The 72089-nt window shown below is 35.5% G+C and overlaps 1 protein-coding gene and 1 long non-coding RNA gene across 2 annotated transcripts in view; one reads left to right on the forward strand and one right to left on the reverse strand.

Moving 5' to 3' along the window:
• The first annotated feature begins 4805 nt into the window (after positions 1 to 4805).
• On the forward strand, positions 4806 to 50993 carry LOC149788794 (uncharacterized). The gene is made up of 6 exons (XR_016424430.1): positions 4806 to 4874; positions 17143 to 17169; positions 25100 to 25123; positions 25979 to 26011; positions 26662 to 26704; positions 50329 to 50993. It is a non-coding gene; the product is annotated as an uncharacterized LOC149788794 (long non-coding RNA).
• A 9457-nt stretch (positions 50994 to 60450) lies between these two features.
• The window catches only part of LOC149788795 (snaclec CHH-B subunit beta-like), a 17861-nt gene continuing 6222 nt past the window's right edge, over positions 60451 to 72089 (reverse strand). Inside the window, exons 2-3 of the mRNA XM_089974914.1 lie at positions 62747 to 62932; positions 60451 to 61192 (exon numbers count right to left, since the gene is read on the reverse strand). Of these exons, the coding sequence (XP_089831040.1) occupies positions 60969 to 61192; positions 62747 to 62932 (410 nt within the window). The 3' untranslated portion in view covers positions 60451 to 60968. The remainder of the gene's footprint in view (positions 61193 to 62746; positions 62933 to 72089) is intronic.

The following is a 72089-nucleotide window of genomic DNA, read 5'->3' on the forward strand; positions in this document are numbered from 1 at the left end:
TGTGTATTCTGGAAGTTTCCTACCTTAAAGCATGTCGTAATCGTGGTTCCCTGGAGAAAAAAATTCACTCCATCTCTCCATTTCCAACAGTTCTTTCTTTCGTCAAAAGAAGGATTTTAGCATGGTTTTGCCATTCTTGTACAAGGCGCCATTGTTTAGTACCTGCATGGGTCGCTAGTGTACCTCTCACATTGATATAGATATATTAAATTATGTCTCGTGTGCGATATAGTAAAAATGTATCATAATGATGCATACTTTCTGCTACGATCATGTATATAAGTTTAAGTTATGCACGTTCTTGTCTTAGAGTCAACATTGGAATAATATACGTAATTCTCTAATGCTTTTACATATATATACCGTCAATTGGCTTTTCTTGCAAATAGCGGGGTCTTACCTGTACGGACAGTCAATTTATATTTTATACAGATAATATTTATTAGAATTAAGACTTAATCATCCGCTTCATATAGATAGACGCCCAAATACCTTACCTGCACTAGATACAGGTATGGCTCTATGAGTACATTATTTCAAATTATAAAGTAGGAAGAGTACCGGATTAACATTGCATATGTTGTCATCTCTATTTTGTATTAGTGACTTACAACATGGACACGAAGCTTAGTAAACGTTTCAAACGCGGGCAGAGCAACCATTTTACATGCGTAGCTTGCACTTATTACCTGTTTAACCCGCAAACGTCAAACTTAGACACCGTGGTGTGAATGTCAGTTGGCAGAAGTATTTGGGTAATGTAGGGAAATGCGCTGAAGCGCGCCTTATCGAATAAAGAAAGTCATCCTGTCACGATTCTTAGTCCTAAATTATATAAAAGAAGGAACATGAAACCCAAAATGTATGTGAAAGTAATTAAGTAAGTTAAGTCATTAGACGACATATCGAAATATCGAAGAAAACGTACAGTATCATTATTTAAATTCCAAATAATCATGTTATACAGCAAATTATTAAATATGGAATGTTATATCTGACTTCAAATAGTGGTTAATGTTCTGAAACACAATGATGATATGGGCACATTTAACTATACATGAACAACTGAATGTATCACTCTATGCGCCAACTCCATTTTATCCCTCATGATAAAATATTCTTACCAGAAGCTGAAAGATATTTAACGAATGTGATACTAGCCCAAAATACTATATTGCCAGTCACTGAGTGTCAATTCGATCAAGATAAACTATTCATCTACTGTTTTACGCTTCAAATGTACAGAAACGATATATGTATCAAACATCCACGGTTCCTAGTTATTCCAAAAATATGAAAGTCGTGTTCAAACACATAGGGGATTACATTATGTCACCAAGTAAGTCAGTCAGAGTTTAAGCTCAATGACCGAAATTGTTAACTAACTGCATTGCGAGATTGATATAAAATATGACTTCTTATAAGTTATCAATGGAATGTCATATACACACCAGTATTTGGAGAACATATAAACCAAACCCGTAACAAAACAGAACGGGACTAAGGCATGCAAGATAAAATGACAATCACCAGACAAATTTGCTGCACGTTTTTCGATTGCAACAGGTTACCATGTCCATGTTACTTTTAAGCAAAAGACGCAATGTATTTTTCACTTCACTACTCGGCAACGTAAGGCTTTCTCATATATCGGTTTAGTGCCCATGTGCACATAATATGTGGGCTCCTTACATTTGTTTTTATAAGGGGGCACTCACTCACGTGTCGTTTGAAAGAAACAATGTCCCATAAAGGACTTTCTTTGAGGAAAGTCGACCATTTCCTTTCTACAATATATTCCAGTTTCAGTTACATTGCGCATTAGAGATCAACCTTGCTCCGTTGACCCAGAGAAAAATATACGTTGACCAGATTTTTCGTCGTTGCTAGATCTCACTATGCTAAGAGAAGGCACTCTCGTGTTCTCCAGGCTCTTCGTCCTTAATAGCTTGGTCTAGTGTTAATCAACAAATACTAATTGGAGTCCTACAGTTGTCGAAGTCATTTTGGGTGAACGACCTGGACAGTATCACGTTGACCAAGAGCCATAGGAATGTTGAAGGCCTCTTCTTGCAAAGTGCAAGCAAGGACCAATTTTGTTCATTATAGGTCCCATATAACATATATACATCGATAATGTTTATTTTCAATGTTTATATATATATATGTGTGTGTGTGTGTGTGTGTGTGTGTGTGTGTGTGTGTGTTCCCATTTGACAATGATTTAAATTTGAACGCCAGCTAGTATATTATACATGTAAATTAAACCTGTTCGAGTAGGTGAAACGTGTCCACATATCTGGCCTTTAAGAGTTGCAGTCTGATTAGTTATATATTATTATCAGTCTGGCTTTTTAATCATCTCAGTTAGATTCTGCCTATATTCCAGTTTACCACCATTCGTTCATCAAGTACGGGAACGAGTTTTATAAATATAGCTGTGTGGAACTTTACACATTGAGATAGCGACATAAGACATTAGCCCATTGTTTACAGATATATTACAACTCAACTTCTTGAATAAAATGAAAAGTTAAGTGTACGATATATATATATATATATATATATATATATATATATATATATATATATATATATATATATATATATAACTCGTTTGCATTCAATCTCTCGGACAGCTAAAGGAAACTCTTTGTCACAAAATAAATTAGTAAATCTTATCATGTCGTACGTTACCGATTGTGAACTGAAATTGAAGTAAGATTTAAGCCTATTCAAGGTAAATACAGACTATCAATAGCACGTCTGCCATAAAATATACCATTCGTGTTAGGGTGTTCGGGGCATTTGCGTATTAACAATCTATTGAAGATAGGATCGATTTGATATCACACAATTATATTTGCACTTCCATAGTATAATCTTTGGTACAGCTATAAGAAGAGAGAGCAATACAATTTCTTTTTTTTCGGCTTATTAATGTCTTACAAGTCATGAGGTTTTATCTGCATATCCGTTTTTGTGCCTTCACTGTAATTTATAGCAGAGCAAATAACTGAACACGTTTACAGACATTACATAATGCTATATGGATGTTACCTCCTTAAGAATGCAAGAGAGAGCAGTAGGGTTGCTTCATTTCGAAATATTAATCAATCCACACATATGTCTCTTTATCTCAGTTGATATTTCTATATCCAGTCAGGATTGTAATTGGTATATTAAAAAATATTCCAGCACTTTTAACTTCCTAATTTACTGAGTAAATTGTGCCATAGGTCCAATCAGAATAGAACTATTTCTAATGAACAACTTTGTGAGAATTCGGATTAACATCAGAATTCGCGTGAATGCCTTTTTCATAATAATATACGAGTATTGATTTCGATACAGTACAATAGATACTAACAAATTATTTGGGCATATTTCTTCCATCCTTGAAAATGCCCAGAGCCCATATCATAAACACTTTCACCATTGCTAAAGCAAGTGTACACTGTCCTCGGGAATATATCTTAACAGAATCTGCTAAACTGAACATTTCATATATGCAACAGTTCTGGTAGCTGAACTTTAGTTGGAATTTTAAAACTTGTATAAGTGCAAGGTCAAGGACGTAAAGAGCTTTTTGACTAATGTTTATTATGTGACTATGGATGCAGCTTGCCTTCTTCATTTGATTTATGGTAGAAGTAGGGGCAGTATATAGTTGTAATTTGAGAAGAGTTGTACTATAATGTCATAAAAATGGTATATTGACCATCGCCTAAATATAGAAATAACTTTTGTCAATAAATTTAACATTCTTTGCATCTTCATGATCTTGATGTTGTGGTGCTCATCATTTATACATTGCTACAGTTAACTGACCTAACCTAAGGGTCCGTTGACTACTGGCGTTACAAAGACAATTCGTCCATTGATTAAAACATATGTGCAGGTATCGTTAGGAACAGATATTAGGTGCAGACATATAGGTCCCGAGGCATGAGATTAAATTAACACGACGGGAATTTCTGGTTCTTAAAGGATCTATAAATTGATGACAATAATCTGACCTGAATGGTTTATCAGTTAGCTAGGAATCTGACTTGTGTATAACACTTTGGCCTCATTAGTGTCCCTTTCCTATAGTGACAAATGAAATGTTTAAATACTATATATAAATCATTTCCTCATTTGAATTATCTAACATAATTTAGGTGTTTGACTAACGATTTCGTTTCACGTTGCCTCATTTTTGTTATGCAAATTATACAACGGCAGCTCCACTAGCAGCTAATTGTATGACACAGTGTGTACAATATTACGATTGTATGTTATTACATTAAGCAAAACAAAAATCAAAACCAATACGTTTGATCGATTCAACACCTAACGTTGTTCTTTCTCTCAGTTACAAGGTGAAATTATAATAACTTACAATTTTGTGGAGTACATTGTAAACAGTACTAACTCTAAATCTAGAAGGCCAAACGTATTAAATATTTCGAATTTATTGCGATAAACTTGAATGTCATGATGTACCAGTAGTGTAACCATATCCGATATCTGATGCACCTTTTTGGTATGGTTAATGATTGAGTGTTTATATAGGGTATGTAATAGAGGCAAATTACTTCAAGAATTATCTTAAGAAATCATTTTTTGTCTCCGTTTCCAAGTTTTCACATCCAATACCTTAAGGGAACTTGTACCTAGCAGAACCTGTTATGCCAGTCTTTTTCCAAATAAAGGTATTTACCAGCTTAGATGTATGTTATTTAGAGCGATGTCATATTGGCTGGGAGATTTGCTTCAAATCACGTGAATACTTCCTTTAATAACGGTTGTCGTGTATCGGCGCACGCTACTAGTAAACATAGACGACTTGCAATCCACATATAGGAATTCTGGGAGTTGATTACCTTAAAGTAAGTTGTAGTCATTTTCTCGTAGAGAATAATTACTTTGCATCTATCACTTTCCTACGATTCTTTCTTTCTTCGAAGAAAAGAGTTTCGCATGGTTTTGCCATTCTCAGACAAGGCGCTATTGTTGTGTACCTGCATGGGTCGCTAGCGTCCCTTTCTCACTGATATAGTTGTATTAAATTATATTCAGGTCTCGTATGCGATATACAAAACATTTATCTTAATGGTGTATAATTTCCATTACAATCATTCATATAAGTTTAAGTTTTCTCTACTTATCACGTCTTCCATGTAGGAGTAATATACGCGACGTTCTACTAAATTTGCATGTATAGACCGAGACGTGGATTTTCTTGTAAGTAACATGGCATTGACATTTCATACAGGGAACATTTATTATTATTAAGGCTTACGCATTTACTTCTTAAGTATTACTGTGGACGCCAAATACCTTACCTGCACTGACTAAGCCCTTTTGGGGTAAATTAATATAGTGTGACACTCAGAGGACATTCTTTCAGATCATGAAGCGGGGAACGGAACGGGTTAAAACTGCATGTGTTTTCATCTTACTTTTGTATCGAAGAGCACTCAATCTGTTCGAGTAACTTGCTCCGAATACTGTTGAAATCATAAATGACAGACGTACACAACGTGGATTAAATTTCAATTTGCTGAATCATTGGAGTACTATAAGGGGTCTGCAATGAAGTGCGCCTTATCGAATAAATAAATCATGTCACTAGTATTAGCTTTAAAATTTGTAAAAGAAAAAACGCGAAACCAAACATGTATGTATATGTAAAGAAGCCTTTTAACTCATTAAAATTCATAGTGAAAATTCAAGAACACTTGCAGTATCATAATTTAAGTTCCAAATAATACTAACTGTGCTACAAGTTCTTAAATAAAGAATTTTAATAGTGAATGTCCATATACACATTGCTGATATCCACACAGCTTCTTAAAACAAGAAGCGATCGAACATCACTTTTCAAACTAGAACCAGAAGGCTGTTTAACGAATGAGGCTTTACACCCGAAAGCCTATATCGCCTGACACTGTAAGTGAGACAAGGATAAACACCTCAACTAATATATCGCACTTTTTATGTACGAAACAGATGGGTGGAGCAAATAGCTTATTTTCTGCCCCAAAAATATGAAGTTCACAACATCATGACAAATACGATAAGTTTCACCAAGACCATATTCTGCAATATAACTAGCAATATATTGACATCATTTTAAGTTCAATAACGGAAGTTGTTCTTTTGCCAGCTTGCGACATAGATATCAAGCAGGCCCTCTTATCTGTTGTTAAGCACATATCACGTACACAACCGAGTTTGGGCAAAAATACCTAAATCTGAAACAGCATAACAACAACCAAAAAATCAATCAAAACATAAACAATGTCATGCAAGATAAAAGTATAATCGTCGGTCAAAACTGGACTATGTTATACTGGCTGTCCATTACAATTATTAATGCACAAATATGTGGTCTAAATTATATCGATATTACAAAAGAAATGTGATTACCAATGTCAGATCTCTATTGAAAAACAGAGAGAAAACACTTGAGTCCGTTCCTTTTTGAATAGCTTCAGCTTGTACACTTGGACGATTGATCTTCTTAAATAAATGTATTTAACATGTATTTCAAGTCTCCAGATTACTTCTAGATCAAAAGAATCTCAGAAGAAATTTGATCACATTTGTATACCCGTGTTTGACAGGATGATTAGATCTTAATTTAGTATTTAAACAAACCTTTTTCCTATATAAACTAAAATGGAATTTATTTAGTTAGACCGTCTAGAAATAAAATGATGTTTTATCATCTAACGACAGTATATTTTCTCTATCGATGTAGTCAGAAATAAACTGAAACTACCCTTTTTGAGTCGGCATGACGTCACATAAGTATACCTGTATACTAAAGTGGTGACTTGATGTGTTATGTAAGACTGAAACTTTCAGATTGTCATGAAGTTTTATAGCGTCTGAATTATGTTGCTATTAATAAGGGAACATATATATTGTAAATACCGGCTTTCACATATTTTAATATGCACATGATCTGTGCAGCTTAGAACACTGATGCAATCAAACTCTTTAATTACTTGACCGATGCATTATACATAGTACCTCTTTCTAATGCTGACATGGATAACACAATGTGATATGATTACCCTATTCACACTATTACTTGTGCATTCTTTTTAACAATCAAGGTAAATATTAACTGCAGCACATTTAGGTACTATTAGGAGTAAACGATGCAGATATTGTCCCGCCGAAGGTATGTACCAATCATGTGATCTGACTGGTTAGAGCGTCAGCTTTGAATGCGGGATGTCGCTGGTTCGAAACCAGGATGAATCATACCGAAGACGTATTCAATGGTACTGGCAGCTGCTCCGCTTTGCGCTCAGCATTAGGAGTTTATAATTAGAACATTTCTGCATAATGATTTTCATATGTTTCATATGCTAGACATCACTATAAAATGCCGCACTGCAGATAACGTAGCAATATGATTGAAACTGCTAAAATTATTTAAAAATACAAATCCTACAGACACGAACACAACGAAAATATGTTTCGTACTGCTATACCATTTTACATGTGCGGCTTCTGTTGTCCGACTTCGCATGAAACAAACGGTTGGTGCAATGTGACTTTTAAATTCATATTCACTGAAGTAACGAAATTCTCGTTATTATGTATGCAGTATAAATAAATTAGAGATCAAAGCTGACCAGAGACCTATATAATTACGTTTCTTGCTTGCCATTTTCATCTGGAGTAACAGCGTATTGTATGCTTGAAACTGCTTGCAATTGTTTCATTATGCAATTGATATACATTTCGTAACTCTGATGGCATGTATTAGCATATCAATAGTGTGCTCGGAAAATCACAATGCATTTACACATCATTTAAAATAAGTTAAAACTAACTTTGTACACTTTGTCATAGAGACATGACAATTTTAATATGTATTATTCTGCTAGCGCGTTAAAGCAGTGCCCACAATTATGCATGATGGCATTGGCCTGCCTCATTCGACCGGATAATTCAAAACAACGGTATCGCGATTTTGTAAAAGACACTCCTTAAAACTTCGTGTTTAATGCCAAGTGTTGATTATCGTTCAGATTTTCGTATCCAGAATGAATGAATTAATTATTTGTTATATAATTTATGTAGCAACTGTGAGAGAACAGTTTAACCTTTATATAATGACTGGCAGAGGGATCTCGACAAGTTAGATGAAAATACTCGGTAGGACTCGGGTGGTGCACAATTAGCAGCCTACCTATATGAGAGAATACAAGCACATTGACAACTATTTTAATATTTACTGATGTATTTACACAAACTCTTGCAAACATATTTTGAGTTAAAACATTAACTCATAAAAGGTGCTGCGTTATGCGGTTAACTCAACAAGGGCGTGCACGACATATTTTGTAACGACAATCCAGATAGTCACAGCCATAACCCAAACTTGTTATGGCTACAGTGGTGACAGCTGATTCATAATACATATAGACGACATAAATGGACTATTATCCTGCTTAGACAATGTGATAAGGCTTGGCGAATTTGTAAGTGTAGACTGCACTAACATATCATAATGTATACAAACCTGAACACCCTATACCTTTACAGGTAGCTTATACAAATTATGTCTGCTGAAATTATCAACAAATCAAACATCCTGAGCTATCATTTCGTATGAGTTAATTTATATTTGAAGGTAAATATGCATTAAATGTGGGAAGTATACTTCGCTATAACACATTGATAGGTGTGTGATAATAAACACATTTAATTGGTCACTTTTTCATTAAGCAAGATCACAACGTAATTTTTTTAAAGTAGAGAAACAATACCCAATGATGTCAACGAAAATGACATATTGTACGATTAATGTAGTGAATTATAGAAATGAAGTCTTGGAATGTCGGTGGAGACTGGCATGTTAAGCTTTATTAGCGTGATTTAATTGTAGCTACAATCTTTATTTTAGACAACAGTTAATAGAATTAATGTGAAGCAATCATTTGACTACAATTCTACATACTTTCAGATCTAAGGATAAACTGCGCTCACGTCTGTGATAATCCTGTTTTATTTTAGGAAATGCGAAAATGAAGATATATTCATTGTAACATTTTCGGACCTCAAAGTTTATTATAAGCAGTGATATGGCCAGCTTCCTAGATGATTTTTATATTTGCTTATTCATTTATTTATTTTACTACGATCGCACACTAGACTACCGATACATACATTTCGTCTCTCTATGACAATTGTATACTAAATTGATAGTGCGTAGGTTTACCAATACCCGGGTAATCGAAGCATACATTTTATCAAACCACAGATAATCGTTGCTAATGGATATATTCATGACTACCACATTCGATATATTCACATGACTTGCTCATTGCTGATTTAGTGCTGCCGTAACCTGATTCCCCACCATATATGTACACGTTCCATTTCACATATGTATGCTATTTTCATACTAACATTTAGGCAATATAATTAATAACCATCGAAATGCAAGTATATACAGTATGAATTTCTCTATCGTTCGATCAGTCCATCCGATTAATGAATCACACACGCCTAACACATTTATCAACAGTGTTGAACGATAAGATACAGCATTGTTGTTTCTGCATATTATTAAGTAGAGTAAATTATTAGGTCCTCTCCCTCCCCTTGTTTCCAAACATAATTAACTGTTTAACCTAATGAATACATTCAAATTTACTTCATCCTAACTCAGATTCAATATAAAAACATACATGATTAGAAAATACTAAAGTGATCATATTCAGCCTATTAAACTACTTTAAATTGACAAAACCCGAAACGTCTAAAACAAAGTCATGCCTACAAATTAACAGCTTAAGCATATTATTTCGATATTTACGTCTCACACACGATCAAAGCATTTTAACCCTGTCCCATGTATATAGTCTTACCCTCCAACACCACACACGTACTCTACTTAATACACATCACATTGAAATGTAGACAATGCACCAATAGTAACCAAGGAAGAGGATAAAACGAAGCAAACACGATTTATTTTCTTACAGCAAATTAAATTTTCTCTATCTTTTTATATTTTCAGATGATGAGAACGACATACATCGTAAGTCCATTTCGTACCAGAATAGTATGAGTCAATAATGCAAAGTCATTCTTTGCTGTTGTAAGACTTGAAATGTAAAGCTAGACGTAAATGTATACGTGCTGATTTTGAAACAGTATTCAATACTATCTTTGATTTATATAGACAAATTATGCAAACAAGAATGCACACACACACATACATATATATATATATATATATATATATATATATATATATATATATATATATATATATATATATATATATATATATATATATATATATATATATATGTGTGTGTGTGTGTGTGTGTGTGTGTGTGTGTTTATTATTCCATACTAATATCCTGGACGGATTTGTACAACTCTATGGCATTATTTCCACCGCTAACTAGCCCGGCTAAGCAATCAAAATGCAATATAGTCAAGGCTTGATTACGGATCCCATTATTAAAGCATTAAGATGGGATTCTGGCAGGCTATTTCATATCAATGATTCATTACTTGTGACGAAATCAGATATTATAATACCAAGGAGGCAACATCCACATTTATTGCTACCGGGATGCTTTTGCTCCACTAATTAGCACATTTATCAATGTCTCTTCATGTTCTTTAAAAGGGAATGCTTTATTCAAATCCATATTCCAGCGCTTTCAATATATCATTTTACATTCTTAGATCATCATCAGCATGGTAAGTCCACGTTTATCCTTATTATATAGAACTGAATCATGTTTAGTGAGGGTATTTTGTTGCTTGGTCAATCAAATATTCAATCCGATACCTCAAGCTAAATGAAGTGGGGTATCATACTTTTGCAATCTATCGATATGGAATTTAAACCATTTTTCGCATAAATAGCGTAATAGATTCAAGGTAGGAGTAATTCGTTTTTCTTTGCAATTGACGCAACTAATAAGTATATGGGGTACCTCGTTGGTTGCGTCAGGTTCCCATGTACAAAATAAGACACCAGTGTGATATTTTAGTGCAATGCCTGTTTGCATTGATTGTTGAAATCAAAAGTTTGCAATTGCAAATTATAATTGATAAGTAATATCATACATAAATTAATTTATTTAAATGTGCAGCTACATACACACATATATATTTATATAGATAGATAGATAGATAGATTTATGGATGTTCGGTAAATAACATCATTTTATTAAATTAAGAGAATTAGGTAAAAACACAGTTCACGGTTTAAAAGCCATTGTTTCATCGCTGGCTGAACAATACACGGTCGTATGTCCTGAATTGAGGATGTAATGAATATTTTCATTGCTACACATTTTTGTGATGATGACTTTAGTCGCAACAAATACTATAAATACAAAAGAATGATCCTACATAATTTATCGTGCACATCTAAAGCATTAAAAATGTTCATCTGAAGGAACATGAGCAGCAACAAGAACAAACTTAACAAATGTAATAAGAACAATAACTAAAATATAATTAAACACGGTTATGACAAAGATAATGAAGTTCAATTCTCTTTTACGTAATGCATATGATCTTCTAGTTGTATCCCTTTTCCACATAACATTTTAGAACAAAAGCATTTTCCATTAAGTTACAGGAAAATTATATAAAATGAATATCTCAGAAGTTTTGAAAGACACAGTTTTCCCGTTCATATTTTTCAGGTCGTCCTCTTGGTAAGTTGTGGATCGTGTTTTGTTTCATATAATATGTCTAGAATGAAGCCTGGACTGACGAGTCAAAGAAGGAATCTTTAATGAAATGGTTGAAGAATAAGACAATTAATTATAGGAACAATGGTACCATGATGGTTCAGGAAGGTAGTGAAATTCAAAAACACTATGCAAACGTATGTACCTGGTTACAAGTAATATATGCCAATGTCTCAAAAAACGAAATGTAATATATATATATATATATATATATATATATATATATATATATATATATATATATATATATATATATATATATATATATATAGATATATATATATATATATATATATATATATATATATATATATATATATATATATATATATATATATATATATATATACATGCAGTGAAACATCATGCATACGTTGTCTCTCAGTTCACATGGCATTTCTTCTCATTATTGCTGAGGTAAATATATAGTAAAGCTATTATTACTTTTGCTAATAATACTAGTAACACTAATACTACTACTACAATTAATAATAATACTAATTCTAATAATTACTGTAATAATCATAAGAATGCGTGTACATGAAATGCCAACTTAAATATTGATAAATATATGTTATATCTTCAAACTTTGATTAAGATATATTTTATAACAACGGTGATGTTATTTCAACATTCAAGGTGTGGTCTTTTATTAGTCTGACAATGCTTATTTAGCTGTTCCGGTGGCCTGGTGGTTAGAGCGTTGGAGGTCGCTGGTTCAAAACCCGGTCACGACGTACCAAAATCTCATACAGATTAAACAGCTGCCTCGCTAGGCGTTCAGCATTTAGATTCTAGTGTGTTAGGACGGCTCAGCATTGTGTCAGTATTTTATGACTGGGTGGGACGTCGTAATCCGTGTCTGCGGCATGAATGCCCAGTGCTAGAGATTACTTTAAACTGCCACTTTATTAAATAATGAATTTATATTTCACGAGGGAAAATAAATGATGTATGAGTATGCAGTTAAAAGCCAATCCCTTTTGAAAACAGGCATAAGTTCCTAAATCATAATCATTCAGATATTATGTAATATGGTTATACAGGTTCCACCTTATTTTGAAAGATGTAATCAATGGAAATAATTCATGGTGCAAGATTCATTTTCTGACTACTTGATCGATACATTCATTAAGGACAATTCCTTAGTCGCTACATCTAAATATCTAAATATTTTGACGACGATCTTAATTTTGACTTTCATATTTTTCAGTCAGCCTACTTGGTAAGTTTGTAGTTTGTTATATTTAGTTCATACTACATAATCTGGACGTAAAAAATAAGGACATCGAAGGAGGAATATATATATATATATATATATATATATATATATATATATATATATATATATATATATATATATATATATATATATATATATATATATATATACATATACATATACATATATATATATATATATATATATATATATATATATATATATATATATATATATATATATATATATATATACATATACATATACATATATATATATATATATATATATATATATATATATATATATATATATATATATATATATATATTTATATAGTAAAACATTTGGAGTATGCGAATTTCGATATAGAAACCCTGTTTAAGGAATTCTTAGATTTTTCTGAATACTTGTCTGATTATTGGAATTCGGTGCAATAGAGATATTCCTTTGCCCAATATAATTAACTAGTTACTAGGAGCAAACGTCACGAACTAATGTGTTAGTGAGTTTCCACGATGTCATGGTTCACTAGAAGTAGATTTATGTCCAAACCAAATGACTGTACATGGAATAATAAAGTCCCTACAAATCTCTGATGGTGGGGTAACAGTATTTAAGGAAGGGAAACATGTAAATTATACTATGGAGCCAAGTAAGAAGAGACTCTGTACATACCGTGTACGTCACCATGGTGGAACATGTTTTGCTTTTGTACTGGCGAATAATTCCTAGATATCATAGCTTGACTAGACTAAGGTGGCGTAGCTAAAATAGTTTCCTGTGTTAAGGGACAGTTGCATAGTTTATACGACGAGAACTGTGGCGCTATGGAAACCTAACAAAGAGAGGACGTGCGGGTGTGCGGTTGGATGATATTTGACAGATTGTGAGATATGTGGTCTTGCATTTATTGGAGTAAAATTGTATGCATAAAATTGACACGTCGAGCTTTCCAAGTTACAACTGATAGATAGATAGATAGATAGATAGATAGATATAGATATATGTGTGTGTGTGTGTGTGTGTGTGTGTGTGTGTGTGTGTGTGTGTGTGTATAACGAATACAAATCATATGGCGAATAACAACCTCAGTTAACGTGCACTGGATTCCTGTAGAAACAGCCACGTCAATTTTGCAAACACGTTTTTGTGTTTTTCTTTTTTGTCTTCTCTATATTTGGTATCTGCCTTTGAAAAGTACTCAATAAGAGTCGTTTGTACTTAGGCTAGTTAGATACTATGTTTTGCACTGTTCGTTCTTGTGTATTGCATATATATATATATATATATATATATATATATATATATATATATATATACATATATATATATCTATATATATATATATATATATATATATATATATATATATATATATATATATATATATACTACCTAGATGACATTATTATGCCAGGAACGTTAAGATCAACACGAAAAGCTCGCTTCCGAAGTATAATTCTAACATACCATTCTAATACCAGTATATATAGATTGTTTATACATAACCAATCTTGTCAATATAAAGCATAACAAGGGAAATAATTATTAAAACAACCTAAATGATGTATGCAGAAACATAAACAAACCATTGACAGCTATTGCAAAACCATCACAAAATTTTCAATAAAAGAAATTATTCAGGGAAATTAACCCTTGGAAACAGACACAATACATATTTTATTGTAAAATCGTTAGCGTAGTCAATTGTCCATGTAATAGAACTCTTCTTAGGCCAATTGAGCTGGCAAATCCACGTGGAACATAAATTTGTAGTTGTCATTAGTTTCGTTTGTTTGATGTGAAATTGTTCATTTCGGAAGCAAACAACGTATTACGTACCTTCAGTGTTCATACATATGTAGTCGTGCATCCATTTCTTTACTGGAAATCGACTTCTCCAGGAACTGCAAATGAGGGGCAAGCTGGATCGCCTTTAACGCTGAAAAAGTCCGTTTCATATTAAACCCGCAGGCAATGAAAGTGTTAGGGACCCGCTGGTCATAGTCAAGTCTGAAATTATAAATCAATGAATGAACTATCTTTTGTCAATCGTTATCTCCTTTATGTTTTTCGTTTTTGAAACCGGTGGGAGAAGACACAAACCGGGATTTGTATTAAGACTATAGGCTGAAAGTAAAAGCACTCCGTCACTCTTAGCAGATGCTACCTACATAATATACATTATGCTCCATATTAACGGAATTCAACTCCAGTGTTACCTTAATCTGATATGAGACTAGGATTTGCTTTGACTATACGCAAAGCTGTGCTCTTATTGCATGTTTTCAATAATTAAGTGTATAGCGTAAAAGAACAAATTTTAATAATTAAAAAAGCAGAACATAAAAGAACTAAACAAAATGGTAATTCAAATAACAGGAATAATAATAATATTAAACATATAAGATGCATGAATACAGAACATATAAATGCTTGTGTACCATATGTCTTTGGAAATATGTCGACTAAATTCCAGCATATCAATGACACTAGCAAGACATTGGACTCGCTGATATCATGTATTTGAATCCTTTCCTTGCGAACTGGAATATTATCAAATTTCAATGAAATTTCGCATCATAGGCAATTATATTATGTTATAATAAAAAATAATGTTCATGCACATTCGATCACGTGATGTGCAACTTCCTTGACGCGGTTCTCTAGAATCCTTTTAAAAGGTTTATGAAAATATATATATATATATATATATATATATATATATATATATATATATATATATATATATATATATATATATATATATATATATATATATATTTATTTATTTATAAATAGAGAGAGAGAGAGGACCTTCTTTATAACTTGAGATATGAATGATTATTTATATTCTGTTTATGGATTATATACTTATATTAGTCTTGGAAATGTTTAGCACGTACGTTAAATAGGAAGAAAAAATGTTTCTTGATGTGCGGCCTATCAAAGTTATATGAAATGTTACATCATAGGCAACCATATAATATGAAAATAAATATTGTCCCGACGCATTCCTCAATGTGGTTTTCCAGAATCCTTTTAAAAGGTTTATTAAAGTTAAACTATGCATTATTTATTTTCTTGTATATCTGAATAACGCAATTAATAATCACAACGATATGAGAAAATAGAGTGCAAACGATTATTTAAGTTTTGTTTCCACTTACCAGGTGACACAGTTAACTAAAAAATTAAATGAACACGTTATAAAAGACTTGGTGTATGTGCTATTCGTTTTGACATCGTAATTTATGGATCTGTTCAACTTTAGTGATGATGTATTAGAATATGGAATTCATGGGGTATGAGGTTGTTTATGGAACAGAGAATTAAGCCTTTTTTAGATAACATCATGTACAGTATTCAAGAGACTTTAAACCACGGATTTGATTAGGTCTTCAAAACGAATCCTTTATAATACTTTAACACAGTGATTTCTCTGGGAATATATATATATATATATATATATATATATATATATATATATATATATATATATATATATATATATATATATATATATATATATATATATATATATATATATATATATATATATATAAATGCTTGTATTTGTCTTAGAAATGTTTAGTACACACGTGAAAGGAGAAAATAAACTATTTCATGACGTGTGGCTAATGAATGATTAGGGAAGAATATTAAAAATATTCGCTTATGTACCTTCATTTGACAATGACATTTATTATATTGACCTCAAACCCGATTCATGCAACTCTTTGATTAGCTCACTATGACAAGGGTTGCGTATAAAAAATATCATAGGATATAATTTATATCATAGGATATAATTTAACACGGTTTGTAAGTATACCGCATTCAATACCGATAACACCTGCAGTAATATTCTGAGAAGATTCATGATGCTATTAACTATAATACTAAAAGCTTCATACATTTGTATTTCCAAAATTATAAGATGAATTTTTCTTTTAAAAAATCATTTTATAATGTTGCTATTTTTCTTCATGACCTATCAGATAGCAATCACATATTTGTAATATACTGAGCATTTCAGAACTAACATATAATGTGTCCATTCTACGTGTTTATTATCTTCCAGAGAAAGGGAAACCACTAGAAATACTTTTTAAAGACAGTCGCAACAATAAGGGCTTTCAAAATATGTTGATTATTCTTTTCATATATTTTCAGGTCATGGTGGCGAGGGACACATATCTGGTAAGTTCTTATTTTGTAGCATATTTCATATATATATATATATATATATATATATATATATATATATATATATATATATATATATATATATATATATATATATATATATAAAATCAAAAAATAGCTTTTACAGTATAACAGAAATGGTATTTGGATTTGTGACATAAACAACATTTTTTATGATAAAATCACTACACATAAAAAAATGATAGTATAATCTTATGTTACGTTTTTAAGCTCGAATAAGCAGTAACACAAGAAAGAGTCAAAACAATAAGCTTTGAAAAATATAACATAACAATTTATTTTCTTGGACCGTATCTATAAAATGAAAAATTATGAACTTACAGATTTAAAAATCATAACCAAGAATAATCTACAAATAATATTTTAGAACTCTTAATGATAAATTGTTCTAATGATTCCAAGTTCGAGTCCCGACGAAGAGCTCCAATATTGAAGGCGATGACGTATGATGTAACCTGTACTGTGTTGAAATCTACATTTCCTTGTAGAAACACAATAATTAATCCTCCAGTCCTGGAAATCAAAATAATTTTTTTTTTATTAGAGAGATGTCGTTTTGCAAGAGTTAGTATGAGCATCAAATATTTCCAGAAAAAAAAAAAAACGAATTATTCTTTTAAAAGTTTTTTAAAAAAAAAAACACATCAAAATCTCAAAAATTCAATACTGGTCACAGCAGAAGAAAACAACTTGACATGAATTGATTAAAAGCCACAAAATTCTGATCTAGCTCTTTCTCTCTCTCTCTCTCTCTCTCTCTCTCTGTGTGTCTCTCTCAACATCACTATTAATACTAAGTAATACTTAATGTTAGAAATGCCTAATTGCGAAATAAGGGATGTAGTGATCATGTCTACATATAAAATGACGTAGCCCCTGTATGTCATTGATAAGAACAAATCAACTTACCCCGAGAATAAAAGTTGTTTACCTGTCCTTCAATCAAGGACAGGATAAAGGTCAAAAATAGAAAAAGTTTGCATATTATGAAGTATTATGTCAATAGGTATTTACGGAAAGTTAGATCAAACTGAATTTTTGGGAAAATTACAAAATTCTAGTAAAACAAATTATATTACATTGGCATGAAAAACAAAACTAAAAATATTACAAAACCCCAAAGCAATCAAATCCAATCAAACACAACTTAAAACAATAATTATATAAAATAGACGTAACACTTCCTCCATAAAGAAGATGAAATATTTATATGATATAGCTTTCTTTTTTCTTGACCACATACTAATTTTACATAACGGTAAAAAACACTTCATATAAATCACACACAGTATAGATGCAATAATACATTATACTACACGAGAGTGTCCGTCTGCTATTAAATGATATTACTCTTGATGAGCCTTAAGGTAATATTATATTCCTTTAACAACAAACTCTACCGTTGTAGTCTTTGCTTTTTAATTGTCATCTTGCCGATGAAAGTAAGGGTCATGTGGTCACTAAACACAATGATCGAAGAAGGAGCTGAACTAAGATAAACTTCAAAATCTTGTAATGTGAATATCAAAGTCAAACATGCCTTCTCGATTGTTGAATAATTTCATTCGTGCCTATTTATTTTCTTCGGATAATAGCACACTGGATGATCAATACGATTTTCATCTTCATGATTCAAAACTTGTCCAACCCCAACATCACTTGCATCAACAGATACTTTTAAAGGTGTGTTGTCATTTAAAGATGTAATTATCGGCACGCTTGTATGTACGGCTTTTAAGTTGTCAAAAGCCTCTTGAGATTTTTCAATCTAAAGGAACTTGTTTGTCTTATTCAATAAATTTGTCAGGGATTCAGTAATTACAGAAAAATTGGAACAAAATTTTCATTTGTATCAGGACATACTAAAAAGTTCCATTAGTCGCTTTTTATTAGCAGGCACGGGAAATCCAGAGATAGCCTTGTGTTTAGAATCTTTAGGTTTAACTTGTACATCCTACGAAATGTCCTACAAAAGAAACACTGGCACTGCAGAACTCACGTTTAGACAAAGTAATTGTCAAACATGCATCTGTGAGTCAGTCAAAGAATTTCGGAATTGTTGCTAAGTTTTCTTTCCAGGGTAGTTGTAAATGATGAGATCATCGATGTAAGCATCACATTTGTCTAGATCAGAGGTAATCATATTCAACAGACGTTGAGATGTACTTGGCAACCCTTTCATCCCAAACGGCATTATTTTATATTTTTATATTGGTAAAGTCCATCCGGATTTACGAATGCAGAATTTTCATTTGCTCTTTCCGTTAGTGGAATTTGCCAAAATCCTTTCAGATGGTCAAATTTTGTGACATACATGACAATCCCGAACTTTTCAACACAGACATCGATTATTGCCAATATAAATAAATCTGTTTTTGTCTCACTGTTCACCTTCCTATATTCAGTACACATACGGAAAGTTTTATCTTGTTTTGGAACAAGTATACATGGTGAACTCCATTCACTTGTACTGGGCTCTAAATAATCGTTCTTCAGCAAATATTGAATTTCTAATTTAAAGTATTCCTGTGTGAGAGGGTTCATCCTGTACGGGTATTGTTTCACTGGTCTAGAATTTACAATTGCACCGTCAAATAAACTTAGGTTGGTTCTTGTAGGAAAATCTGGAAATAAGTACTCATACTCAAATGTTAACTGTTTAAGTTCATTTCTGTCTAGCTATTGCAAATGTGAAATATTCAGGTCCAGGTCTTTCATAATTGCTGAATTTCGAATATTTGTCACTCCAATATCAATAGAATCCGATGATATTCCTTCACTTAAATCTTCACTATAAGGGACAGGTACAACTACATTAAGTGCATTTTTAAGCTGGATATCTCTTTCAACATACATTTTTAGTATGTTTATGTGACCGAGCGTTTTTGTTTAAACCCCCCCCCCCAGGAATATTAATTTAAATCATTGTTGTTCCTGTCAAATGTGTAGGGACCATAATACTTGGCCTGAAGACGATTCTGTCGTATGGGCAAAAGAGCCAGGACTATATCGCCAGGCTGAAAGCTCCTTTTCTTCGAGTTTTTATATTATCATCACTTCATTTTGCATTAAGTAGAATGCAGATTTGCTCTAGAATCTCACAAGCCTTTGACAACTTATATTTAAAATTGGAAACATAATCGATAAGATTAATTTCAGCATTATCATTAGAATGAAGTTTCTCTTTCAATAACTTCAATGATCCACGCACAGTGTGTCCAAAAACCAGTTCAAAGGGACTGAAACCTAAATATTCCTTAACTGATTCCCTAATAGCAAACAATAGTACATGAATGCCTTCATCCCAATCTTTACCTTTATCAAAACAACATGATCGAATCATATTTTTCAAAGTCTGATGAAATATTTCTAATCCACCTTGACTCACAGGGTAAAAGGCAGAATATTTTGAATGTTTAGATGCCTAATTCGTACATAACTTGCTGGTAAATTCCAGACATGAAATTTGAGACTTGATCAGACTGGACAGACCTGGGATTGCCAAATTCAGTAAAAACTGTATCAAAGTCTTTATTATTCTTATTATAGATTGTATATTCTTCCAGAGAATTTCTTCTGAAAACCTTAATGATTCACACATAATGGTTAACAAGTATTGGTTACCTGACTAAGTCTTAGGTAAGGAACCAACGCAGTCTACCAGAATTATACTAAATGGTTCGTCAAATGCATGAAGAGTTTGTAGATGAGCTTTAGGTATTTTATTATTGCATTTTCCTGCCACTTGACATGTATGACAAGATGTACAGTATTTACTTACATCACGTTTGATTTGTGGTCACTAGAAATGAGTCATGATCTTGTGGTAATTATTTATATCCCTAAATGACCAGCCAAAGGAGTTTCATGGGCCAGACTAAGTATGTCCTGTCTGTAAGGTTTTGGAAATACAATTTGATAGTTCAATCACATTTCTTCATCAGCAGGTACCTCGGGTGGTATCCATTTTGTCATTACAAGTCCAATTTAATGAAATAACAGACAGAAACTTCAATAGCTTCAGTTTCGCTAATGGCTATTTGAAACACACCGGAGATCTCGTGATACTTCTCCTGTGCGACGACAAGTGATTGTCGTTTATCACCCTGATTAGTATAAAGAATGAGTAGTTAAAATATGATCACTGTCATCAATGCCTTAATATTGATCCAAACAAGCACTGATATTGACCTCATCAAGAGCTTGACCTATATACATCTGTCATCTAAAGGAATACTTCCCTTATCTACATTATTCTCAACAGCTTTATTTGCCATAGCTCTAGTAACTGCACAAGCTTTGGAATAAATCAGGGAATTCTTTTTCAACTGCATTGACTTCCTGATCCAAACAAGGCTTGTCAGTTACAAGCGGACTATCCACAACCTTGTCGTTTCTTAGGTCGTTGCCTAGCAATAAATGAATGCCCTCAATGGGTAAAACAGAGACTATCCCCACTGTAACGGGTTCTGAGACAAAGTCTGATGACAAAGTTAAACAATGGAGATGAACATTAACAAACCCGTAATCTACTCTCTGAATAAGAACACTCTTATTAGAAAAAGACTTCTGAAAAAATGCAAACTACCTGATAATAAAAGACTCTGAGAAGCTCCCATGTCCTTTAAAATATTAATGGGATACGATTGGCCGAATCACCCAAGAGTGATCTAGAACCCTTCGATATAAATGGTTCATAATTATCCATAATAGAATCAGACTGGGGTTTATTATTAATGTATTGCTTTCATTACATGACAGTGGCCTTAAACTCTCAGAAATAAGAGCATTTGGAATAAGTATGTCTTGAATGCCTATTTTTTAATTTGTAGCAATCATATATAACGTGTGCTTTTCCTTGCTATAGGTACATGTAATTATAGACAATTGTCTTGAATCAAGCTTATCAGAAGCTTTATTTATAGAAGTTGTGCCAATCTGAGTTTTAGAAGGGCTTGCATTAGACTGAAATACTCTTCTGCCAAATGAATGTTGAGTAGCATTCTTGTTAACAAAATAAACATTATGAATTAAAGAATACTCATCGGCAGCTCGATCAGCATTTTCCAAGGTTTCAATCTGATGCTCGTCAAGATAAAACTGATGTCACAATGGACACAGTTTTTGTAATATAAGTCGTTTGAGACTTTTATTATCTTGATCAACTTTCTTTTCTGAGCACAATCTATCAAAAATCTGCTCATTTTCTCTAGCAAATTCGAGTTGAGTTTGTACAGCTTCCTTTTCTGTAGGGACTAAATCATTACCCGTTGAGATGCACATTTTGACCGAATCATAGTCACCACTCATCCTCCTCTCTTCGCATTTGCATTTCTCTTCCTTTCCCTCTTTCTTCCTTTCGCATTTTTATTTCTGTAATTGCATTTGTCTATCTTTCTATTTTTATTCCATTTGTAAATGCATTCGTGTGTCTTTCTTTCTTTCCTGTCTGTCTATCTCCTCTTTCTCGAATCGTAACTATCTTTCCTTTTGTAATATCATTTGTTTGTTTTTCCTCCAATTTCAATTGTTCTTTATCGTGTTCCAAAAGCGACTGCATTTGCATTTGTTTTGCTTCTTTATCTTTCTGAAGCTCCAGCTTTGTCAACTCCAAATCCATTCATTTACCTTTTATGTCAGAGCCTGATACAGGCTTACTGATCGAAAACAAATCAGTTTTAACTAAAAATATTCTTGTTCTACCAAATAATGAAACAAAATACTTCTTATATACTTCTTCGTTACGGAAACATTTACCTCAGAAAGATCGAATGAAGCAAATCATCTCTTTTTAAAATATCTAATTGTTCCTGGATAAGTTGTGAACGAAATGTTTCTAATTTTGATTGACATTGTAGAATAAGCTTTCCAACTCCACTAAGATTTCAAACACAATGGGAATTAAAATTTCAAAAAACAATGTTTACTTAAATATTATTTCGAAAATTCAAAATAATCCCAGCCGATCTCCCAATCAATATGCTACGGGTTTACGCTCGAATAAACAGCAACACAAGGAAGATTAAAAACAACAAGTTTTGACAGATATAATATATAATTTATTTCCCTGGAAAAATTCTGTAAAAATGAAACAATATGAAATTAAAAATCCAATCCCAAAATAATCCAAGAATAATCCACGAATACGATTTTATGAGTCCTAATAATAGAATGTTCTAATGATTTTAAGTTCGAGTCCCGTCGAAGAAGCCAAGATGGAAGGCGATGACGTATCATGTAGCATGTACAGTCTTGAAGTCGACAGTTCCTTGTAGAACAAAATAATTAATCCTCCGGCCTTGGAAATCCAAATGTTATTTTTATAACAGATGTCGTTTTTCCCTTACCCGAAAACAATCACATCAAATCAAACACAAATTAAATCAAATATAAGTAACAATTATCTGAATATAATTATAAATAGTTTACATTCTAAACCAGTTTAGATATGAATGATATTAAACTTTATACTTTTTTATATAGATTAATCTAAAGCATATTTTAAATGTGCCAATGCAGAAGAGAGATAGGCCAGAATAAAAAGAGCAACATTCGCAAAATGGTACACTAACACAATCCTAATCGAAGACTTCAGATAGGAATTCAGGCAATAAAGGTTTCCTTTGATATTTCAAACTACAAAGATAATCAAATGCATAGCGACATCATATGTACCATAATTTGTTTAAGGTGTTTATAGCTTGTTGTTGTTGTTGCTGTTGTTGTAAGGTTTAACGCCATTTTCAGCACAAGAATGGCTATTCATGGCAGCCAGTAGTAATGGTGGAGGAAGAACCAAGTGAAAAACCCGGAAAGAACCACCGACTCACGAGAAGCTAATGGCAAACTTTCTCACATACCCACATAGCATGTGAGACACGAACACACGAAGACAGAGGTGAGATGGCAGTGATCCGTAACGGAGAGCGCTTTAGACTACTCGGACACTCGGGGCCCCTATACATATTGCAGTGACAGCGATATATATATATATATATATATATATATATATATATATATATATATATATATATATATATATATATATATGACCTAAGTGAGCATGTGTGTTTCAACACAAGCAACATGCACATTGAAACCGTTTGTTCGGTTTTGTTAAGGGCATTTAATAACCGCCTTTAAAGAGGTTAAGACATCATCTATCTCAATTATGCATGGTGAATATGAAACCCTCTAAGCTGTTGCTCGTACTCTCTTGGGCTTTATTGTTAAATTAAATAAAGAAAGATGCAGTATGCAAAGTCTAACTGTCATTGTTGCTTGTTAATGGGAAGAACAAATACTCCCCGATATAATAAATATTTCAATGGCATCTATCCCTCATTCGCGTATTTAAATACTGCTTACTAACTGGAGAAGATACACTTTCCAACAGAAGACATATGTTATTTACTCAAAATTGATACATAGATAACCTTTATATTAATAATAATCATGTATTTTCAGACAAGAGCAGCTTGGTGTTCTTGTTCATCTTCCTATTTTCATTTTACAGGATCATCTTAATTTGGATGTCAAACATCTCTACTCAATAGATACATGTTTAAAGTTAGAGAAATTATCTTGGTCTTTTTGGTTTAAATATAAACTAATAATTTAATGATTTCCTTGTACAAGTGAATGTATATATATGTATAAGAATGTAAAAGCCTTGACGTTATAATGGATACAACATTGACTTCGTTTTGATTTTCATTTTCCTGCAAATCGATATTGTTCTCTGATACTTTGACCAAGTCTAGGGTTTGCTTCAATTATGACGATACCAGTTCATGGGCATTTAAAAAAGGAAATATATTAATATATAAATACATTGTGTAACTTGCAAATGATTATAAATTACTCATGTATCACATATACAGATTCAATGTTATTTTAACAGGAGATAATCGGGATGTACAGTCAGGTAGGTAAAGGCTTGTCATACCATTAAAAATTACAAGATGATATGACAAGTTTAACGTAAACACCTGAATCGAAACGTTTTGATATGTGGTAAATATATAAGTTGGGTGGATGACTCTAACTAAAGCTTCCTACGGACTATTATATCATTCTGCATTTGTAAAATTTGAATGCGTACTCGCTTGAGAGTTTTTGTAAAAGTATATTTCAGCGATTCGTGGCCTAGTGGTTAGAGCGTCAGCCACTGATGCCGGTTGTCGCGGGTTCGAACCATGGCCGAGTTATACCAAAGACTTATAAACACATTGAGCTAGGTTAGTGGTAGGACTGGTCGTCCTGGTGTCAGGATAATGTGAATGGATGTACAGCATGCTACATGCCATCGGCATGATGCAACAGTGCTACAAATCAATATAAACTGTCACACAGCAGACATAGTTTCGATATGACTGAATATTTTTAAAGGTACGTTACAAAATCCAAATAAAAAAACACACACACACAAATGTTTTGCAAGTGAATTTCAAAATAGCAAATCTCTGCATTACGTTTTTAATTCATTAGGCATACCTGAGATACACATGAGATTCCACGACAGTTTCGTGTACCCTGATGTTTTGGTAGTTTGAAGTAGTATTATTTTGATATATTGTTTCAACATTTCTTTCTCAAATTTGGCTGTGTTTATGAGCGAAAAATTCTAAAAAAACGTACATTTATTATCTAGACACGAATGAGATAAATATAAGTTTACATTGGATACATGTATGTTTACATATATTGGGTTGCCGTTAGGTAGGTCTTTAATTGGTTGTGTTAATACCTTCTTAAAATGGTACTATTCTGATCATTGTAGGCATGGCAAGATATTCAAGGCCGTCTATTTCAAGTAAGTAAACGATGCATTTGATTCAACTCACTATTTTTATCAGAGACTAACATATAATAAGAAATACATTTTACTTTATATAAAAAAATATACACAATATCAGAAAATATTATAGATATAACCTTTGGACTCATTTATGTCTTAAGATTTTTGCAAGAAAATGTGTGTCCTTGCTGAATATCATTCGATATTTTAATCGTCTTAGTTATTTTAATTTTGGTTCTTAACATTTTCGCAGGGATATATATATATATATATATATATATATATATATATATATATATATATATATATATATATATATATATATGTATATGTATATATATATGTGTGTGTGTGTGTGTGTGAGTGTGTGCATATATGTATATATTCTGTGTTTGTCTTAGTTTCAGCTAATACTTTTATGAGAGTTTGTGTAAACATTTTTTCTTTCCTTGTTCTCCGCTAAAGTTCCTAGTGGAAAGTTTCAAAAAAGAAATGTATTATATAAATTAATAATTATATAGGGAGAATATAGAAACATAATGAAGTTACGTAGGAGCGTAGGAACGTTTGTAAATGTGCAGCCCTTAATGGAGTTACACATATATTGGTAGCTTCGTGGCTTTGTTCAGACTTTCTAAAAATACAAATATGTTTTATCTTTATAGATACTTTTAGAAATTTCAGTTGATTAAGATCACCGTACTGGAGGTAAGTAAACAATTAATTTATTGAATTGTGCTTTTTGCCATCGATCTATAACAAATAAATCTTATTTTATAAGGAATAATAATAGAGAATATATCACAATAACACTACTACTATTACCACTAATGCTGTCATATTGACATTACTTCCAACACTGCTAAAAATGATAATAATATCAACAACAACAGCAACAACAGTAGCATGATTAACAATTATTTAGTATAAAATGAAAATTGCGTTCATGAATATGGACCAGTTTACACAAATCGTTTGCGTCATAAGCTAAAGGTCTTTCTTCAATTAAATTAAACAAAACTAAATAAAATAAATAATTAAGGTGAGGAGGCTAATTTAAAGAAAGTAGCTATTTACACCGGTTAATACTGATACGGATGCAACAACAATTCCATATGGTAATAGGTAACGTGGTCGTCATTCCGTTCACACCAATTTTAACAGGCACCCATTTGGTTTCCTCTAGTATAACAGTACCCTTGGCGAGTTCATCTCGAGGGTACCACGTTCTCTTAGAAACACTCCGATTGCACCTGTGCTTTTTGACTCACTTGTGTCTAAATATTGCTGCAAGGAAAAGTGTGTCCTTATTGAATATCAGTAGATCTCTTTCTCGTCTTAGTTATTTTAATTTTTTCTTAATATTTTCGAAGTTGAATGTAAGGGGGGGGGGGCTGTACGTCCTTTGTCCAGAATGTGAATGTGCTAACAATATGATTCTCTGCTTAATTCGCAAAAGAATTGTATAAATTATCAGTCATTGTTTCAGTGCATTGTTTATTTTAAACTTAACACAGGTCAAATGTAGGATCATGAACATTATGTTAGTTCCAATATATAATTTCTTCGGCCCATGCTCTAGTCTTTATATTCAGCTAAAGAATATCACACACTTCTTACTAGTATTCTATCTTGTGTAGTTTGGATTGTAGATATTAATTTTGGATCACTTGATCGTTGCATATCATTTTTTTGTGGAATCTACAGGCACAATTGTCATGTATTCAAGAAAGCAACTGTGTACCATCAGACAAGCGAGATGTATATCTTGTAACTCTGTCCGTAGGACATTATTTATAAATATTGGAAGACAACAACTAACTTATAAATAAAATTATGTTGTGTGATGAGCAATGAAGCCCTTAACATAATCACAAGACTAGTCTGAGAGTGAATATTGAAATGACATTCCACTGTTATCATTTTTTTCATTAGTATCCTCTAAAACGCAGCATTCACTCAGTGGATCTACAGCCATAACATAAAAGATTTCCGACATTTTGAATATGGCAGACCATAATTGACATTCAATAAACAATCGAAATTCCTGACAAAAATTGTATTTACCACCGACTATGCGAAGGCTGTGTTTTATTTGTGTATGACAATAAGATCAAAGCATGAAAGTCATAGAACAAATTTATATATTGAAATAATGCCCTTAACATTCCAATTCAGTATGTCCGAAACATGTACGAAAACTATGCATAGAAACTCCATAACGGGTTGGATGCGTACACGTGACTATTTCTATATCATACTGTTCCCTGGCTAATAAAAACTTGTACCAAAATCCTGATGCAAATGTAGGCCGTAAGAATTGCATGGAACATTTACCCGATCGGTATATGTTTCTATACTGTTATTTGACCACGTTTAAAGAAATATAATATTTATTACACTCATTCGCGATTCGTCGAGTGTCGGAGTATTTCCTACTTTAGCTTATATGTAATGTTTTGTTCCTTAAGGCCAGATAACAAAGAACAATGTGCCTACCTTCATCATTACTGTCTCCTCTCTATGACCTATCATTTGTGCATAAGCTGATGGGTTGGTGATTATGCCTTTATAATTTAATTAATGTCATAAGTTGCGACTGGGGTATTTATTGCAGCTGATATCTGACATTGGTTGACTGTATTTTCGTTCTATACTGCATTATGCTCACATGTTTTGGTTTTTTGTCCTGCTCATTGACCACTGATTCTTATAATTTCTTAAATAATATTTGTATGGTTGGTACTTAGTATTATTATACGCTTGATAATTCATTGCTTGGATACTTATTTAAGATTTTAAGTCTTCACTATTATCATATATAAGCTTTTAAACGAATAGATTCATCGAAATTATGTGTACCCATGTCAGTATATATGTGTGTGTGTGTGTGTGTGTGTGTGTGTGTGTTTGTGTGTGTGTGTGTGTGTGTTTCTTGAAATTACATGATTTCCTTTTCATTTATCCTCCCCGCCACAAGCAAACATGCAAAAAAAGAACTACATAACTAGTACGATGTATCATCGGGCACGCGATCTATGTCACTATTTTATAGAAACCACTACTTTCTACTGTGTCAACTGCTTGTGTTATGTCGAATAATGTCGTGTAGATATTGGTGTACTGCTATTGGCATTTCGTTTTGAATTTACGAGCTGCAAAATCAAAGTCGGAGGTCCTTTCCGAAGTCGTTCTGACTTTCCCTCAGCAGATATTTATGAATGTTATGTACAAACTGATTTGTAGAGTTATGTTGAGGATCTTGAGTCATATTTGTATCAAGTTCATGTCATGACGGTGGTCACAACGATGTTAATTAACCAGAGCAAATGCAAACGCAATTACTGCTATGTATATGTTCTACTTATATATTATGAGCAAATGTATTAAACTACGTTGAATTCTAGGTATCCATAAACAAATCAGCCGAAACCTGTACCGTCACGTTTCAACTTGAATTATTCTGAAGAATTTATAGAATAATTGTACGTATATGAGGTTGCCAAATACTGAATGACTATAATTGAATTTATATATCTGACAGGGTATAATAACAGAAATGTTGGTCGTTACCCCTTTTCGCCTAGACAAATCTGTGCTTTGCAGACACATATTTACATGTTGATATCCCAATCCTTTTGTATTCACGTATATTACTGCTTGCATTCTACCAGTATTACTACATGCACTACTGCATGCCAATAGTATTCGTATTTGTACTAGAATTCACGGTGTAAGCAGTAGTAGTAGTGTTATATGTTGGTGTAGAAATACATAATGGCAAAATATTCGCATATCCCATGGTCTTTGTATGTTTCTGGTATTTGTCTTCAAACAAATTGTGCGCCTAAGATATCCAATACTAATAATTTCACTTCTTCTTGGAGTAAGGTGTCTGTAGTATATTCAGTGTCCTTCACATATTCAGCACATTCACCATATGTGGTGAAATTGTTTCTGAAGCCTCCACTTTGATGAATTCTGGTTTCTACTTCTGTGTACATTTATGGATAGCTTGAGTTACCTTCTTGCATGTTCCTGCTATATCCATCTATGATAACAATTCCATAATACAGCTCCATTATGCAATTCAAATCCTTGTCATTGTTAAATACTAGTCTGAGACGGTTGTGATATATATATTATCAATGAATACACGAAGTCTGAGCTCTGAATCATTTTACCCATTCGTGAGATACAGTTTACATAGTTGTCTACGCAAGTACTTCATGTGCAAGGAAATTTAATAAGAATATATATTAATGCCATGCATTTCATAATAAAAGTTGAACGATGATAATTCAAATAAAAGTTACATCTAGTTATATTAACTTGCACTATTCACTAGAAGTTGTATGTTCTGATGCATTTCATTTGTATACATTCATTTCCGTCAGATTCATTTTAGTAGTAGTAGTAGTTGATTGATTGATTGATTTTATTTTTAACGGCGCATCAGCACTGTAAGGCTATTTAGCGCCAAACAAAATGTTATATGTATAATCTTTTAGACCAGCGATATTAAAACACAAATATTTGAAATTAAAACGGTAAGATGGTAACGGTGAAAAATAAAGCTTCCCGATCAACGGGGGATGTAATTGTTGTACGTTAATGAAAAATGATGAAAAGTATTAAAAAGGGACGGTATATATATTGAATAAAACTGCACAAGGTGACAGCATAAAAGTTAGAGTTTAGAGTAAATATTTACTGCTTTCAGGAACTGTATAATACGAGTAATGTTTATAGTATCAAAAAGTTCTTCTGAAAATACTGATGTTCTATTTGGTAAGCGAACTTGCGTTGTGTGATTTCCACAAATGAAGGCTGCAGCAGCCTATTCTGCATCCTTTGAGCCGTCGGTATAAATTCTTGTGTAGTTTTTAAATTCGGTGAGGAGTTCATGGTAAGAGTTGTGGAAGACAGAATGGACTTGTCTCAGATATTTTTCCGTCATGTAGCGTAAAAAGTACTTTTGGTTGTTTAAGTAGCCAGGGTGGAGTTTCGGAGATGGACGTTTTCTGAATTCTAGAGAGATATATTTTGTAGTGTCAAGGTTGGATGATATTCTAATGCCAAAGGAAGGTATGGCGTTTGGTTTATTTTCGAAAAGCTTTTGTATTTGGGTTGAAAAGCAGCCGAAAAAGCAGGATTTAGAGGGTTTGATTTTAATTTGAGTGCATACTGTGTGGAAAGCATTTCTCTACGAAACGATAACGGTGGTTCGTTCGCTTCAGCTAGTAGGCTTTCACACGGAGATGTTTTAAATACTCCCAAAGCCAGTATTATTCCCTGGTGATGAATTGGATCAAGCATTTTAAGATATGATTTTCTGGCTGAACCATACACAACGCAACCATAGTCCATTTTGGAGCGAATAAACGTTCTATATAAATTCAAGATGACTTTTCTATCAGCACCCCAGTCAGTGTGCGCTACTTCTTTAAGTAGGTCAAGTGCTTTTAAGCATTTGGCTTTCAAGTTTTTTAGGTGTGGAATAAGTCAGTTTTCTGTCGAAGACAATACCCAAACATTTTGTTTCCTCAACAACTGGAATATGTGTTCCGTCCAGCGTGAGTTTAGGTTCATCGTGGTGTCGTCGTAACTGACAGAAATGCATGCATACCGTTTTTGATTTCGAGAATTTGAAGCCGTTCGTACTAGCCCAATTTTGAATCTTGTTGATATTTTGCTGTAGTTGTCTTTCAATTATATGCATGTGCTTTGACCGATAACATATGAGAAAATCATCAACATATAGTGAGCAATCCACACCAGGAGTCAAACACTTGGTGATGTTATGAATTTTGATATTGAAAAGTGTCACAGGTAAAATACTGCCTGGGGCACGCCCATCCCTTGCTGGTGCAAATCTGAGAGAGTAGAGCCCACTCGTATCTTGAATTCTCTGTCTGAGAGGAAGTTGGATATGAAAGAGGGCAGACGGCCTTTTAGACCTGTATCGTGAAGGTCTTTTAGTATCCCGTACTTCCATGTTGTGTCATAGGCCTTTTCTAAATCAAAGAAAACCGCTACTAAATGTTCTTTCTTGATAAATGCATCGCGAATGAATGCTTCTAGTCTAACCAGATGATCGTTGGTGCTGTGTCCATAACGAAAGCCACTTTAGAAAGGATATATTAAATTGTTAGTTTCCCGGTACCATACAAGCCGAGAATTGATAATACGTTCCATTGTTTTTCACAAACAGCTTGTGAGTACAATAGGTCGATAATTGGTAGGATCTTCGCTATCTTTACCGGGTTTGGGAACTGGTATTACTGTTGCTTCTTTCCATACCTTAGGTAGATTGCCAGTAATCCATAAATCATTGAAGAGTTTCAAAAGAGATGTTAAAGATGATTCTGGAAGATGTTTTAAAAACTGGTAATGTATTTTGTCAGGCCCAGTGGAAGTATCATGGGCCTTGTCTAAAGCCTCCATAAGTTCTGATAGTGAAAACAGTTGGTTGTAGCTTTCCGAGTTGTTGGATGTGAATTTTAAACGTGACTTTTCTTTTTGAGTTTTCAATTTGTGAAAGGCTTCGGAATAAGTAGATGATGAGTAATGTTTAGCGAATGTATCAGCAAGAACTTTTGCTATGTCACGTTTTGAGCTAAAATTTTTATTGTTCAGTTTCAGATGTCGGAAAGAATTGTGTTTTCTCTTTCCGTTTATTTTGCGAATCGTGTCCCAAACTATCTTAATTGAGGAACGAGAGTTTAAAGAGGAAACGTATTTCTTCCATGATGCTCGTATACTTTCTTTGATTGTGCGGCGAGCTTTGGCCAGGAGAATACGATATTTACTTAAATTCTCGGGCGTCGGCTGATTGTCAGATGTTTTCAAGGCTTCTCTGCGTTGTCGTATGGCTTCCTTACATTCCTTAGTGAGCCAAGGTTTTAGGGTTCTTTTACAGTTTGTTGAGGACTTGGGGATAGATTCTTCTGCAATGTGGTTAAAATAGATGTAAAATGCTGAATGGGGTCGTTAACATTGAAAACTGTATCTTCATTCAGCCTAGTTTTACAGAGTGTCTCAAACTCGGCCAGTCGGCCTTCTTTAAATTCCATTGTGGAATTACTTCATCAACTGTAGAGTTAAGATTTACAAGGGAGATTTAGAAGTGATCGCTGCTGTGAAGGTCATCAGCGACCTTCCATTCATGGTCCAAAATCAGCGAAGGAGAACAAATTGTCAAATCGATGCATGTGTATGTACCCGTGCCTGGGTGTAAATATGTCGGTGTTTTGGTGTTATATAGACACAGATCGTGTCTAGAAATAAAGTCTTCAACTTTGTGACCGCTGTCACTTATATGATTTGATCCTGTTTCCAGGTATCGCAATCCTTGGAATTTGCGTGGTGCTCTTTTCCACAGTTGACACAATGCGGAGTTGCTCTGCAGTCAGCTTGCTGATGAGAATTGTCTCCGCATCGGCCACATATTTGGCTTTTAGAGCAGCGGTCTTCGTGATGACCGTATTTTTGACACGAATAACATCGAAGGGGGTTGGGAATGTAGATCTCAACCTTCACTTGCAAGAAGCCAACTTTGACCACTTTGGGTATTGTTGGCTTGTTGAAGGTGAGTACAATGGTGTTGGTGTCCTGTAGGTTGTTATTACGTTTAATACGTATTCTGCGTACTGCAGTGACATCTTAATTTTTCATTCCTTCAATGATATCAGTGTCGCTGACTCCAGCCAAGTCGCGACAACGAATTACACCTGTGGATGTATTGAGTGTGGTGTGAGGGAATGAGGTCACTGGAATATCGAAGAAAGTTTATATTTTCTTGATATTGTCTGTCTGACCTCGTCGCTCACACTCTACAAGAAGGCAACCCGATTTCATTTTTTACGCTCTTTGGTGTTCCAATCAATCCTGTAATTGTTTTCTCGATCACAAACGGACAGAGTGAGGTACGCGGTTTCTTAGCATCTTTAGACTGTATAACCATGAAGCGTGGAAATGATTCCACACTACATGGCTGTCGTCAGAGTCAGATAGAGTTTTGGATCGTTTATTTTGATTTTTTTGGAAGTTTCCATCTTGGCGTAATTAAATTCAGCACCCGTGCTCCCCATCCACCAAGGAGCCCAACAAGGGGACACTTTTCAAGTGCCAGGGATACACAGATGCACTACTCAGCTGATAAAATTACCTTTGGTTGACCATGAAGTCGTAAATTTCTAGGGTCGGTAAAATTACCTCCCGATTGACCCGTTAAGCCACCGCCTTCTAGGAAGTCTTCTAAGACTTGGGAAAGGGAAAGATAAACGAATAGAATATAGGGGCAACGGTGGTAACAAGAGAGATACAAGGAGAAAGATAAGGTAGGTGAGAGAGCAAATAAAGACTTCCTAGGGCTCGGCGTGACCAGCCGGTTTGTCGAGATCGGGTCCATCCCGACCACCCGTCTAAGAGAAGTAGAGGCCAAAGTAGTGTATTGCATTGGAAAGCCTCTGCTCAACTACAAGGATCCTTTCCTCCCCCAACACGGGACGCAACAGGTTGCCTCTACTTAGTCGCCTTTTACGACACGTAGCGAAGCACGTCGGGCCAATTCTACAACCCCGGACCCACAGGGGGAGTAGTAATAGTAGTGGTAGTGGTAATAGTAGTATTAGCAGTAGCAACATTAGCAGTTGTAGTAGTAATACTAGTAGGTGTATTGGTAGTAGTAGTGGTTCATTATATTTTCATTCCTTAGTAGTGAGCCAGATCTTAATTTATTTAAGTTGTATCAGTTATCTAGGACACGGATCGCATGTCACAGATCTAGGAACGACAAAGGAATGGCAAGTATGTAGGCATCCAAATGAATTGAATTTCAACAATAGATTATTTGTCACCTGCTCAATCATGCGTGTCACATGTATTACTAACGTAATAATTTGTAATATAATCAAATCATTAATTTACCCATAATAGGTCATTTTGATCTACTCCCATTGATCATTAAAATAACGAATTTAACTAATCTGTTACTTCAGACAAAAATACATTTGAAATGAAGCACACATATATACATATGCTAAAAAATGAAACTCCAATGAGGTAAACTTTGACTCGATTTAATATACATTGGGAAATGAAGAAATATATAGATCATGTTCGTTTGAAAGCAGAAGAATGTGACAAGAAAAAAGGGTCATTATATATATATATATATATATATATATATATATATATATATATATATAAGCAGCAGGGAAGTTGAACAGACCAGTGCGTCCGGCCAAAATAAACCTTCCTACGCGAACTTTCTCCGTAGAAGCCTCAGAATTCACTTTTACAGCCTTCTACGGAAGCTAATTTCCATGCATTTCAGACCGGGTGCATCGGGTGGTCGCGCCGGTGTGTTAGTAAATATAGCATCCGAGACAGGAAAAATAAAATTTAGGAAATAATTTTTTGTTTTTTGTTGCAACGTGGGCTGCTTTTTCATGAATAAATTTGATCGAGACCAATTCAATACCGACTGCGTGGATCGTGAAGATTTATCGTGATGAAACCATGCGTCGTTGCCTGAGCGCGGCTGAACAAATTTTTAAACTTATTTATATCCATGTCACCGCTGCACCAGGTTTGATGGATATTTCGCAGCGTGTGTGTGTCTACGCCATTGAATACCGATAAAGTATTGCAATTGTCCCTAATCACCTTTGGAATCTGCATATATCTCTGTGTTACGTAAATAACATCGGTGTTTTTGTGTCTGCCACGCGAGAATATCCTAGCCGGGTTGGTCTGCTTGTCCAGCATAACATCATCGAATACAACAAGATTATTAACATCGCCGTGAAATTCTCCACGGATGCAGCTTCATTGATGTCCGTGATGAATTCGATTGTGCCTTCGTCGGTATTGTCACTAAATTCTTTTGACACTTGATAACATCGTTGATCGTCCACGGATGGTGCAACCAAGTACAATTTGTCCCATTTTAGCCATCGCATGATCAAATTTAGTAACAATTGCGTCTTACCAGATCCCGATGGGCCAATAATTATCATTCTAATCGAATTCGGTAATGCCGCGTGATGTTTCACTTGCTCGCGTCGTTTCGTGGCTGAAAAATCAATTACATTCATGTTACTAGAATACATGGATCTATATTGTGTTAAGTGCCGCACGCGCACAGCTACGATAAATCCAACCGAAATCGTTACACGCAACAACAGGAACGCAATTGCAGGAGAATGCGAAGTTTGCAAGACACGCAAGTTCAGATTTGTAAAAAAAAAACTAGAAGAACCGGAGGAGACATTGCCGCCTCCTTGACAAATCTACCTGGAACGCCCTGGGCAAAATATCCCGGAGATAAGCATCTACCAGGGTACAATTATTGTGGACCCGGAACGAGGCTCGATATCAGACTCGACGATAATAACCAACCATTTCAGGGTGAAAATCCGGTAAACGCTATCGATAAAGCTTGTTACTACCACGATCTCGCGTATCTCAGCGGGGATTTACAACAAAGGCATCTCGCTGATATCAAGCTAATTCACGCATTAGACGCGATTCCTAATAAAAGTTTCAAAGAGAAATTAGCAACCTGGCTGGTAAAAGGCGCGATGAAAGGTAAATTAGTACTCGGCGCTGGTAAATAATATGGAGCAGATATATTATTCTCTGCGAGGATTCTGGCGAGGAAAATCAGCGATCGCCAAACTCGCTAAAGCCGCTAAAGTAAAACAATCTGTCGCTGAATCATGGCTATCAAAACAGGCAATCTGGCAAATATATCTTCCTCCTCCTAAGAAAATACCGTACGCGAGTTTCACTGTCAGTGTACCTAATGAAGTCCATCAAGCGGATCTTATGTTTCTTCCTCACGATACCGTTGACGGTGTCACGTACAAATATGTCCTGACAGTCGTTGATATCGCTAGCAGGTATAAAGAAGCGGAGCCGTTATCGAATAAAACAGCAACGGAAATTGCCAAGGCATTTAGCGAAATTTACTCACGATCCCCGTTAACATGGCCGAATCTTCTCCAGGTTGATCCAGGTCGAGAATTTCTTGGCGCGGTTACTTCATTGATGAAAAAGAATAATGTTAAAATCCGTCGCGGTATTGTAGGTGTTCATCACAATCAAGCTATCGTCGAAAGATTCAATAAAACGCTTGCAGAACGATTATTCGGATACCAATACGCGCGTGAATTTATTCAGAATAATCGATCTCACGATTGGGTATCAAGATTGCCTCATGTAATCAACGCGTTAAATAACGAGACAACTCGAACAATAGCAATGAAACCCGCAATTGCAATTACAAAATCGAATATACCCCTAAAGCGAGATTCCACAATTCAACCTGTACTAGGTAGCGTCACAGTCAGATATTTATATAAAGAAGGCGAGGCTGAAGGAGGAAGAAAAAGAGCAACCGACCCAACCTGGAGCGTTACAACACACAAAATATCCGCTGTAACAAGATCGTCAGGAAGACCAGCTATTTATATCCTAGATTCGTTAGCGCCTCAACGCGGATTTACCAAGGAAGAATTACAAATAGTACCAGAAGATACTCAACTACCGCCATTTTCACTAAGATAATTTACTCGAATTCGTCCTAGTTGAGATAATTTTCTTACTCTCGACACGGCCAAATATACCAAATTTGACCAAGAAATTCTATGATCGACGATCCAAACTTGGCCATCTACGGTCAATCCCTGCGATGAGTGTATCGTTGTTGCGTAGCCTAATTTCCACGGTGATTTTTCTGCATTTATCGCGTCATTAAGGAGACTAATATCAACAAAGATAATATCATTTAGGACCAAAATCTTGTCCTTCCCACATGGCAAAATAATATTAATATTTTGTCGTCGAGTATCAGTGGGCCTGTAGCATAACGGTACCTGCAACGTGGGAAATTTCTCGCAATGCAGCTTGAATAACATTTCCTGAATAATATCACGAACAATTTTCCTACTAGCGACGATCAAATGATCGGGACGCCACAAATTTAGAAAATCGCTCATCGGAGTCTCGTCGATTATTTTCCTCATGACGTCACATTGAATCTTATTCGGCTGTAATCGAATCAATTTTTTGAATTCTGTTAGTAAAGTATCCGTCGATCTATAATCAGCGTCGATTTCCTCGTAATGATCAACGAAGTTTCTGAGCCATTCGTGAGGCGATTCGCCATCAATAGGATTAGATTGGCCGTGATCCCCGCACATTATCACAGCGGTATTTTTCCCTTCCAACCAAGTCAAGATCGATTTTAAAATATCTAAATTCATTGTGCAAATCTCATCGAATATTATAATCTTGTTGACATATTTGTCTCCCATTCGCACCGAGTCCCATGATCCACCGCTGTATTTGAAATAACTGTGATACGTGCAAGAATTAACGCCACGCTGCTTTATTTCTCGCGCTAATCTATGTGTCGGAGTCAACACGATCATATCGGAGTTCGCAAATAAATTTATCGCTCGCGTTGTTTTACCGCTACCGGCAGGTCCATTTAGGTAAACGAATTTGCTGCGTGAAATTGGGTCAAACGCAGATGCGGCTGTCGATATTTCTCCAAATTTACCTTGATGAAATTCATCGCGATCTTCAACATCGGCGTCTTCGCAATAATCTAGAATATCCTCTTTTTTTATCCTCCACGTTCCCCATGAACTACCGTCGGTGATTAAATTTTCCAACCTACATTGGTATTTTTTATCGATATTAAATGAATCCGTTGCGACTCTTACCGCGATATCAGAAAATTTGTTTATCATCGATAGCAAATTTATACTAACATAAGCGAGCATCGACGACCGTAAATGCGTATATTGCGCTGATTCTCCGTCAAGATAGCTAATCACGGTACCTAACTTTGCTCCATCAATCATAATATTCTCTCTGTTGCAAAATATTCCTCGTGATACCGTATCGGCGATTATAAAATCCATCTCGGCGTCGTTGATAAACAACCTAGCGTGCCGGTGTTTATGATCAACGGATCCACCTTGAGTAAATTTACCAATTATTTTCGTTCCTATATCGTTCGCGTTGTCACAGTCCGTCGGCAACCACACATTAGTTTGTTTTCTGTAAGATATAATCGCCTCGCTCACTGTCAACGACACTAACATCGACGAATCTAGCATGTATCTCAACAACACCGTAGGAACCCAACGGCGCTGAGATAAATGCCTTCCGAACCAAATATAGCAAATTTTATGTAAATTTTCAGCAAACTCGAATGACGTTACACAAGCGAATCCGGTCATGACAAAATCAGGCAACGGTCCGTTAATCGCTACTCTTGTCATCTCGCTGGTAGGATGGCCGAATTTAGCAAAATAATCTGCACAATCGCCATATCCAAGGAAACTTCCAGGATAACACGCGCTCATGTCAACGGAGATCATATATTCGAAATCGTACTTGGTATTCCACAATCCGCCATGGCCGTATTCGATACAACTAAGTTGAATATCAGCGAGATATTCGTTCCTTGTAGGCTTCCACGAGTTTTTCTCTCTAGCAGCGTGAGCAGCAACAGACGGAACTGTAAAGCAATTCGTTAGTAACTGATCGGGATTCGACGAATATTTTACCGCAAGTTTTCTCATCGACTCGTGTAATATTTCATCCCTGTAAATATCACCGCATGGCAAAATAAACTGATGGTATCTTTCTTCGCTCGAAAACAACCATATCGATATTGGATCAGAAACGCTTAATTTTTTGATAAATCTGAACATGGCATCGGAATTATTATTCTCCGCAGAAAATTCCGTAGAATTTTCCGTGGGATAAAATTTGACAATACGATCCCGCGGAAATATCATTACCGACTGCGACCACGCATGTGAATTATGATCGACAATCTCGATTGGTGCTCCTCGGGATCTATACGGCGATGAATATAATATTTCTCCCGATAACGTTTTCACCGTGATCGGTAATTTAAGTTTTTTACTCAACGCAGCTACATCGTCCACCGATGCACCATCAGCGACAGTCCCTGCCCACGCGTTAATTTTATCCAACCTCAACTGGGTCAGACCAGATCCACGTCGAGCGTTTTTCATGTGCTCGATGACATGCTCGGCCACGCAATTTATCATCGGTGATTCTTTCATCGCGGGTAGGTTTTTCACATCCGGGTTGTTATTTAGCCGATAAATTCCATAAACGACTGCACTAGATGGATATGCCCTAGCGTAATAAGGGCCATCGATTCCCAATAACAATCCGGGCTTAGAGTTTTTATCGAGAACAACGTTTTTCTTATCGCCACGCACTGGATCTCGTTTATCGCGAATAATCCAAGTATCGTCAGGCATTTGTGCGATAAATTGTATTCCAAAGATAAATCGCTCTTCTTTGTGCTCGGTTTTTATGTGCTCGATTATTTTCTTGGCTCGCTCCAGATTCATCGTAGCATCGACAGAGTTAGTTTTCCAGGTTGACCAAGTGTGAACAGCTCCATCGTCGAAGAACTCTTTCTTGGCTCGATCAACCTCAGGTATAATATATTCTGCCTCATCAAGATCAAATGCATCCATTGATTATATTTTAGACATATGTTTAAATTATAATGCATTGCACATGGATACTAATCGGTTCAACAAATAATTGTGTCAAATCCTGCAGAGGCGATTATTACGGCGCTCATGTACATGCGATTCGGCGTGGCAGCAAAGGACCACAGCGATGTTTAGTTTGCCAAGTTGGCACGCGAGGGAAAACTCGGTTGTGTTTGGCTTGTGGAGGAAAGAATTATCGAGAATTGCGGCGATATTATGAAAAAAGATCTTCCTCCGTGATAACATGCGAAGAAGATTATATTAATCGATTCAAATCAAATACGATTTAAACAGATAGATATTACTATATGAGTCTGAAATCAACGATTCCTGAAACAACAATGACATGCGAGTTTAAATCTCATCCTACGATCACTGGATACGAGGCGTCATCGGATGGCGTTGTCAGGCATATTAGAACAAAGAAACGTGTTGGTAACGTTGGTAAATTTGGTTACCTCAGATTTACTGTCAACAAAAGCAAAATAAATTATTTTAATCACAAATTTGTGTTCGAAGTTTTCAACGGACCTATCAGAGTCGGCCTTGTTATCGACCATATTGACGGAAATAAACTTAACAATAAACTGTTAAATCTTCGCGCAGTGACACAGAGTGAAAATTGCACATCCGGCAATACCGGCGGACAGCGACTAGCTAAGGCGGTTAAATCGATAAATCGAGAAACAAATGAAGAAATTGTATTCACATCGATGAATGCTGCTGCAAGGTACTTCGGTATTAATTCAGCCTCGGTACGATGTGTAACAGAAAAAATAATAAACGCGACATTTTCCTACCGATTTGATGTGTGGATCAACTTTTCTTATATTCCAATAATATCCGAAGAAAATTAATTAAATATTACAAATATAATATAAATGAACGAGGAGAATATAAACAATATCATCGAAGCTATCGAGGATCTGAAAAAAAACATAAATTTATCCTCAGATTTGGACGCAGGTAAAATCCGGTCCGAATTTGAAACAATTGTTCAGGGGAAGCTCGAGTACAGGTACACGCTACCGTCCGAATACAAGTTCATAAAGAAAATCCAGATTGCGATGTACCAATCGCTTGCGACTGTCAGCGATGATCAAATCGAGGATTTCGTTAAATTATCGACGCTGGTAGAAAAAGTTAGGTCGAGTTTATCAGACGAGTACGAGTCAAGAAAAATTACCAGCTCGCGTGTCAGGCAGCTAAAAAAGCTGGTCGATGAAAGTAAAATTAGCGTCAAAGATTCTTAAGATTCTCAAAATTAGCGTCAAAGATTCTGAAGATTTTATCACAAAAAAAAACAAAAATTTCTGATTTTTATTATTTTTTTAAATATTTTACTGAAATTGCACAATTTTCTTATTTCTGACTACCATTTACCCCAGCAGATTTGCTAAATTATATAAATTACTCAATTTGACGGGTATTTACCCCAGCAGATTCACGAAATTATATAAATTACTCGATTTGACGGGTATTTACCCCATCAAAAACATAAAATTACACAAATTTCTTAATTTCTCTGATTTTTATTAATTTTTTTTATTATTTACCGAACTAATTTATTTATTGAAATTGTGCAATTTTCTTAATTTTGACGGGTATTTACCCCATCAAAAACATAAAATTATATAAATTACTCAATTTGACGGGTATTTACCCCAACAGATTTACGAAATTATATAAATTACTCAATTTGACGGGTATTTACCCCATCAAAATTAAGAAATTTACTAATTTTGAAAAATTTCCTGGTTTTTATTTATTTTTTGGGCCATTTTTCTTTGGCGGAAAGATTACGATCTCACCAACAAATTGATACTCAGTGTTTCTCCGCGTATATCAAGCAAATTTCAGTTTTGATCCGTCAGTTTGAAATTTATCTTCGATAATAATCGATTGTGACATCGCAGATAAAACGGATTTACTGGCTCTTTTATTATCAAAAAACCCGGACATGCGCTAGGTGAAAACGAGTATAAGATAAATCCTTGCTGTGCCTGCTCTGACACAGACGAATCCACGTTGTAGCTACCTTCAACGACATCCGCGTGAAGATAAATCGCGATAACTTCCGTTATATTGACGATACCTGGCGAGATATGCCGCCCTTGCCCGGCAGGATCATTATTATGTTTGAGAATCGATTCTGATTGTATTTTTTTAGTCCACGCGGCATGTAATTTCGGAAATAAATCATCGATGGTATCAACGACGGATTTTCTCATTTTATCAACATCATAATCGGGAAATTTGAAATTTGGTAGCGTTTCCTCGGTTAATCCGAATACTGTCATGAATTTTTGTTTTTCTCCTGAATTTCTGATCAACTCGAATTTGCTAATAGGAAGAACATAATCGGCAATTGATATATCGTCGATTATCGCCCGAATGAACATACCATGAAAATATTCAACATCATTCGCGAGTTGATTTAAAATCTTCACGCGTCCGATAATTTCGCTGCATGAACCTGATTTATTTAAAATGCATTCATGAAAGGATTCCCGCAATAAATTTAATTGTAATTTATGTTCTTGAATAAATTCGTCGAGGGTTCTTCTTATCAAGATACCGTCTATGGGGAATATTGTCCTGTTAATATTGGTAGCGTCGAAGATTTTCACACCGGGGGGAATTTTAGGAAGAGGCAACCACGAGAGAATTCTTTCGTCCCTAAAAGTAAAAGCGAACATCACCAGGTTAAATTTGTGGTTGTTCATGAGATTAATGGCGCTGTGGATTATAGGTTTATGTCTGATATCTCCGTACCATCCTTCGTCGGTGGTAAAATCTGATTTTTTTGGCTCCGGTATTTCTGGAGGAGCTTCGTCGTGCCAACCTGGAATAATAAAATCAGATTGTTCTGGTTTTACCAGAGGTGCGATTTCGGGCCAACCTAGAACTGTCCTAATCGATGACTGGTAAATATCGACCATATACGGCGATTTTACTTCGATTATCGATGACAGCGTTGGTTCGTGTGCTAATATTTTTATTCCTGGTGTAGCATCGCCGGTTATATTCGATATTCTACTGGTAAGTTCCTTGTCGATTTGCTCAATTTCGTAACTTCCTGTTGGTATGCCAACGACGATCCAATCGGGAGTTCCATCGGGGCGGTTTTTATTGGCAAAAACAAGCGAATTATTCGATGATAATCTACCAAATGATTTCGACCTAACATTGGGCCAGCTATTATAGACGCGTAACTGTGACAGCGCAATTTCCTTGACGCTAATTGGTATTGGAAAATCGATACTAAATTCTGGCCTGGTTGAGCTTGCCGATATCAGCGTTGTTATCGGCGGTTTGTTATCGGCGGTGTCGTGTTTGTCACGATTTGAGTTAGTTCGGACATTATTGATATTCATTTGTTCAATCTCAGAATAGATATTTACCAACACGGAAAATTCGAGATCGGATATAACGCCGTCGTTGAGACTCTCAGAAAGCAGCGATGATAATTTCGAATACGCCTCGTTGACCTGGGATAGTTTACTCGTGTACAGGGACAATTTTTCATTTGTGCATGAGGATATTTTTTTTGCGATAATATTGAGAACACCGGCGATTGTCGTTGTCGATGAGATTATTATCGTTGCTGCGATCGGCGCGATTGTTGTTACCGCGGATAAGATTATACCTGCGCCGGCCATAATTGCGCTTACCGCGTACACAGCAACATCGATGGCAATTAATCTGCGTTGATACTTTTTTATTTTTACCTGATACTCGTCGAGGAGCTTTTTTAGCGAATCCTGCCATAAACGCGCCTGATTGTATCGGTAATCCGATGCAGTCATTTATTAGTTAGGTTATCTAACCAATTGCGTGTATTCCGGATAAATATTCGAAAATTACTTGACAATCGGCCATCATCACGGTTCTAATTGGTGGTTCTAGCTTAAAAGTTTTCGTTCTATTTTTAAATATTGTCATAACAAAAAACCCAGGATCATATTCACGAAAATCATAACCATCGTCTATTGTTACATTGAATTTTGTCATCAAGGAGATAATATATACTCGATATACGCCAGTAATTGGCGAGGTAAAGCTAAATGTGTTATTCTCAGGTGTCCAAGTAAGATCCTGTATTTTTACCACAAATGGTACATGGCAGGGAAGATTTTCTGTTTCTACTTCCGCTGGTATCGAAATACGCGCTAATATTCCAAGATTCATTGACGATATTTTTGTGTTAATATCGCTAATTTTTGTAGTTGCGTCGAGAAGTTACGTGTTCAAATCTCGAATCTCTCCGTCGTACAATAACATATCGACCTTTTGACGCGCCAAATCAGGCGTCGTGGAAATTTCCTCGTTAATTTTAGCAATATCCTCGTTGATTTTTCTCACATTCTCGCTGAGATCGTCGTGTGATGTTTTATCGCTTTTCTGACTCATTACGATATTTATTTCGGTAACATCGGCAAGAATATTAGTAATATCCTCGTTGATTTTTCTTACTCTCTCGTTGAGATCGTCATGCGATGCTTGATTGGCTTTTTTCTTTGCTAGCTCGTTTGCGGTGGTGGAGATATTATCAACGGATGTTTTTATATCCTCGTCAATTTTTTTACTAAGTTTACCTAAGGTATCGTCGAGTTTTTTAAGATCTCTATTTAGCCCGTTTAATCTTTTTGTCAATCTTTCTTGAAGATCATCGTGTAATGCTTTATCAGCCTTCAGAAGCAACGTCGCTGATAATTCGCTATCTTTTTGCTCAACATCCGCGATATTAGCCTTCAGGGGTAACTTCGCTATAATATCGGCGATATCAGCGATGGATTTTGATACCGAATCTGACAGGCTAGTAAATTGATTAATGCGATCGTTATATTCGTCTCGCTTGATTATATCAGTTATTTTGACGTTGCTTGTTTGTAATCTTCCTTCGCGGCTCTGAAAAATAGCAACTTCGCCAGGATCTACTTCTGACAGCGACAAAAGATTATTAATATCATCCCTCGTGGCGAACTTTGATAGATCGACGTCAGCTACTTCTGCTTCCTTCTTCCTGTAGATAAATCTACCATAAATATCAACCATGATATTTATCTACGGCGTATTTAAATACGATCCTATGATACGGGTCGGATGATTTTGAAATTGCGTCGAGGGCATCAATTGATTCTGGGCCTCATATCGGTGGATCCATTAACGTCTGCGTCGGAAGTGTCGAATACCAAATCGGAATATTTAACTTTGACACGTAATCGATAAATTCTTTTGGTGGAGCTAGTCCGTACGAGTCAAAATAAACAACTTCGCGAGGATTAATCGCGTAGGCGACCCAATGTGTGCCAGGGCCGGTATTTGAATCGAGATTTATTATTCCCGTCTCGGTGGGGTTTGGTTTTTCTGGTAGTTGATCCCGCATAAATACGCCTCTGAAAAATTTTATCTTTTTATTTTTTGCTTTATTTAGCAAATCTAGATTTGAGGCTGGTAGGCTAATTTCAGACCGGATCCGTACGGGGGTCGTCTTAGGTAAAGGCCGGATCCGTACGGGGGTCGTCTTAGATAGAGGCCGCTTCTCTTTTCTTTACCGTATCGCCCTCCCATTACTTTATGCGCTAATTTAGCACCTGCGGCTCCAACCGCACCTAACCCTAACGCTTTTGCACCTGCTATTAACGCGGGAATAGCAGCTAGCAGAGGGAAAATTCCACCTGTTTTGACCATGTCTCTGATGGCGCCTATACTAAGACTCACATGAACGCCGGAATTCGCTGATTTAGCTTTGGCGAAACGTTCACGTTGACCCCTAGTTAGCGATAGTTTGTTAGGACCACCATGAATTTGATCATTTTTCAAGGTTAATTTCAAACCGCATCGCTTTGCTGTTGCTGTTTGGAGTTTTTTCATCTGACCCTGGGTCAGAGTTACGCTGACGTGTTCGTATGGCATATAATAATCGTTTAATCTAAATTTAGAAATCTAGGTTTTGTTACATTTTCTCGACAGGCGCGTCGATGACTCTCATTCTACCACTAATTCCCTCCAAGATCATTGTTCTATCGCTGAGAATCACCGCGATTGCCCTAGCTGGTCCAGCTGTGTTAATTCTGGCTTTGAAATGAATATCAACGACGGATTGTTTTACCAAATCGAGATGTTCCAGGGAAAAGTAATAGATAGGATAAAATTTATTGAAATCCAGCTGCGATATTTGCAATCCGGTATCGATATTTTGATCGCGACCCATGAAACACAACAAGCGATGATATGCGCGGGCCGTCGAGTAATTTTCAAAATCAATTGATATTTCCTCTGATGGTTCTTGTTGCCCGTTTATCCTCAACGACACGTTTGTTGCTGCGAATTTATCGAATATCATGTGACTGTGAGTTTGATCGTATCTATTTGCGGCATGAAGAGCCACAAAGATGTGTCTGGGCGCCGAGACACCGTGTTGTGACGCAATTCGCCAGGTAAATATTCCGTTAATATTAACGTCGATAGAGTCGGTCGTAGTTGTTAGCCAGGACATGACAGACTTGCCACCCTGATTCATGAATGACAATATTTTTTCTTCCTCAAGCATCGATGGGACTATCGCTGGCATCCACAAAGTAAATTTGGTTAGTAATATTTTGCCTCGATCACCTGCCACACCTGCTTCTCGCCAGATGGCTCTGTCATTGCCTGTGTCGTCTCGAACGAAAGAAATCGTGTGTTTCGCTCCGTAAATGACTTTCCTGAAGTGCCTGCAAAATCCAAAAATATGAGATAGCGGAATTGCACAGGAAAATCTTCGATCATCTCCCTTTAACATAAATCTTCGCGTGGCAAATTCGAGGTTGTAATTGTCATTGGCGCCGAGCATTACACCAACGTTTGTGGCGTCAGCATTATTAGCGGCATTTCTCGGTACACCGATGTTATACGGGAGATGATCAGCGTGATCAGAGTTATACTTGGCAAACATCATACTAGGTACAGCCGATCTGGTAAAATCATCCGAGTATCTAGCTAGGCCTATTATCGTCGTTGCTATATCAACGTTGCCCGTGATTGACTCGATTTCTCTTCCATCGATCATGTAAGTGGCACTCTTGAATAATGCCATGATGCCGTTGTTGACAAATCCGACTTTAAAATCTGCGCCATAGTCGGTATTATCCGCCTTCTTAATTTCCCCAACAACTTCGATATACGCCTCAGATGGAATAAAATATCTTGTTGTATCGTGAACTTGAATTTCCAAGCGATTAATCGCATTTGGTGTCACTGTGTCGTGCGAGAAATACTGGAAATCACGCACGGATGTGTCTCTACCTACAGGCTCGTCCATGTCGAACACTTCGTTTGACACTTGTGCGAACATTTATTATTAAGAAATTCATCTAAAACGAAGACCGCTGCCCGATATGAAACTTGTGTTTGCAACTTCCTGTGCTACTTCCTTTGCGAGATTTGTGTTAGCAACTTCCTGTGCTAGTTCATTTATTTTTTTATTTGCTGCATCGTTTATAGCTTTACTGACCTCGGGGGGCATTTCGCTGGTGCTAGGTAATTTGACGGGCTGCTTTTTTTTACGCACCAAATTTGATATTTTACCTTTGACAAAATCGAAGCCTTTACTGGCCAAATTACCAATACCAGAAATGACAGTCTCGCCAATCTTTCCTATTGCTTTTGACGCGAATTGCTTAACTGTGGGTCCGATTTTAGGGACTACTCGCGTGACGAGGCTTTTAACGATGTCGCCGAGTCCATTACCGTGAATATATTTATATACGGGCAATCGAGAGTTAACTACGCGGACCTGTCTAGGTCTGCGCTGATGTTTGTGAACAATCATCTTATTTCAATTGCGTTGTTTTAATCGATGAGTTCATCGACGAGTTCCTTGTAAATGTAGGAATCGATGACGCCGCCGCGAAACAATCGCTGACAAATATCTGAGGCCTCGTTGATTATTTCACGAGAATTATTTCCAGCTCGTTTTCCTCCGATTAATATTTCGAGGCGAGATACATCGTTGACAACGCTGTCAGGGCAAATGGTATATCCGCTTCCTGTTTTTGGTTCTGGCGATGAATCACCAAGCAACGATGTTAATATGTCTTCCACCTCTTCTTCTTCTTCTGGTTCTTTTATTTTTTCTAGAAATTTTTGGTAACCCGGATCGTTAAAATCGACGTATCTTTTCTTTGAAGCAAAATACACAGCGGGAATCCATTCATCTTTGGTATATTTTTCGAGAAATCTGGGAGATAAATATTTTCCTCTTTCGCCGAAACCAAATTTGGCTGCCTCAATTAAATTTCTCTCGTCTTCCAATTCCTTGAGTCCTTTTTCAGTAAAATGATCTTCGGGCGCAGTTCCTACAATTCTGGCTTCCGACTCTGCGGAAAAAGATGCAGGAGGTTTATCGATGAATTTTATTTTGGGTCTTTCCTCTATTTTCAAAGATTGTGGTGTCACCGGAGATTTAGGTTTTCCTTTTTCCCGATGTTGTCTCATATTATACAAAAACCTATCCCGTGCAGATCTATAAAATCGATTATAAATCGGGTCAGACTTCTTCGCCTGGGATGAATTAACTCTAGCTCGGTATATATTATTATACCAAATGTCTCGCGATTTAATTTTTTTTAATCCATCCTTCGTTAAAAAACTCTCCCTACTGTTGAAAGAATCTTCCGCAAACGCACCAAGTGCATCAATATTATCACCAAGCAGGTCAAATTGTTTTTCCATAGTATTCCAACCATCATCAGTAAATTTTTCTTTTATTATATCTCGAGGCTCTCTCTCACTCTTCTCCTCTTCTTCTTCTTCTTCTTCCTCTTCTACTTGCTGTGGTTGTTCTTGTGGCACTTGTGCTTGTGCTTGTGCTTGCTGCAATTGTTCTTGCCGCGCTTGTGCTTGTACTTGTCCCTGGTGAATTTGTTCAAGCTGACCTGGCACTGTTCGAGTATGTTCCTCAATATCTTTCACCATGGGAACAATTCCAAGTTTCCTGAGTTCCTGATCTTTTTTATCGCCATATGCGATTCGCTCAGCTGTTTCGGTGACTGGACTTAACAATCTCGACGATAAATCGGTAAGATGATACTTCGCGTCTTCGTAATCACGAACATTTTTCTTGAATAATTTTTTTGCCGGGATAAATTTCTTTAGTGCCGCTAATTGTTCTCGCGCTAATCTAGCGGAATGAGGCTCTCCAACTGTGCTAGTTTTCGAACTCATATTATTTTCAAGTATATTATTTTAATGCGACATAAAATTGGCCAAAGCAGCCCCCAATGACAACAAAAAAAATTAACACAAAATATTATTCCCAATAATTTATTTTTCCTGTCTCGGATGCTATATTTACTAACACACCGGCGCGACCACCCGATGCACCCGGTCTGAAATGCATGAAAATTAGCTTCCGTAGAAGGCTGTAAAAGTGAATTCTGAGGCTTCTACGGAGAAAGTTCGCGTAGGAAGGTTTATTTTGGCTGGACGCACTGGTCTGTTCAACTTCCCTGCTGCTATATATATATATATATATATATATATATATATATATATATATATATATATATATATATATCACCTTGTAATAAATGACACACCAGGAATTTGAAAATGCTAACAGAGAACTGATGCAAACTAGAAGTGTCAGAGCTTAAAAACAGCATATTAACAGTATAGCAGTTAATATATCAGTGCCTTCATTTAATACATTATTCGGTCCTTTAATGGATATCTTCACTGCTGTATACTACTATACAAATGTTTTTTTTTTTCTTTCAGATTGTGGCTTATTCAAGTTGTTCCAGCGTGATATGCTTCTGTATATGTTTGATTTCTTAATTTACATTCTATTTTAAAACCCACATGTCTTCCCGTTAGGAGATAGTTTCAAAGTTTCCTTGAATACAAAATGCAAAATTAGACTCAGATTTTGGTGGATCAAATTCTCGTATGTTTTCCTATTGTCTATATATTGGTGTAACTACGCTTAGGCGCAACAATATTCTTTTAAACAATATTTTGTGTGGTGACATGTCAACAAACAGTAGGAACATGTTGCAATTATATTATAAGATGCTAAATGCTGTCGTCAATGTAGTATATGCATCTTAAGTAGATGTGTTTGCTCTTTAAACGATTAATAGGCTCATTAAATATAACTATAAATTAATATAAATTAGATCAAGCATATAATATAACATTTTAAATATGCTAAAATATATGAAAACATTTTTCGCTCAGTGTTTGACGGTAGGAACATCTTGCTATTTTAATGGTTAAGTAGATCATGCTAGCACGATATGTTAATACGTTATCGATGTTACCCAATGAAAGCAGCATCACTTTCAATTAAATATTTACCCATGTTCCCTTTCAAATTGTTCCTAGTTATTATTAAAGCGTTGTATCTGTCTTTCAAAAGATACGGATGAACAGTGAAGAAAGCGTTATTTTTATTTCATTTTTCCTCAGCATCTAAACACAGTCCTTCAATCTCGGATCAACAGAGATTATTTGGCCTCATTACGCTTCTTCGAAGGACAGTCACTATCTGCATCACACTGCATAACTACATGATAATATATGAATATTATATGTCGGTTGCGGTGTAATCTTTTATGCACGGTCAAGGAGAACAGAATGCCACACTTGCTGTTTTAATCCTTTAGACGAAATTATAAGCATCATGTTGTCTTCTTCTCATAAGTTGTCATTCATAAATATTCAGCCATACACGATTCAACGTTCTTGTAATAGTTATATTGCACATGCCTCCAGAGGCCGTGTCAGGACTCAGCAAAACTACTAATCATTCATTGTTGAATATATACGTTTGATTGGGCTGCGTAAAACTCGTCCCTGCAATCCATGTTATTGGCTGCATTTTGGTATGCGAAAATATATTTATGTTAGCACTGTTTCATCAGTATTTATATACAAATATGTACCTCTAAAACACGCGAATCTCTTGTCAAGCTCTATGTGGTTGTTTTACGCACAATATCTAATGCATTATAGGCACGGCTTGTACTAGTTAGGGGATATAAATGTAATTTCCTAAAAATGGTATTTTTTATCTTTCGACAAAAGGATCATTTTAAAAATGATACAATCCAACGTCTAGCAGAAGCGTAAGGAATTCCAGGGTTTTCTCCTCTTCTCTCTCTCTCTTTAGTTCTCTCTACTTCATACCATCTCTTTCCTGACGTTTAGCATGCATTTCGATTTGTCGAAATTTCATCGTTATTTCATTTTCCCCTCTGTTAGTCCTTTTTTCAGTTAAAGCTATTGACCTTAATTCTGAAATGTGTTCCGTGGGTGAGGGAGTGGTCGTAAACGCTAACATTGGCTGATCTCTGCCGTCTCACCTATGCCAGCTTTGTCTATCGTTGTTGTTGATCTATTGGGAATTTGGGGCTATTTTGAGGTGTTGACCCAAAATATCAAACAAACTTGGAGTAAAAGCGATGAGCAAAATATTGGCATCCGAAAATGTCATTAGCAGGATATTGTCGTTTTGTCTAGGGTTTTGCCAAACTGAGCGTCTAGAATAGCATCAAGTATCACCGCCAGATGTTGAGCGCTAGAATAATAGTCTGCAGGAATTCGCATATTATAAAAGCTCCACTGAAGTTTGGTTGGTGATTCTCATTTAGATTCGTGAAATCTAGGACCAGTTTCACTCAAGTGTTATTGCACGTGATTGTCGCTGATTATAACGGTACATCTCAATTGATTTTCACTGAGAATTTTGACACGAGTGGGATGAATGATTTCTATTAGAGCCTTTTTCAAATGCTCTTCATATTAAAAATGGTTGGCCTGAGTTAATTTGGCCATGAAACAAAGAGTTGAAGATGTTAAACTTTTTTACTAATATCATTTAGCATAAAGACCAAAACATTTCTAAAGTTAGATTTATATATAAAAAGCTGGGTAAATATTTCTTTGAATTTCTTCTTATAGCGGACAAGCAATAATACAATGGAATTCATTTTAGATGATCATGTTACAAATTTGACACAGCTATTCCTCAGCAAATACGTTCATATCAACCCGTGTTACCTATGATTGGCAAGTTCCCCACTATAAGCATTGCGTGATGTAGCGTTATTTAACATCCATCAAGGGTCAATGCAGTATGATAGAAAACATAATATTTCAGATACATAATTAGTGGAGAATTGACAGTTGTTGAATTTCTCATGTATCAACTTTGAACTACAATCAGTGAATCAGTTCGATTACTATAATAACTGATAATTGCACGGGTTGATCAAGTGCTCGTTTTTATCCGGTGTCGTTAAATGCAGGATGGACGCATTTGACGTAAAATTAATATTAGATTAAAATTGCCACTATAATTACATCATGCCATCAAGAGCAATAAGTGGTTCCCGGTGATAAGTGTAAGTATTTTTCCGCGATTTAAATATTTTAAATAATTCATAACAAAATATAAGATGAACTATATACCTAGAAATGTTTCATATAAATATAACACAGCTGAAATAAAAGGATGCAGGCAAATGTCGTTTTCACTCTCTTTCATATGCCGAAAACTTTATTGAATATCATTTGAGTCCATTATTTACCAGTATTGTATATACTGCACTATTTGTTTATCATAGCTAGTGATGCAGTAGCTATTCCAACCTAATGTTTCCATGTCCTTGCTAAGGAGTCCAGCATAGCCCATGCTTCTTATTGCCAATACGTAAAAAGGTGGGTCAAAAAAGTATAACACCCGATAGTAGTAATAACGATTGTTATACAATGTCGATTATGTGTGCGAGTCATTCTATGCCATTGTGATGGTTTTAAGTAGACTATGCAAACAGATGTTCGCATTTGTAATCATGACATGTAAATACAATATTAATTTATATTCCTCCACCTGACAATGAACGACTCACGTCATGTTTTCGACATAATACACTACTTGTTTTTAATTAACGTTATGAAGCTTAGAACGCCCGAAACACTTCAGACAACTTGAATGTTATCAAAAAATGAATTCTCGGCTCCAGTTGAAAAAACCAGCATTCCCTATCGCTGAATGCGCAATTGTTTATGGATGTGGGTCATTGTATATATGAACGGTCAATGATTAAACGACACCAAGTGACAAGAAATACTTTGTGTTTCTTCTTACAGTAGTTGGTGGAATATGGGAGTAGTAAAGAACTTTGTCTGTTGAGCAATGTTTTATTTGATGACGGAATACGTTAAAATGTTAACCCTATCGTTTAGGAATAATTAGTAGTTTCATTTTAGTTTATCTCTTTTACAGACTGTTAATATTTGTATTTTGGTTTAGTCTTCAGTGCTTTATTTTGTACCTCATCTGAAAGGCCTTGTATTCCATATTTTGTGTGTGTGCCTTATGTCTACTTATAGAAAGTTGCTTTTGTAATGTAGTGTTGTAAAGACTTTCCATTAACACATAACAATGTCTACATATCCAACATTATGTCTTTACAAGTTCAGTTTACTACTTTAATTCGTACTGGTGAACTAGTTGACCTGATCGTTCTGTATTTAAATAGACGGCACACAAAGTGAAATCTTAATTATTGTAGAAAAGGACCCGCATATCAAAGTATGTGCGAGTTGCATAAGTTATCGTTCCCTTAAAATAGAAGCTCGGTTGTTCGTTGTGTTATAAAATTGTATTTCATAACATCAATGAAATCAGTATACCATCATCACCATATGTATTTTATGACAACTGCGCCACGTTCCAGTCATGACAATTTCATCACGCGCCATAGTGAATGCGTGGTCGAGATATGGGGTTGGGTATACTTGTTATAAAAAATAATGTAAAAAAAGATTATTTAGGATTTGCCATGGAATTAGATATTGTAAATAATTTAATTGCAATATAAAACACAACCCTTCCCTAAACCATAAGTTTGTGATGCAATACAATTCGTTTATGTTACACGATAGAGCCTCGGAAGTTTGAAATCATAAATTACAAGATATCCAATGCAAAACCTATGCCGACATGGAAGCTATACGAGACAATTTACTTAAATGGCTGTTACGTCTCAATCCAGAAGAAGAAACAAAGTAATATTTTATATCAGAAACCACTCTTTCCCAAACAGAAGTTCCAAAATAAACCGCTTTTATTGGTTGACATTCACAAACAATTGTTCCTTAAGCTTAGTAATACATTTATTAGTAGTCTATGTCGTGAACATATTCTTAAGATAAAAATGTAACACTTACGGAATTTAAGAGATCTCAAATACAATCCGGTTAGATAATCGTTTGATATAATTTTCTCATCATATATAAGGCCCTTTGTACAAGATGACGTAGAGATTTAGGATGAATGTTCAATAGAAGACCCAGAGAAGAAATATTTCAGTTAAAGGCTACATTTATAGTGGCAGTTCTAAACAAATGTGCCAGCGCACGCACGATTTAAGATGAATGTAACTGGACCTGCTCTCAGAAAGGAAAAAAAAAGCTAACTCACAAAATATGCACGTTTCAATGGACTATTTATAAGTTATTTAACTGAACATATCATGCATGTTTAGTTTGTAATGTTTGTTAGTTTACGTCTTGGGGCCCCGAGTGGCCGATTGGTCTAACGCGCTCTCCGTTACGAATCACTGCCATCTCAACCCTGTTTACCTGGGTTCGAGTCTCGGTTTCAGCCAAAGTGGGTATATGAGAAAGATTGCCAGTGGGTTCTCGTGGGTGGGTTGTTCTCTCCTGGGTTTTCCCGGGTTATTCCTCCTCCATTAATACTGGCCGCCATCTATAGTCTATCGTATGCTGATAAATGGCGTTAAACCCTACTACAACAACAACTTAGGTTGAGTCTTATGTACAGTCTAATGTATCAAATCAAATACTGCAAACATCCGGTCGCAAATAAATTAAAGTAAATATGTATATTTATGCATCCATTAATCTTCTTTTCATAAAAAGCTTACAATAATATAATGTTTATTTGTGATATGGAATTTCAAGGTGGACACTGGCACTGTCTTGTGTAGGCCAACTAAAACCGGTACTATGCTCCCTATCAAGCATTGTCACAACTCACGCATTGGACATTTTGTGTTGTAAGACGGATAATCTGCCTTTATTGTTTCAACTTTGTTTGGGAATATTGTTTTACCTACAAAACATACAAGGTACAAGGTATGCCAAAATAAACGAAATTATTCGTTTTTCTTTGTATCTAAGTAATTCATGCTGAAATAATAAAAAAATATGTAATAAAATAATTTCAATTCGGTATTGATTTAATATTGAATTTATGAAACGAGTTAATAAATGACCAGCCTTTGCGAGCTTGGCAAATTGCATTTAATGTATTTATCTTCTAGTTATCGATTTAATAATGTCTTTGTTTTGTCTAAGTAAATGAGAAATATATAATTGAGAGTTCTATTTATAAATATACAAATTAGATATAACAAATATTTATAATTCACTTAAATCAAATAAAGTCATGAACTTAAACATTTATTTTCAATTGAAAAGTTATACGCTTCTTGAGTAGATACCGATCTGTCCATCACATACATTTATTTGTATCCTCTTGTTTAGTATATACTCCTCTATCCTTCACCGGTTTCTCGTTAACTTGCTTACCATCATTTTTGTTCTGATTTTATATTGCGACGGTTTTCATCATTTTCTTTTGACTCTGAATACGTTAGTAACTCTTTGTCACTTCGCTTCTGCGCACCTTTCGTTTGCATGTTGTCTTTCATCTCTTTAACTTACATTTCTACTACAATAACTAAAAATATGTTTACTTTGATACTTTGTAAACCACACAACCGAAGTAATTTTGTATACCACGCAAGCCTACTCTTTTTTAACCAAGACACACACGACCTTTTATACAGGACAAGTGGCATATATATATATGAACATAGACTGCAGTTGTGTTCATATATAATTCTAGAAGAAGTATCTCCTTAAATCATTTATTGAAATTACTAAGTGCTCATTGGCTGGACTAACATATCTTTCTGGGACAAGTGTGAATTCATTGAAAGACATTCAATACAATTGGTATATCAGGACATTCAAGACTATTAGTAGATCAAGACATTGAAGAATATAGGTACATTAATGTATTGAAGACTATTGGAATTCGTTCTTTTATGCGATAGGATTTGTGAAAATATACTGAGCATCATATTGGGCTTAACTCACAGCACACCATGTGTCTCTTCAATTGTCACGATTCAAATTCAAAAAATAACTTGTTTGCTGCTTGTACTAAACTTCTTGGATTCATTTCTTTATGTTACATGGTTTAAGACCTAGAGACGCAACATAAATTGGGCGCTCCTTCAGGTTTTTAATTTCTTTGAAACATTTCTGAGATATTACAAATTGCCTTTAAAGTTAAAATTATATTTGAATCGGAATTAGTATTATCCGTGGTAACGAGCTGAGAGTCATATATTTGATAAATGACTAGTTAAGCAAGTAATAGTTCACTATATCCTATAACTTAAAATCATATTTAGGGAGGATAACTGTAAATTAAAAAGGACGAGTTCCTGGAGATTGTATACATGATGCTTTTTATGAAATGAGCACATTTGCAAGAAACAGGAGAAAATTATATTTTGACTCAACATGTGATGAAAAAGAAGGGCTGATAATACTTTGAGTTTGATATCTGGTATTGATAGAAGATTAAAATAATTACTACTAATAAACCTAATGGATTTGGAAATAACACAACTTCAGCGTCAGAAAGAAATTATGCAAATAAACATTCATAAAAAGGAAATGCACAAGAAACGCCCAAATGGAGAAAAGAGAGAACAATGCAAAATGCAGCGGAAGAGAGAGAGAGAGAGATAACAAAAAGAGACAATTGCAAATACATATAGCAAAAAGAGAAGTGAATCCAAATTCAGAAAGTGGAACAGAAAGACAGATGCAGAGAGTGCGATAGTAAGGGAGATAGACAGAGATATTATCAGAAATGTTACTATATTCCCCTTTTTCAGAAAGTAAAATAAATGTATTATTCCATTTCAGAAATGGCTAAGATAGTATTAGATTTTATTAGTATAAATCGTACTTATTGGAGGCAACTCGTGATATATACATATCACTGTAAGTACGACCGAGAACTGGCTATGTTATGGCTAAGAATTACGTCTTGAAGGGTTATGAGTTGGTATATGAGGTATCTTTAAAAAGGCTCATAATTGTAGAAAATGGAATAGACAATCAAATGTCGAACTTACATAGGAAAAATAACAATAACTTGATAGTAGTGTTCTGCCAAGAATGTTGTTAAAGATGAATACAAACTCTGAATGATCTCATTACGTATGTGCACGAAAAATGGTGGACAACCTTAAATATGCCGCTCGCACAGCTGATGATTATTCCTTACCTCACAAACGTCCCTTTGTCAGTGCATCCTCCTCTCAGCAGTATATGCGTATAAAATCATCTGTCTTAAATAATGACTTCCAAAATCTCAGTGTACCACAATTTTTATAAACCAAACATCGCATAAAACAGATTAGAAGTTATTATATTATCATACGTGCGCGTATTGTTAAAAGTAACAAACACGTAATTTTGGACGACTACATGTTGAACGGAGCTATTCGAAATGAACTTCGTTCAGAGAGGTCACGATCACGTTTGTTTAATAAATGCATTTGTTGGGTCAAATAAACTATATTCTGATCATATTTTGTGGAATTATGAAGCATATAATTAATGCCGATAGTTTCTTTTTCACGTATTCTGCCAAACATATCCCTATTCAAATATTAAGACGCAACGGACCTTCTCAGGGTCTTTTGTTGTCAGGTACGTTTCCTTTGTCCGAGAAGACGTCTTTTAGTGAAGGTGGTTTTATTCAGGATGTCTTGTGCGGCTTTGTTAACATTTCACTCCAATATGTCAGTATGGCATGAGACATGATATCAAGATTGTCAGAAAAGTACCTTCTTTACCTATCGTGGTTACTCATTTTGTATCGGGGAAAGACGTAGCTGGATATATGATCGTTATTAATATATCTATAGCTGACAAGATTGCTTTTTATCAACATTGGGATCGTGCTGAGAGTGAAAACGCTGATTTATATGCTTCTTGCGTAGTTACCAGAGCTAATGGGAAAAAGAGCTCTTGAGAATGGAGTTGAACGGAAAATTATTCGCTTAGCCGATATTTGTATTAGTCAGCCTTTTTGGTGAGACCACCTTTGATCCTAGTATTGTGCAATAAACATATATTGATAGCAGTGATCATCTTTGTTGATACTCTTTATCTCTATTCTAATTTTAAAAAAAAAAAAAAAAAAAAAACAATTACTCTATGTAAAGTAAAAATGATGTTTTCAAATACTGAACAGTTGATTATTAATTTCCGAGTTGTTGGATGTGAATTTTAAACGTGACTTTTCTTTTTGAGTTTTTAGTCTTCGAAAGGCTTCTGAATAATTATATGATGAGGAATGTTTAGGGAAACTGTTAGCAAGAATATTTGCTATGTCACGTCTTGAACTAAAATTGTTATTGTTCAGTGTCAGATGTAGGAGAGAATTGTGTTTTCTCTTTCCGTTTATGTTGCGTATAGTGTCCCAAACCTGTTTAATATAGGAACGAGAGTTTAAAAGAAGAAACATATGTATTCCATGATGCTTGTTTACATTCTTTGATTGTGCGGCGCACTTTGACCCGGACAATGCGATATATAGTTAAGTTTACGGGCGTCGGACGATTGTTAAATTTTGTCAATGCTTCTTGGCGTTGTATAATGGCTTCCTTACATTCCTTAGTGAATCAAAGTTTTGAGGTTCTTTTACAGTTAGGTCAGGACTTGGGAATGTTATTTCTGCAATCTCGATTAAAATAGAAGTAAAATACTAAATACGGTCTTTAACATTGAAAAATGTATCCTCATTGTGACCAACGATAATCGCTTGTCGAAGAACAGTAAAAGAATCTAAAGCTCTCTAAAGATATTTATTTCAGACGTGTTTCCTATTTTCCTAAGCATATGGATCGTATGAGACAATGAAGACCACTTGAGGTGCCTGCTATTGGCAAGTGGGCTCTGAAATTGTAGATCCAAAGTCGCAGGGAGATCATATTCTTAGTCTAGCCCATGAAAGTCCCTTTGATGGTCATTAGATATCAAAGGGACTTATCACAACATCTTGAATTACTTTTAGTGTGCAAATATTAACAGTTATGCCCCTACTTACTGCTGATCTTGTCACACTTCTCATTGCGTAGGAAAACCTAATCTGAAGATATATAAGGGTAATCTACAACATATTCCTTCATTTGGCGAATCATTTAGAAGAATAATTGTAGACTGTCTCAGTCCTTTACATATAACTAAGCCAGGACAAAAATACGTGTTGTATATAATGCGTACGTCTACAAGTTTTCCAGAGGATGTTCTTTCGAGGAATATTTAAGCTACAACAATTGTAAAAGCTTTGATAAGTTTTTGTTGCTCATTTTGGTCTACCCAACTGTATCTAATATGATCAAGGGTCACATTGTATGTCCGGTATTGTCCAGCAAGTTATGCATGAAGTAGCAATTCAGCAATTCAAGTTTTCTGCCCATCCCATTAAAATATGAGGGGCATTAGAAAAATGTCATCAAACGTTGGAAAATTTGGTTCTGTCATATTGTTGTGATAACTGAAACTTTGGGGACAAATGTGTTCATTTACCACTGTCTGTCGTTAGTTAATCAGTCTAGAATCGTTATGATAAATTCCCATTGAATTTGTTTCTGGACACACTGTCCAAGTGACAAGTGGATGAAAACGTGACGTGCAAACGGAAGGACTAGAAACTAAGTAACGGACTGATAGAAGACATATGAACATTCATAGAGAACCATGGCCATTGCATTGAATTTTCAATGAGTACATTTATTGTCACATTACATTAAAAAGCATATATTTTTAACTGATTATAAATGAAACCTATCTTTAACTTAAAATGGACTGGCCCACAACGTTCAATAGAAAGAGAACTGAAGTTTTGCAAAAGGTTGTAACCTCATCGTGAGAACCAATTGTTCTATCCGATTTGGCAAAGGTAATAATGCATTAAGAAGCAGCCAGTATCCAACATACGATAATCCGCCTCTGAATTCATGGATGAAAACGTGACCTGCAAACGGAAGGACTTGAAACTAAGTAACGGACTGAAAGAAGACATATGAACATTCATATAGACACATGCCCATTGCACTGAATTTTCAATGAGTGCATTTATTGTGACGGTACATTAAAAAGCATATAGTCTTTAGCAGTTTATAAATGAAATATATCTTTCACTTAAAATGGACTGCCCCACATCGCTTAATAGAAAGAGAACTGAAGTTTTGCAAAAGGTTGTACCCTCATCGTGAGAACCAATTATTCTATCCGATTTGGCAAAGGTAATAATGCATTAAGAAGCAGCTAGTATCCAACATACGATAATCCACCTCTGAATTCATGATCAGACAATTCTCATTTCTTCCGCCCTGTACCTCAGGGTACCAAATAGGACTTTTCGTGTCAATGAGCTCACCATCAGCCCATCTCCAGATGCCTTCTTCCTCTATGTCATTTCCACCGATAGAGGTATATGAAACCCTAGGTACTGAAATATTAAACAAAACAGTTTTAACAATTTTCTTACAATATTTTAAATCTGTTTTTTACATTTTTTTTAAATCTGATTTTTACATTTTTTTAAAATATGAATCGCATGCATCGAATACTTTTGAGTTTATATTTTTTACGAGGCAAAAAGATAATGAAATCAATAAGGATCATCATTCATGATGATTTAGTGCTAATTGAGAAAAGAGAAATCCATAATTTCATCACATCTGACCATTAAAAGTAAGTTAAATACAAGTTAGCAGGTTACGTCCTTGAATACAGCATTTCTTAATAGACTGACACAAAGTGTTGTAGATATCAATCTGTAAATGAAATAATATTTGAAATATGAGTTTCTCTTCAAGATTTCGTACTTTACCTCTAGCATGCCTCAGAAAGGAAAGATCCTTTTTTATCATGTTCATGAGTTAGAGTCATGAAGATCTATGGAACTACCTACTTTTGTATTAATCATTAACACATCAATAATAAGTTACAAGTCATCATCCACGCACAAAGTACGTAGTGGCTCCTACATGAGTGCTATGTAAAATGTAATTGTATGTGATTAGTTGTATGATTTTTAAATCTTCCAAACCTTGAAATGAGAACTAATGTATCATTGTAAAATTCAATTTGTCAAATAATGAAATACGTGATCAAAAGAATAACAAATCTTTAACAATTCAATTATTTTAACGCGAAATTCAATCAAGCTGCTAAAGATATAGACCTCTTAAATGTGAGGTCACGAAAAGAAAACCTTATGAAGAACAGATTTTAATGACAAATTATACAAAAAAGTCTTTTTGCTTGAGGGTTGAAATGTTTTCTTCGATTTGATTTTGATAAAACATTCCAATACACATATCTTATTTAAAACTACCTCCAAAAATACATTGTTTATGACAATGCGATTTGCATTAGATTCAAATTTAACTAATTGATCTGAGTTTTTATTTTACAGAACATCAAATACAAATATGTTTTTTAATGCCTAAGCAATCTTAGTAAATTGGCGATGAATGCACCAAAGCAGCTGATCAAGGCTTATCCAATGGTAGCGTTCGATCCCGCAGTCTTTAGGTCACAGGTTCTGAGCGATAACCACCTAGCCACCTTAGTTCATGCTTCCACTAGTGGCCTCTTACGACATATGGGAGTATGCATCGGGCCTAGATTACTTTACTGAGAACTTTGATGGACAAGTTGAACGTTTGTTTCATATACATGTATAAAGCATTGCGCAGAAGACCTCAACTCAAATGAAATTTATCCAGCTACTTAAAGACTTTATATAGTTTGCAAGCCTTGAAATAAGCACACATGACCACAACATACCAAATGTATAAACTAAGTCAATCAAACAATGATGTGAATTTATTTTCAAGTACATTATGGTACCCTGGAGATAAACAAACGATGCGAATACAGCATTTCCGACGATTGTTGTGAAGACCGTATTACACCAATATATTTATTTACATCAGGACTAAATCAAGAATGTATGAAAATACTTTTTTTAAAAACAAATAAGTGAACGACTTACTGTTTGGACCTTTCTTTATCTGTTCCTTCAGATACACAAAAATGGGTGTGTCGTTGACCTTGGCAAGGTGGCCTCCTTCTGACTCACATATTATCTTCGCATTACCCCAGGTCTGTTTTTCTTGGGACAATCGGAAACATAGATTCAATGGCATATGCCATGTATAGTTGGATGGGCATTGTCGGCCTACAATGATTGGAACATTGCCATATCAATTATATGTAGCGTTTACAAATTTAAATAACAAAAGCAACAACAATGCAATTAGAAAAATTACAAAATATAATAGACAATAGTAACATACAAATCCTTTCGCAAACATAATTCCGGTAAGAACGGTATGAAATGTACCCTCACTGACTGGTACTCTCATCGGAACATCTTCAGGCATGTCTCACGCAATGGGAACGTATCGAGAACGAGGCTAAAGGTAAAACAATTGAGCGACCACCTGATAACAGAACGGCGCAATGAACATGGACGACATACACTTTCTTAGTATAAGTATCTGGATATCATCGACACTTCCCTCAAGTTATCACGCAAATGAATTAGAGAACATCTTGTCTCGAGTAAGAAAGAAACTTTATTTTGAGCAGATGCGTGTGTGTAATAGCATAAGGCTCAGATGTCAGCAACATGAAGAATAGCCACTCTGCCTAGTAGCGAATTGCAAATATAGGTTCTCGTTACGTTTCAACTTGCATCAAGAGATGAAACCCAGGAGACAAGCACCAATATATTTTACAACTATGGTTTTATTTAGTATTGCATGTCAGAGTCAACAACATATAACATGCCGAGTGCGAAATCGAGCGGAAGTTTGCTCCTCTAAATAAAACGTATTCACACGCTTATTTTAAGTACTGGAGGTTCATCAAAGTCATGACGTCCAGACAAGAAATCAACTATATCAAGTGGACCACTTGCAGCAAACTTGTATGCATCAGCTATAGGTGCAGAACGAAGATTTCTGATATTTGTTTGATCTAAGTGGAGAGATGAGTCTGGTCGTCAAACACAATCTTAATTCACTAAAATCATTCAAAGCTACAGCTGTCATATAATGCCTTAAATCTCAGTATGTGCTATTCAGACACCAGCGCAACAACAACAAAATATAAATCAGGTATGTCAAAAAAGCTTGGGAGCAGCCAACAACAACAAGGACAACACCTTTTTGACACTAATCGAAAAACAGCAGGTTAAATTTGACTTGGCCAGAATCACTAGCAAAGACTTAATTTAAACGTCTTCTGCAAAACAGATCTCTAGTAAGGGAGGTGCTTTTGCTTGTAGCATGGAGGAAAACCAGTGTCTACACTTGGATCGCTTGGTATATAGGCGACGTCGGGTACACTATCAGAAAGAGAGAGAGAGAGAGAGAGAGAGAGAGAGAGAGAGAGAGAGAGAGAGAGAGAGAGAGAGAGAGAATATGTTATCAATACAACCTTGAGTACATCAGCTGCCAGATGGCGATGGCAAACATAAATTGAGAAAAATGCCTGCATGGCAGAGTGAGAAAACAAAGATCAACAGGGAAAGGTATCATGTTTGATCCGGCTATCATGCATTTTGTTTAGCACAGGGTGTGATATTATAATTTTTGTCTCTGCTTGTAGCAGGAGCTGCAGAAATAGACTTGCCTGTGCTCCTGGGAAAAGTTTTTGGCGAGCCTTAATGTGAAAATCATGAAAGCGCGATGGCAGCAATATGTTGGGTAGCTATGCCGTCAAGTAAGAGCTACAAGATATATAAATATTTCACATGAGAGGAATTTAGAAGGTTAATTTGACTGGTCTAGAACACACTTGGTCGCCAGTGTAAACAAACCGGACAGAAGAGACGCAAAATATTTTACCTCGTTTGGTCTACCCATGTGAGGCTGTGTTAAACTATAAATATCACAGGCGACAAACTTATGTTTATAACTCCAAATCAAAATAGCATCAGAAAAGTAATGTCAGAAAACCTATTTTGTTTTGCATTTTGCCCATACAATCCGTCTTATTCCTAAATGTTTAATGCCGGAAAACGCTTTGTTTGCAATATTTTGTTTTTATAATACTGGTATATAATGCATGTATTAGACATCTTTTGTATTCAAAGAAACCTGATAGTTGGCTCTTGTACCGTTTGCAAGAGGAGATTAGGGGGTGGGGGCGAATCCGACAAAGGTACGAAGCGTCCATTTTGCAAATTAACGCTTCCACCTTTTTCTTCATTGTAGCATCCTATTACTTTTATCAAGTGAAGAGGAATCCTACAAAAGTACGAAGCGTTTATTTTACAACTTAACGTTTCCGTCGTTTTCTTGATAGAAGCTTCCTGACTCTGCTCTCGAGTGTGGCGAATTCGACTATCAACGCGAATGACTGGGGAAGGGGGGGTACTCGTTGGCTGCAAATATTAGATTCAATTACTTTTCCATACTGAAATTTAAAAAATAATGTGGCTCCGGTGAGCAGGGACTGTCATTAAATCTTCGTTATTTCAATAATAATTACCGATTTTGCACTGACTATGGAATATCGTACAGCTAATCTACATCGACAACGACTAGAGGCAGTTAAGAATTATATACCGGTCCGCGATGGCGTCAAGCAACAACTTAAATAGCGTCGAGTGGAATTTGCAGAAGATACGGAAGAATTATTTAGGCCAGCTGCAGAGACTACTAAAGGTCTTCTTCCATCGTTGCAAAAAACCACAAAAGCAAATGGAGTAACATCACGTAGATATAAAAACACAGAAAATGATTCTTAGAGAAATATCTTATTCTCACCCACACTTATCTGAGTGTATTGGCCAAGCTCCTGATGAGATCGACACAATTAACTATCGTATATCTGAACCATAAACAGAAGATAAGCCACCTCAAGTCAAAGTTGATATGATATATAAATGTACCGAGGAAGGTATTGCAGTTATCAATAAATCAGACCAACTAATTCATATTGCTACATTTGGGCTTGAAAAACAAGACCAATATATGAAACCTGAATATGTTGAAAGTATAAAATGTCGTGTTAATTGGCGCAAATACAGTTAACGATGAAAAGTTAAAACTTTTTAATCAGACACTATATGAGTATATTGAACATTTAAGAAAAGCAGATGAACACAAACAAAAAGAAATAAAGCTGCAACTTGAAAAACAAGAGCAGAAAGGATATGAACATTAAGAGGTAGATTTAGATCTGAAACAAGAGAAAACAATCTGGGGAGGGTCTTGCAAACCCTATAAATTGATCTTAACACCACATGCCCAAGCAGAATCCTTTCTGATGTTGATCTACTAGTCATTTTGTTATTTGTGATTATATATAGGTGGTGTAATGGCCGTTAATGTTTACCGCACACATGTCGAAATTACTGACGATTGCTATAGTGTCTAGGTATGCAATTAGATCCGTGGAAAGAAAATAGCATGATCATACACAATGCTCAACGTGGACATATAAAGTTATCTACGGAGATAGACTCGACGATGTTGCTCAGGTCTATTTAGAACTGCAGCCCTCGAAGCGATTCTGATTGCAAAGCAGCTAGGAATGAAAGCCATTGATGTTGCTGTTGCCAAAGCTATCAGCACCGTCGGCTATGTAGCCGGTAAACCATTATCAGCTATCCGACAACAATTATCAAGATTGTTATGCAAACAATCGGCAGTCCGAGTGCAGCCAGTAAAACTACACAGCACCGAAGTGATGCCAGCAAATGTCAGTAAAATAATAAATAAAGCTGCAAAGGAAAGACTAGCTGATTTATCTGGTGTACAACTTACAAAACAACTAGCTACAGATAGAGAGAAAATATAACCGCAAGTCTAATAGAGGGATGTGGTCTGATCCATCGTAGTCATGTTAATAATAAAATGATCAAGCTTATATCAGATTCCGCATTTGCCATGGACTCACACGTTCTCAAAGTGAAATCGGTGCGTGATTATCAGCCTTATTCGTATGTTGCACGTGTACCTGACGCACTTGTGCGAATCGAATTACAAGTTCAGGATATAAGTTAATATTTCATTGAAATCGAAGGTGAAATTTAAAAACAGATGATACTGAATATGGAACTGATGTTAGATTTGTTTTTGTTAACAATGGCATCATAGCGTTGTTCAAGATGCCACGTATAATATCGACGGAATAAACATTGACTCAATCCCGGAAAACGTTGACGTTGCCACGACGATATCGGCACTGGCAAGATTTTCTAATGGTTATTCAAGATCAGCTGGTCCGTCAATAATGTTTGCAAAGGACACTACTGACTACCCTGACAACAGGCAGTATAATATAAGAAGACTTAGAAACAATGTCGAAAACCCTTACGCCAATGTGGTGCCGGTGTTTCACGGTGATGGTGTTAATCCAGAATTCAAAGTAAGATTCGCTGAAAGTTGATCAAAGCTGAAAGGTGGACGTGTAATATTTTCATGTGCACTTCCAGTGTCACACATCTTCGGGTTCTGTAGAAATCTTAGAAAGGTTATCTTAAAGCACATAGTTGTGCTTGTAAGAAAAGATTCCAGCAACAATGCAAAATGGCGACATGTTGGTGATCCTGATGCAGTGATATTGAGAAAACTTTCTCCGTGGATGCCAACAATGATATTGCTGAGGTTTAATTGCGAATAAATGAGCATACATTTCAAGAACAACCACTTTGTACGTGCATATCTTCGGTTAATGACATTCATGGGGCGTTGTCAGAATGATTATTCTGGTATGTAAATATCTTGGTTGGATTTTACGTCATTGTACCTGATATAACACTTTTCGCTGGGACATCGAGATTTGTTTAGACAATATGTCGTTGACATACATTCCCTAGCTCGTGTAAGTAGTGCATTGCCAGCTTGTGGTTACAGAACAATCGCAGTTATATTGTAAGACAAAACAATTCTGTTTGAAGAAGTTGGACGAATAAGAGTCATTGATGCGCCCGGGAAAAACACAGTATATGCCAAGATTCGCTATATTATAATGTAATATCGCCACGTCCATGTTACTCTGATTTCTAGTAAGATGAAAAATCTACAATCAGCAGGAAAAAAAAATTCTCGAATAAAATTATCACTTGAATCAACGTCATTAAAAGGTCCAAATAAGCTAACACCGACAGAACGTCAACTCAAACATTTCATTGACGCCAAAAAATCCACAACCGGCGTGCGAATTGTTCTTTAAGCGGCTGCTATGAAGGACATAGCTAAAACAGGTGGTATATTTCAACTTCTTGCAGCTATACCAACGTTAAAAGCTGCTGGGACTCCAGCTGTTGTAAAATCAGCTGCACTCGGTGCTGTTGAAACAGCCGCCGGTATGACATTGAAAAAAGCTACAAGACACGAATTAAAGACCTCAAAAAAAGAACCCGGGGGGCATTCTGCAAGTGTAAGGTGTCTACACTTACAGGAACTTCAACGTGGTACTTTCCAGGTCTGCTACTACCAGGTGCTCGCTTCTTAAAATCCCCTTGTCCAATTTTGCTTTACTTGATGCTGCTTGTCGTTAAACAATTTATAGGCGTTTTTATGCGCAATCAATTACCAGACCGACAACATAGTCAGAAGACAGGTATTATTAATATCGATGGTCATTCTGGCCCAGGTACTCGCTGGGTTGCATATGCTGTGGTTGCTTGTGGTACTATTGTTTTTAATTAATATGGTCTATCACCGCCGATATAATTTATCGAGTATACTGGTAGAATTCAAGCCAACCCACTCTGGTATTCAGTATTACCATAACCGTTTTAACAGATCCACCTATATGTGGTTCTGAATGGCTTGCTGTACTCAATGCTTTATCGAGATCAAATCCACCTCATTATCTTACACGCGTACATGAGTGCGAGGTCGCTAGGGACCCAGGCATAACCGTCTTTGTAAATAACCGCTCAGAGTGCAAAGCACGTCATGTAATGGTTGATATTTACGGAAGATACTCTATGAAAGAAACGAAACAAAAAATGAGAAGACATTGATTTATCAGCATATGCAACTAAAGTTGATCTCGCTGGAGTTGTACGGGATGAAATTGTTATTTTTCAGGATCGATAAGGCAGGTTAGGGACGAGAAATATTAAGTGGAATGATATTATCCATAGAGTTATTGGTTCTAAACGGATAACAGTCCATTATCTATTGACAGCGGGCGAACAGAGATTCAAATGAACCAATCGCAACTATCATAAATGGAATTAAAAAAGGTGTATATCATCGTGTACGATCCACTGGTGGTACAATATGTGGGCGATACAGATACCGTCGTCAGTGACAATATTGCACCTTTCTGCGCTGAGAATGACGTTTATGTGAACATGTTCACAAATCGTAGCAAAACTTTCAGAAACATGGCGAAATTGCCGATGATTTCTTTGGAAGTGCGATGGTTTTTGACGTGAGACTAGCTGAAATAAAAAACGCAGCGTGATTAGACCACCTATGACAAACATTGAAACGATTAATAAACGACTCGGTATTATCCGAGTATTCTATCATAGTAATAGTTCAACAAGATATTGAAGATGCTGAAAATAAACCCGCATATATAAACAGTGAAATACCTGACATTGTTGAAACAATCAGAGCGGTCGATTCAAGTATTGGGATGCTCAGCATTCCACACAAGACTCGTGTGATCCGCGTGGTATACACAGTCGCATCAGGATCAGCAATATATGGTCACATAAAAACAACACTCGCATACATACCACAGAAGTCACTGGCGTGTACAGGCTGTCCATATTCAGCGCTGAGAAATTTAGGATGTTTACCACATATATATGGCGTCATTCAACAGACAATTTGTTTTTTCTTTCGGTAACCGTGTATATTGTGTTAAATCAAGCTGTAAGCATAATAAAGATTGTTTCAACCACCACGCTGATGAATAAAATTACAAGATCTAAATTTGGTAAATTCATAAAGACTTGAACAGGTACTTTCAAGGCAACCATCGTTGAGAAACTTCATTGACGAATATCGGGTAAAGCTTTCCGATAATTTTCATCAATTTGATTGATAACATAGCCATTGAAATAAATATGTGTTAGAGATAAAAAAAAATCGGAAAGCCCTGCGTTTTAGCAGTGAATATAAGATAACCGGTATTAGTAAGGAATATTTTTTATTTGACGATTTCTAATCATAACAGCACTCTTTGCTTCCTAATTCTTAATGATATGTTGTGATCTGAATTCTTGCTCTATTTGTATAGCGTTTGCCTAAAGTAAACTTTTATATTACTAAACCAATACGTGAGTTGTTTTACACAGAAATTCTAGCCAGGTAGTCTTCAGCGTCTTTTACAGGAGATTCAAGCAAATATCCACATAAATCTAATATACAAGCTGGTTTACACGGTGTTGTAGATTAAATCATCATCCATTTGCAAATAAAGTTTGCTCGTGAAGTTAGTATATACTAGTCTACGTTGATGGTTTAATTATAAGATACATTTGCCGTAAAATATATAATGAAGGAGTTTACAAGATTATCTGCGATCAAGCCTTCTCAAGCTAGTTTCGATTTGACAGCTTAACAGAAAAGAAAAAACGCCACCTACCACCAAATTTGCAATTACGCAATCGTATCCGTGAAGCCAAGAATGAGTTTATCGACGACGCAGCAACGCTTGTTTGGTCAACATTGAGAATTAGACAGGACGATATTTCTGATGCTAGTCACGAGATTGATGATATGATGAACGTCCTGCAAACACCGACGATTATTAATTATCTTGACGATGCCGGATCCACCTAAATATACCTTTTTAGAATAAAATGTTCGTTGTTGTCAGTTGTACTGTTGGTGACGCTAGTAATGTTGACATAAAATGGATTAACCTTGATTAACTAGATCCAGTCAAAGTACAACACAGCAAGGACATTGCCTCGTTAGATATTAATTCTAGAGCAGGAAGTTTGAGCGGTATTGACAAACCATACTACGAGAGTGCATATCCTGTGACCGCAGTTGTGTGTTTTGATATATACACTCAATGAAGAACCTGACAGTGATGATCTTCGACCGATGAGGACTAGTTGTATCCTAAATTGTGTCTCCCAACGAGTCAGTGAACGCGTTACGATTAAAGGGTGTCACAGATGAAAAATTAAACTTGGGGAAGTTCAAAGTCAGATCAAGTGGAGCCTCGATAATTGAATTGGAAACGAAATTAAGATTTCCAATAGAAGTATGAACATTAACCGGAGAGGTTTTATACACAGCAAAGTATAAAGTAAATGGGTCTCCAATATTAATATTTAACCATAACTCTCATGCATGGGCCTGGACGGTAACAATACTTTCAAAAACAAAAACGGGTTGGATATTATCATGGTGATATATTTGAGCATATTCATGATGTAAGTAAGCGCCACCGTGTGTCCATGAAGTTGTTTGAGAGTGAAGAAGATATTACATTTGATCAAATCGTGCTGCCGTTTGGCAATCTGTATCGTGCAGAATCTCACCATTCGCGGATAACCAAAGTCTCATTGAAATACGCCGATGACAGGAGTGAGATTGAGCAATTTTTGAATAATTGTTTAACTATTTCATCTATTGTTGCTCATTTTGCTCAGAGGAAATAATTATGGAAACTAACACGTGTAGCATTTTTCAAATATATGCTACGCAGTTATATCGAAATCGAATGTGAACATGGATGATTATGGAATGCTAAATGTAATTAAAACGATGTCATCTCGATCGACACGGTTTGAAGGTAACCAGGATCATATCTTGAAGCAGATGTATGTCAAAGTGACTTTAAAATATTTGGTCAAAAAACATATGAAATGATCGAGTTGCAATAAATGGATTGTTACCGGTGGATTTTGACTTAACTTGATCTGCTGCGATTAAGTCGTTCGCATTTTCGAAATATGTCCATGTGATAATTCCTGTCTAATTTGATCATCATTTTAATAAAGGTGGTTCAGAGATACATCCGTTGGACTGCGGTGCATAAAATAACCGTAGTTTGGCTCCAAATTGTGGTACTGTGATACATATTCGATGCTGGAATATTATTATCGTTGACGGTAAACGAAGCGATAATTTCATATAGACCACACAGAACAGTTTGGATTCCAAAACCTCAAGTGCTAGCATCCGGTGACGAGGATATATCGTTCGCCAAGGATAATGGTCGAAACATCATTGGTAAATTTACACGTGTTGCTTCTAAATTATGTGGCAAACATATTATCACCGATGGAGCTCTAGAAACGGCTTTTTTAATGCGGGAGACACTGTTTTTCTCTGAAAATCTTATGTCACTCAATCTTCTGCGTTGTTCGACTCGAGGTATTTCTCTTCCGC

This window comes from Sinohyriopsis cumingii, chromosome 11, assembly GCF_028554795.1.
Source record: "Sinohyriopsis cumingii isolate HCF-2022 chromosome 11, ASM2855479v2, whole genome shotgun sequence".
NCBI lineage: Eukaryota > Metazoa > Mollusca > Bivalvia > Unionida > Unionidae > Sinohyriopsis > Sinohyriopsis cumingii.